General features: G+C 41.9%; 1 protein-coding gene across 1 annotated transcript; it reads right to left on the reverse strand.

Annotated features, from left to right (window-relative positions):
* Positions 1-19894: 19894 nt before the first annotated feature.
* Positions 19895-49357, reverse strand: pard6a (par-6 family cell polarity regulator alpha). Its single transcript, XM_030730608.1, has 6 exons — positions 49014-49357; positions 43752-43974; positions 25106-25395; positions 24382-24507; positions 23721-23920; positions 19895-22091 (listed from the first exon to the last, which is right to left on the reverse strand). Exons 1-6 carry the CDS (start codon positions 49080-49082, stop codon positions 21764-21766), a joined length of 1236 nt encoding a protein of 411 aa, XP_030586468.1. The 5' UTR covers positions 49083-49357; the 3' UTR covers positions 19895-21763.
* Between the last annotated feature and the right edge of the window lie 22732 nt (positions 49358-72089).

Consider the following 72089-nt stretch of genomic DNA (forward strand, 5'->3'; position numbering starts at 1 on the left):
GGAGCAAGATATAGTAAGTATTAGTACTTTGTGGCAGAAAGATGTAAAAAGTATACTAAAGTATAAGTCCAAGTTTTAGTATTAAAGTATAAGTGTAAGTCTTAGTATTAATGTACTTAGTCTTAGACTTTTGTTTATACTTTTCAGTATAAGCCAAGTATACTTCATTTTACTATTCTTAAGTATATAAAATATAGTTTATAAAAAGTGACCTTCAAGTATACTTTCTCAGGTTTAGTAAAAAATAAGTATACTCATAGTACACTTGAATAAACTTTTTTTGCTAAGGGGAGCCATAGTACGAAGCCCGAGTAATACAGATTAGTACAGTACAGACTCACGCTGTACTGTTGCGCATTGTGTAATCTTAATATTATTATTTTTATAGAATAAAGACGACAGCAACAATACTGTGACAGTATTGTTGCTGTCGTCTTTATTCTATTTCATTACAGTACACCTGTATGTTCTTCTGAGTTTTTTCGATCACTTCACTTTCTGTCGTTTCCGCAGGTTTATCTCAGCAAATTAAGCGCTGGTTTGGGAATGCGAAGAGCAGCGGTCCAGTTTCCAGCCTGGGTGAAGAAATTCATTCAGGACTTGTTTTGTTTTGTTTTGTTTTGTTTTTTGGAGCATTTCAGCTCCAGCAGAAAGCATTCACAGTAGCTTTGTTTGTGTTTCAGGAAATGCATAAATACTGTATACAGCCTGATCCCTGATCCAACACACCTGAATCAAATGGCCTCAATATGCAGTCAAGTTCTCCTGAGTCCTGATAATGACTTCTATTCTATCTTGACTCAGGTGTGTTGAAGCACAGACACATCAAAAACCTGCAGCACCCCGGCTCTTGAGGCCTGGATGTGCGGATCCTTGGTACAGTATACAGCGGGCTGTAAATGAATGCGCTTCCACTATTACTGCTCTTCCTGGTGGATAAACAAGACATTACCACCATTTTCCCCAAATGCTGCTTATGGGCATTCCTACCAGTGGCTGGAATGCCTACGTCATTAGCGGGGGATCACGTTTAGGCCAAGGTTCGGCCACGAATCGGCCAAGGTCGCGTCACGGATCGGCCGGCAATTTTTGGTGGCTGCATCTGTACAAGTTGGGGAGGGGGAGGGGTGAATGGGTCATCTCACACCCCGATTTCTTACACTTCGTTCAGTGTGTGGGTCGGGTGGTTTGTAGGGGACCGGGACGGCGGCGTCTTGGGGTCACTGTTCGCCCCACACTCTTTGGAGGGTGGGTAGCTATGAATGTGTCTCTTTGTGTCACAGTCTCCGTGAGTATGGGTGGGTGAGTGAATGTGTGTGTATGTGTGTATCTATGCATATATATGTGTATCGGTGTGTATGTGCGTGTATGTGTATCTGTGCATAAATGTGTATGTGGATGTGTATGCGGGTGTGCATGTGTGTTTGTATGTATGGCTGGACCTGGGTCTGGGCCTTGTGCCCTGCCTCCCGGCTGCTCCTCGCTGGTTGTCTCCTTGTCTCCTCCCCCCCGCCCCCCTGGGGTGTGGGTCCCTTGGGGTTCCTGGGTGGGGCTCGATGTTCTGACGTGGGTGTTGACCTGCTCCCTTGGGGGTTGTGGTGCGGGGCTGCATTGGCTTCTTCGGCGTGTGTGGGGGGCTCTGTGGTGTGTCGGGCAGTCCTTGGGTGCCGGGGGCCTTGGGGCCCTGCCGCCGGCCTGTCCAGGGGGCTGGCCGCTGGGGGTGGGCTGGCTTCTCATTGCCTCGGGTTCTCTGGGGCCCTTGCTCCTCGACTGGGGGCGGCTCCGTCTGGGACCTCCCTCTCCCGTCTGCTGGGGTGGGTTTGCGGTTGTCTCTGTAATGAGTGGCCGCGGGTCTTTGTAGGTCTTGGTGGGCTGCTGGTGGCCTGAGTTTCCTGGGGCTTTCTTTGACCGCCTCTAGCTTATGATGGGTGGAGCTGCGGCGTTCTGCCCTCATTGGTAAGTACATTTCATGACACAGACACAAACACCCACACAAAAACAACACAACAAAATTGTTGGTTTGTGTACCCATATATATATATATATATATTTTTTTTTTTCTTTTTCTCTTTTCCCCACATAATTTGTGATCTTTCAAGTATTGTTAGTATCTTTTTTGTTTAACAAATGATAAACTCATTGGTTTATTTACTTATGCTTTTCCCCCTTTTTTCTCTCTCTCTGTTCTACTTTTTTTTCTTCCTCTTTTTCTCTCCATTTTTCTTTTTTTTTCTTTTATATGTTAAAAATAATTCAAAGAAAATAAAGGGTCACATACTAACAAGAAGAGCCTACAGAGAACCTATAGAGCTCATCTTGAAAGAGCAAATATGTTTGGCACAACACTGCTCTCAGATCACAGTTCTGCTTGCAAGATCTGCCAGACATGACAGGCTTTAAAAAAAAAAAAAACTTGGTTCGGGGGGATTGTTGATTAACGTTGGGGTGCATTGTGGGATGACATGATATTGTAATAGTCTTTTTAGCTTCATTTCAATGCCAAATGGTCATATTTGTGTTGCAATTGAAAGTTTTGGCAGCCAAAGAAAAACACTAGGTGAATAAAAATCTGAAAATTTGACCTTTTCCTGTTGTTTAAAGCAGTTTTTGTGCTTCTTTGGTGTCTGTTCCATCAGAAAATCTTGGGTTAATTATGTTATTGTTAATATTATTGTTATTATGCTCCAATCTGAATCATTGAATACCGTCTCAATCAGTAAGGAACATCTGTTTCACCAACACCATCAAAGTTTCCTGCTGAATTAAGCTGAAAAAAAAAAGCACTAATTAATTAATTAAAATGAAAGCTGTTTGATTGCTGGCATTTTCTCTGTAATTATTGTATATAAAGTAAGTAAGTCAAGTTTATTTATTAAGTGCTTTTCAGAGGCAAACAGTCACAAAAATAAATACAGGAACTAAGCACCAAAATAGCCGATTTAAAAGAAGCAACAGAATGAACGGGTAGTTCAAAATTTTATAATTAATAATAATGAAATTTCAATAACATTCTCAGCAGAAAGCCTGTTTAAACAAAAGCATTTTAACTGCTTTTTAGTTGTAGTGGTAGACTGTTCCACAGTCTTGGTGCCACAGACTGAAAGGCCCCATTAGCGCAATATTTCTAAAATTAGAAACATCCTTTCTCAGAGTGATGCTGAAAAACTAATTCATGCATTTATTACTTCTAGGCTGGACTATTGTAATTCATTATTATCAGGCTGTCCTAAAAGCTCCCTGAAAAGCCTTCAGCTGATCCAAAATGCTGCAGCTAGAGTACTGACAGGGACTAGAAAGAGAGAGCAGATTTCTCCCATATTGGCGTCTCTTCATTGGTCTTGAATAATCAGGCTCCATCTATCTTAAAGATCTCATACCCATGAACTGATAATTAATTTATGGACTGTGATAACGAATGACACTCAGATGTCGAAGCTTTTAGGAATAAGACCATTTCCTGCTAGTAGGAAACATTTAATGGAGATGGTAGCAATAACACCAACAACATCAACTGTCTTTGTTACTCACTGGGATGTCACACATACACACACAAACATGCCACTTATAGATCTCATACAACTCGATTGATGTTCCTCACTGCAGATCACAGCCTTGACGTCAGCCTGTTTTTTTAGCTCTTAGTAAACAGGAGTCCTGCGGGGCGGCGTGCGGCGCTGGATCGAACATGTTACTGCTGCTGCTTGTTGTGGGGGATATAAGCAGATCTGTCCGAGCCACACTCACACATGCTGCAACTGGACTGCATGCTATCTCTACAGCAGATATGGTAGGTGGAAACAAGTGCATTTTGTGTGTGTGTGTGCGTGTGTGTGTGTGGGGTGGGGGGGTGGGATCCTGGTTAAAGTAGATTGTTTTGCTTTTTTTTAAGAAGTATTAAATCCTGAAATAGTTTTTTTTACTACGTAATGTTTTCTACAGAAAAACTGGTTATTTTGTCATTTATTATGTATGAAACTAAAGGCAACATTGTTCTGAGGAACTATTTACACTGGTAAATAGTTCAATGATGCAAAAGAAGCAGTCAAACTTTTCTGTCCTGTTGAGTCTCGTGTAAAAAACAGTAAGTAGGTCAGAAAAAGTCATTTTGGGGGGAGATTGTTTAGCTGCTGTTAAATAGTGTTGACCTTTAACTGGATTTTGAAAATGTTTTATCTATACTTACATGTATATACAATATACAGCATACATTCAGCATACGCCAAATTCTGCTCTTCAGCATCGCACAGATGATGTGAAGCTTAACAGGCTTCTGTGATGCTCAGGATACAAAATCTCAGACAGCAAATCAAGCCCATGTTCATGTACACAAAATAAGTATATTCAAACCACATAGAAAGTACTGTAATCCAGTACTGGCAAAGAATAGTTCATCAACAATAACTACAAAAAATTTTCAGCGCTATAGTTTAAGAATTTTATTTTGTTCTTTTACTTTTTTGCTTGCATTCTTCCAGATTACAAAAGGGGCGGTTATCTGGACATGTACTTTAGTCATCTCCCTGTTTGTTGACTACTCTTATGCTCAGAAGGTAAAACTCATACAGTTGCTACTCACATGTTCTATTGATTTTCCGTAACACATCTTTTACCGGGAAACTTTTGTTGTGCATTTCCCCTCAGCTGAATATGCACTGGGGTCCTCAGTCCATGATGTACTTAAAGGGCAAACGTGAGTTTAACCACAAAACACACTCTTACTCTCACTCTGTATCAGGGGTGTCAAACTCATTTTAGACAAATAAGTCCAAAGCACATGAAAACCTTCAGATAAAGAAAAGCCTGAGATATCTAAACAAACAAACAAACAAACAAACAAACCCTAACCTTCTTAATAAAATTTCTCAATTTTCCACAGTTTACTGTTATTGTATAAGCATTACAGTTTGTGTACTTTTGTAGCACAAAACCTTCACAATTAGAGTGTTTTGGAACAACATGAGATCTATCTACTTTGAACTTTTGATAGATTTCTGTGCACACATCCACCATAGATGTAAAACTTTTGAAAAACTGGAATTATTAATTAACGCTGTAAAATTTTCACACTTTACAAATCTCAGTAGGACCCAAACACAGGACTCACAGGCAGAACAGGTAAGGGTTAAAAGTGACATTTTATTTGAGTTGGAAGACAAAGTCCAAGAAAATAATCCAAAGACAGCAAAATCCAGTCTTCAAACACACACACACACACACACACGTATGTGCACGCACACATCAAAAAGGAGGGCGACAAGCAGACGCTCACAGGGAACAAATGGAAACTAAGGCTATAAATACACACAAGGCAGTCAAAGAGATGGGAAACACCAGGGGAGCAAAAGAAAACACACTTAAACATAATCAAGAAAACGAGGCAGGTAATTAAAGAAAAGCACAAGGGACACATGACTATCAAAATAAAACAGGAAGCAACTAAACAGGAGTACCTAATACAGAGATGAAGACTTGATAACAAAATACAGTGGCACACTGGAGTGGCAACACAGTAAATACACAACTCTCCTCAAAATGTTTACAGAGTACAAAAATAACGAGAGCTAAAGATTCAAGATATTAAACTAAAGATAGAAAAGTCAGAACAGTGGAACAGAGATTGAGGACCATGACAAACAGGCCCCCGAGTCGCATGTTTGACACCCCTGTGACTTTTGCATGTTGTGCTTTCAGCACTTTACTGAAGATTCTTGAGCTGTTGACTGTTGTTTAAATGGAGTGGATCAGGTTACACACATGTGCTTCCTATACCTGTCATTTCTCTAGTGAATCGTTTTACACAAAAATAGTTTTGGCCTGACATATTTTAAATTTGTAAACTGAGAATCTCGACACAAAAGGAGGCACTCCACTTAGCAAAACATATCAGTAACACATTTGATCTTCCACAGCAGCTGTTCAGCTACTATTAGTGTCCAGTGCCGCATGTGTGAGAATCATAAATGTAACAAAGCACAAAGTCTCTGTTCTCCAATTCTTGTTGTCAGATGGCAGGAGGTTTGTCTCAGAGGATGACAACAGCGTTTTGAAGCAGTGTCTTCTGGGCTGGTACGCAGTGCTCAGAGGTACAGTACAACATGATTTTATCTCACTCTGTTTCTGACAGACTTATTAACATTGTGTGTTTGATTCAAGCCAAGACAACTTTATTTATAAAGCACTTTAAAAACAGCAAACAGTGACCAAAGTGTTGAACATAGGAACAAATATACATTAGAACAAAAGAAAATAAATAGAATTAAAATTACAACACAAAATAAATCAATAAAATACATGATACAATTAAATATGAGTGGAACAATAAAATAACTGATTCAAAAGCCAAGCAGGAGATGTACTGTAGGTCTTAAGGGTGGAAAACTGGAAGTGAAGAGGCCTGTCTAATGTGTAACAACAATGAATTTCACAATTTGGGAACCGACACGGCAAAAGCCCTTTACCCAAGTTGAGAACAGCAGTAAAGATAATCAACAAGTTCAAATAGTAGAAAATATTGGAAAAAATATTGTACAATAAAACAACTGTGAAGTGTCTCCTCGATAGGCCATAAAATATCAACAACTCAAAAAAAAAAAGCAGGTATTGTGGGTGTAAATAAATTAAAACATCAATTAAACATCATTAAAACAAGAGAAGAGAAGAGATAAATTCAGTATATTCAGTATTATATTCAGTAACTGGTGGGGTGATGTCTCTGTTGACTTGAGCAAGTGAAGTCAGGTAAGTATAAGTGTAAGTGTGTCGATGTGTCACTGCAATAATCTAATGCTCCATGAAACTCCACTCACAGTGTTCCTCTTTGGGTCTTAATCAGCTCAGCACACTCAGCCATTTTAATGTTCAAACACGTTGCCTTCTCTATGATAGTCAGTTGAACAGCTCCAACATTAAACTCCTGTTGTTTCCTCCATAGTTCCTCTGGGATTAGAAGCCTGGTTCTGGGCTGTAAAAGTGTCAGTGTGGTCAAATGGTCCTCCAGCTTCCTCTTGTAGGCATTCTTTGCACTTTTGATGCCCCTTCTCAGATTTGCTCTGTACTGTGTCAGTCCAAGCTTGATACAATTTAATTCAGTTCAATTTATTTATATAGCGCCAAATCACAATAAACAGTCACCTCAAGGCACTTTATATTGTAAGGTAAACACCCTGCAATAATTACAGAGAAAACCCAACAATCAAAACAACAAGCACTTGGCAACAGTGGGAAGGAAAAACTCCTTTTTAACAGGAAAAAACAGGCAATCATCTGCTGCAACCAGTTGGGGGTTGGACAAAAGACATGTGGTGGAAAAGAGCCAGAGATTAATAACTAATGAGTAATAAAGATAGATTGATCATATTTAAGGTAGAAGCATTAAATAATGGTAGGACATCTTGTAGGAATGGGGTGTAATAGAGAAGTTAATGGTTGGGAGGAAGTAACTATTGAAGTTAAATGCAGAGTGGCATATATACAACAACACCCCCGCATCTCATTGCCTTTTGGCCTGTCTTGGTCTTTTATGTTTGATGTTATTGTGCAGTACTTTGGTCAGCTGTTGTTTTTAAAAGTGCTTTATAAATAAAGTGGTATGCTATATTTGAAGATGAAGATACACATTTGTTTAATTGGCTCATTGAAGGACATATCCTGCTCAAAAAGGACTCCAAGATCCCTCACAGTGTTACTGGAGGCCAAAGTAATGCCATCCAGTGTAAGTATCTAAGATTTTTAGGGCCAAGTACATTAACCTCAGTTTTATCTGAATTTAGAAGCAGAAAATCACAGAAAATCACAGATCATCCTGCAGTTTAGCTAATTGGTGTGTGACACCTGGCTTCATGGATGGATAAAACTGGGTGTCATCTGCATAGCAATGAAAATGCATGCTATGCTTTCTATTAATGCTGCCTAAGGGAATCACAGTAAATGGACTCGTTCTTGTATAGCACTTTTCTAAACTACTTGAGCACTCAAAGAGCTTTATACTACATGTCTCATTCACCCTTTCTCACACACACACATTCACTTTTTCCTATGTCAAAGTATTTTTTTTTACCTAACATTCACACTCCTTTTTCCTAACAAGGGTGCAAACCAAGGACTACAGTACTCTTTTTAATGCTGCATTTCCATACATCATACATCATTACTTCAAGGTTCATAGCTTTCCTTCTTGTTCTTCTATACTACACCATGTCTCACAAGTGCATTCTCTCATTTGAACAGAATATCTCCTCCTGATACAGGTCAGGCAAATCAGGTGTGTTGGTCATTTTGCTCTTCTCCTCTGACAGCTTCTGGTTTCCACATGTAGCTGCAACATCTACAAGAACAATTTTGACAGCACTTTTGAAGGACATGGATGAGGCCATGTACAGCAGCTTCATCCACAGACAAAGAGGTGATAGAGATGTGGGTTATAAAGATGCACAGGGACTCTGCCATTCTTTGGCGGTATATTGTCACGGCCACTTCCACATTGCCTGTCTTTGGCAACTCTTCCACCAGGGTCTCAGACTCTGCTCGTCTTGAGCCCTACAGCCCCACACTGGTATCTCACTTCTGAGAGAATTTGAATATCATGTTGACTGACTAGATGATTATATCCCACTGACCCCCTCTACCCCTGACCCAGAGACAGAGAGTTGATGCCCATGGCAGCCTCAACACAGATATGTGCACGGCTCCATGGCACCATGGTAGGGTCTCCCAAGGCATATTGGTCCTGGGTGAGGAGCCCTACCCTGGAACCAGCCCTGGGAAGGGAGTGCATCTGGTGGCCAGGCCTTAGACTGTGGGGTTCAGCCAGGTGTATCCCATAGAGCAGACAAGGGCCCGCCCTCCTGTAGGCCACCACCCACAGGAAGCATCGTAGTGTTCGATGGCAATATGTGTTGGGCATAGGAGCTGACCCCTGGCTATCAAGCCTGACTATTGGGACATGGAACGTCACCTCTCTGGTGGGGAAGGAGACCCAGAGTTAGTACAGGAGATTGAGAGATACTGGCTAGATATAATCTAGCTCACCTCAAGGCACGACTTGGGCTCTGGAACCAGTCTCCTGGAGAGGAGACGGACTCCATTCCACTCTGGAGAGAGGCAGTGAGCTGGGGTGGGTAGCCTTGTATCCCCTCGGCTCGTTGTTTCTACATCAGAGTTTTCACCGGTGGATGAGAAGGTTGCTTCTCAACGACAGAATCACCAGACGGGGATTCTGTCGTCCTACTGGGAGGGTTCAACACTCACTTGGGCAATGACAGTGAGACCTGGAGGGGTGTAATTGGAAGGAAAGGCCCGCCGGAACTGAACCTGCCTGATTCTACCTAAGATGGCAGCTTGCATATTTGCAGCAGCTCAGTGTTCTGGTGCTCTGTGAGATTGTGTATGTGCTTATGTGTATGTCAACTGTTGCTCAGCACAACACCGTTATGTTGGGCAAACATCACTTCATACAGACAGCATGAACAGGAGCACAAACACTGCCAGACCATCCAGCTCTTTGTGGTTCAACGCAGAAGGAGACGACACAGAGAGAGGAGGCAGAAAAGCAACTGCAGAGCGACCACATAAACCGCTGCTGCCCAGCATTTTCCTTGCCAATGTAAGAGCACTCACTAATAAAATGGATAAACTGAGACTACATGTGGCTACGAACAACATTGTGAAAGAGTGCTGTGTTTTGGTCTTCTCTGCACTTCTTCTTTTGAGCATCAGGATCTGGAGCAGTACACCTCAGCTGTTCTGGACTACATCAAGTTCTGCACTGACACTGTAACAAGAACATTCGGGATTATCCAAATAGAAAGCCATGAATGAATGGAAAGCTGCTCCCTTCAACTGATGATATAGTTGGGCAGTGGAAGAAATACTTTGTGGACCTCTTTAATCCCACTGACACACCGTAAATTCAGTTCAATTTTATTTATATAGCGCCAAATCACAACAAACAGTTGCCTCAAGATGCTTTATATTGTAAGGTAAAGACCCTACAATAATTACAGAGAAAACCCAACAATCAAAATGACCCCCATGAGAAGCACTTGGCAACAGTGGGAAGGAAAAACTCCTTCATAACAGGATGAAACCTCTGGCAGAGCCAGGCTCAGGGAGGGGCAGTCATCTGCCACAACCAGTTGGGGCTGAGAGGCGAGACAGGAGAAAAGACATGCCGTGGAAGCAAGCCAGAGATTAATAATAACTAATAATTGAATGCAGAGTGGGGTGTAAACAGAGTGAAAAGAGGTGAAGGAAAAAGAAACATTATGGAACATCATGCATCATGGAAAGCTCTCAGCAGCCTAGGCCTATTGCAGCAGGGTCACCTGATCAAGCCCTAACTATAAGTAAAGTGGGTTAGAATCCAAATTGGGAGCTGGTTCCACAGAACAGAGGCCTGAAAGCTGAAGGTTCTGCCTCCCATTTACTTCCACCCATTCCACCCATACACACACCTCACCTGTCATCTCTGGCTCTTCATCCTCACCACAGCAGCAACAGCTGTCAGCTAGTTCTCCATCGCAATAGCTGAGAGATGAGAGTGGGTGGGTTCAGGCTGTCACTGGCCACTCACTTTGCAGCCTTCCCTCTCGCCTGCTCCTCTCTGCCACTGCTGCCAACATCCCACTCTAGCAAGAGGGGTGGAGTGGCGGAGGAGTGATTATGAAACCGAGACCTGTGGCATCTCAGCCGAACTTTCCCTCGCCTGGTTTCTGGGGTTTCCAGACTCTTCAATGACCAGCTCATCCATCTCAGTGATGCTGCTCAGCCAGTCAGCGGTTCTAGAGGTTCTATGTCTGGGCCTGTCTGAGCCACCAGCAGTCCTTCCCCCTCAAGCCACCTCTTCCTGGAGGAAGTGGGGCCCTCACCATCAGTGCTCCTTGTCACTATTGGAAACTGCTTCACAACTCCAGCCTGTCTCTCTGCCTGTATCTCCCGATGCCAGATCTGCCAGATCCCGCCTTCATGGTGAAGGAGATGGCCTTTTTTTCTCATGCTCTCCTTGATTCAGAAAGAATTCAAACAAAGACTTTTGTTTCCTGTTCTGTGAATATAGACAGCCTTAAGTGAGTGCTGTGTTTCCCAGCCGGCAGATTTAACAACTGTGATTTATGTTTCTGATCCGGCCAGCTTGAGGGGCTTTTTGATTTCTGTGTTTAAGCCTCCTAATGTTAGAACTGAGTTTTATGTGTCTGAGCAGACTAAATTAAGGACAAATAAAATAAATGCATCCCATGCATCCTCCCAGACTGTTTTAGGTAAGGCTCAGCCACTGCCATTAGAGCTTGCACACCCAGAGACTACTTTTAGTGCAAGTGTACTGGCCTTCCCTAACACTGTTTGTGTTTCTCAGCCAGCCCGTTTCAAGACTGCCTGTTGCCAAGCAGGTCAAATCTCAGACTGTTTATTGTGTTGCTCACCCAGCTCAGTCTAAGGGAAAAGTGGTGTTTCATAGCCTGCTCAATCAGAGCTCTGAAACAGTTTATTGTGCTCCTCTGCTGTTGACTCCTTGTTTTGCTCCTGAGTTGGCTTCCCCAGAAATTATTTTTGTGTTCCTCTCAATCGATCTCACTAAACACTGTTTACTGTACTCCTGTGGAAGCCTCCCCAGAGAGCCTTGTTCCACCCGGGACATCCCCAGAGACTGACTTTAATGGGCCCTACTGAGCCAGTTGGGTCCCACTCCGCCTGAGCCTGAGCCTGAGCCCATACCCAATTTCCAGGGTCTCCTCCTTCACTGTTGGTCACCAGCCAGGCCACCAGAGGTATCTTGTCACCTCTGTCGTTGTCGGCCTCCGGATCAGCCACCAGAGGGTCTTCATTGCCACTGTCGCTGGCCTCCAGCTGAGTTTCCTGAGTGGTTCCATCACCTTCACTGACGTCAGCCTCCAGCCTGGCGACTCTCCAGTCGCCAGGCTGGCCCGCTGGTCAGCCCCCTAAGATGTTTTGCCTCAGCTGCTGGCTTCCAGAGTAGCTCTGTCTCTACTGTGACTTGTATCTCGTCTGGTATCTGCACAACTCCTGCCTCTCGGACCTAATCAGCACGGATGACTAATTCTGAAAGCGTGGTGCTGAGCCCCCCACAAAATGTACTGTTGTGCTGTTTAACAATAAGTGGGCCTGTTTTGCCTGCCTGAGTCATTATCAGGTAACAGCAGTGGCGGTACTGGGGAGGGGCGCTAAGGGGTGCTATAGCTCCCCCTGGAAAAGTCATAGCACCCCCAAGAAAATAGCTTGTGTCTGTGTGTGTTGAGAGCTGAAATAACAAATGATCCTTCATAGCACCCTCAGTAAGAAGCTGGAATAAGTGCATTTATTCCACTGACCTGTAGTCATATTGCAATATATTTTACACACTTTAGAAACTGTTACTGTAGAGCCATAACAGATCAGGTAATGACATAATAATGAGGTGTTATGCTACTATACAGGTTGGTTTATAATACAAGCCACAGTGCATACTAATGTCAGGGTCATGTTTCATTTTTGACATCTCCTTTTTTTAATGTGTGTGTGTGTGTGTGTGTGTGTGTGTGTGTGTAGGCATCCAGAAGCTGCAGTCGCTGGAGTTCAAAAAACCCAGTCACATTTTGAGCTCAGAGAAAGTCCTCATACAGTACCTCCAGGAGAGATAAGACACACCAGCTCAGACTGTGTGCACATGATCTAAACTGGCAATTCACCGAGGACGAAGGTCTAAACAGCAAATCATCACAGTGACAGCAACACAAGTGGTGATGCACCAAGAATATAGCATGAAAGCTCTGGTTGTCAGTGAATTGTCAGATAATTATTTGTATATTTTAGTTGTTCATGTATGACAGCTTGCTATATTGTTATATAGAGAAAATGCTTGTAATAAACCTTTTTGTGTGAATATCATGGCTGCAGTGGATCATTTTGCCCAGAAGAGGCCAGCAACATATTGTATAAAACCTAAAGGTGTGTGTGTGTGTGTGTGTGTGTGTGTGTGTGTGTGTGTGTGTGTGTGTGTGTGTGTGTGTGTGTGTGTGTGTGTGTGTGTGTGTGTGCAGTGACTTTTACAGAAGAGGTTTAGTTGAAATACATTATATTCAGTTTAATCTCCAGTAATGTGTCATATTCTGTAGAATATGTTATATTGGGGCTTTCCTGTGAGGGCAATGTGTCTCTTAAAAATAACTGTTAATGAGCTCAGAAAAAAAAAAAACTTATAGGTGATCATAAAGTAATTTAAATTAAATACATAAAAATATTACAAATAAAGTGTAAAAATCTTGTTATGTGTACAGAATGGAGTAAAGTGGCATTCATATACTCTCAACTTATTATCACCAGTTAGCATGGGAAAGGCCAGACTGCCCAAAGGAAAGCTGCACAGGTAGAAGGAGAGCAGGCAGGCTCCACAGGGTGGGATCCTATCCAGGGTTTGTACCAGGAAATGTCTTGCTGTGAGGTGATGATGCTCACCATTGCACCACCATGCTGCCACCAATCCGCTGTCACTGAAAAATATAAATTTTGTATAAATGGACACAGACTGGTACAAAAAAGTGTCCATAAAGATAAATCAATAATAAGAGAGAAAATACTTTATTCATCCTAAAAGTTGTGAAATTGCTGTGTAACCACAGCCATAACATGAAAAGCAACTTAGCTTATCAAAATAAATAAATTATCACAGAGCAGTTTTGGAAACTCATTCATGGGTTGCACATGCATCCTGTCAGCGTTTGCAGTGTTAGCTGAAAAAAAATCCTCAGTGAGCTCCTGAGGTGTCTGTAAGGTGGATGTTTCCTGTAGCATCTTAAGATTCTTGGAAATCAATGGGGAGAAATTTTGGACATAATCTACAAAACTGTATCAGCGATTATCTCACTAACCAGAAGACAGGACACAGGAAGTTTGCAAAGCTTTTCATCTTTTGTGGTTCAGGTGAAGATATTCAACGATTAACACACCAAACTAATAACACTAAAGTATCACTTTTGGTGTCTTATTAGTTTAATATTTGTCTGTAATTGTGACTCAGTTTGAGGTGAACCTCAGTCTGAACACTGTGACCACTCTGTTTTTTTCTCTGTCCTCCACACAACCTCAAAGCCTCATTTCCTCCAGCCATATAAACAGCCTTTATTAGACCCAGTTAAACAAACAGTTGGAGTGCAGGGTTTAGCTAATCCTGTAATGAATATCACCCCTATTTACACTGCACACATTTCTGCTAGGTTTCATTTCTGCTGCTGGAATCAGTTTAGAAATTCCTGCCTTTTTGTTGGCAGGAAGGCTGTGAGGTGTGAACTTAACCCTCTGAAGGAGGTACAGAAGTAAGAAGATAGGAACAAAGAAGAACAGTGGCAGGAAAAGATGTGATGAGGCCAAAAGGAAAGAAAAAAAAGCTCATAAAAAAGAGAACAATTACACAGTTAGGCAGGGTAAATAGTCAAAAGCAGTGCTGTGACAGGCAAAACAGAAGCAAAGAGAAACAAAAAAGATACACAGATCAAGCATAAGATTATGACCATGTGCCTAATATTGTGTTGGTCCCACTTTTGCTGCCAGAACAGCCCTGACCCATCGAGGCACAGACTCCACGAGACCCCTGAAGGTGTGCTGTAGTATCTGCACCAACATGTTAGCAACAGGTGGGGCCTCCATGGATCAGACGTGTTTGTCCAGCACATCCCACAGATGCTCCATTGAACTGAGATCTGGGGAGTTTAGAGGCCAAATCAACACCTCAAACTCAATGTGCTCCTCAAACTATTCCTGATCCATGTTTGCTTTGTGGCAGGGAGCGTTATCCTGCTGAAAGAGGCCACAGCCATCAGGGAATACCGTTTCCATGAAAATGGAAAATGAATGAAAATGGAAAATGAATGAAAATGAATGCTTAGGTAGGTAGTATGAGTCAAAGTGACATCCACATGGATGGCAGGACCCAAGGTTTCCCACAAGAACATTTCCCAAAGCATCACTCTGCCTCCACTGTCTTTGCATTCTTCCCATAATGCATCCTGGTGCCAGGTGTTCCCAGGTAAGTGACGCACCTGCACCCGGCCATCCACATGATGTAAAAGAAACATGATTATTCGGACCAGGCCACCTTCTTCCATTGCTCCATGGTCCAGTTCTGATGCTCACATGCCCACTGTTGGAGCTTTCAGCAGTGGACAAGTGTCAGCATGGGCACCCTGACCATTCTGTGTCTATGCAGCCTCATACACAACAAACTGTGCTGCCCTGTGTATTCTGACACCTTTCTATCAGAGCCGGCATTAACCTTTTCGGCAATTTGAGCTACAGTAGCTCGATTGCTGGATCGGACTACATGGATCAGCCTTTGCTCCCCATGTGCATCAGTGATTCCACCCATGACCCCATTGCTGGTTCACCACTGTTGGCTCACTTCCCTGCTAGCACTCCTAGGTGGGCCCCATATGGGATAAGCAAGGGCAAACATTATGGGCCCCATGCATAGCCCATGCATGCATGGGCTATGCATGCATGGGCTATGCATGGACCCTGCATGGGCCTCATGTAAGTCAACCGTCTGGGTCTGAATGAACACATATTCAGGGCCGGTTAAAATCTATCTGGGCAAACCCATGTAGGGCCACCAATGGAAACCGCGGACAAAACCTTATGGGGCCCATAATGTTTGCCCTTGCTTATCCCATATGGGGCCCACCTAGGAGTGCTGGCAGGGTTTTGATAGATACTGACTACTGCAGACCTGGAACACCCCACAAGAGCTGCAGTTTGGGAGAAGCTCTGACCCAGTCATCTAGCCGCGACAATTTGGCCCTTGTCAAACTTGCTCAAACCCTTACACTCACCCATTTTTCCTGTGTCTAACACATCAGCTTTGCTCCCTAAAATATCCCACCCACTAAGAGGTGCCATGATGAAGAGATGAGTTTAAAAAAACTTAGTATTCTATGTGGAGCTAGTTCGATCCACATTTAGAAAAACTTGATAAACTGAGTTCAGATTTCATGCTTTCAGTTCAACTAATTGTTTTTAATCCAAATTAGTTTATACAAAAACTTAAGTCAACAAACTGCATGTTGGATCAACTAATTTATTTAAGTGTCGTTCACTTGGAGCTTTACATAATTAAAACTTAATTCAGTCAAAGCAACAAGATGACTTGACAATATCAAGTTGATCAGGCTCCTTAATGCTTCACTGGGGGGACGATGACATAGTCATAATTACGTTGATGTTTGGCACTTCATAAACCAGACACTTTATCACTTTACTACTGTATATTAAATGGTAAATGGACTAGTTCTTATATAGCGCTTTTCTACTCAGTATGAGCACTCAAAGCGCTTATATAACACGTTTTACATTCACCCATGCACTCCCATTCATACAAGCACTTCCATGTTTACTAAGCTAAGTGCTTTTAATTAGCTAACATTCACACACATTCATACTCCGACAGAACGGTCGGAGAGCAACTTGGGGTTAAGTATATTGCCCAAGGATACATTGGCATGTAGCCCGGAGTAGCCAGGAATCGAACCACTGACCTTCCGATCAGTAGGTGACCTGCTCTACCTACTGAGCTACAGCCACCCCAACTACTGCACTGCATTGTTGCAGATCTGCCTGTGCACTAGCGACTATCCTTTTGTACATGCATATTGCACTTTCGGACTCAGTCATATCCCTGTATTCTTTGTTTTGCTTTCCTTGATTTCAGAGCACTGTATGAGTACAGCTCAGTGCAGTTTGTTAGTCTGTATTGTTAGTATAGTTTGTATAATTTATACAGCTACCTCCATTCCTTGGATTCTATTTATTGTGTGTGTTAAGCTGCTGGATGCCCTACTTTCCTTTGGGATCACTCAAGTATCTATCTGTGTTGTATGGAGTGCTCTGAGTGCTCATGTTGAGTAGAAAAGCACTATATCAGAACTAGTCCAAGGACAGAAAAGAAAAAAAAAACACAAGAAAAATGGATAGTAGGAATGAAAGAGATGCTAAGTCTTTTTTAAATACTTTATTAGCATAACATTAGCATGATGTGATAATTATTGTATCTGATCTCCAAATGGCATTTTATTTTGTTTCACAGTGATGAAACAAAAAACAGAAGCAAAAAGACAGGAGAAAAACACCAGGCTGATGGTTAGTAGGAACAAAAGGCATGGCATAATAATGACATAATCACTGCATCTGATCTCCACGTGACATTCACAGTTCACAGCAGCAGTGTGACGAGTGCAAGTTACACATGGGAACCCTTCAGCAGGAGGTTTGAACCATCGCGCTGCACTGAGACATTTAACTGTACTGATCACATACATGACAACTTCCTATGAAACATTCTTGCTTCAAAAAGGCACTTCCTATATTTTCTAAAATCATGCATAATGACACACACACACACACACACACAGTTGAACTGTGAGATGACATTACATGGTTATCACATACACACACACTGCCTGTTTACAGTTTACAGTACAAGTGGAGATTTGTCAGCATCTTTCATCCAGAGCAGATTGTTTCCCACTAAGTATTTAGTGTTGTAAAAAGCGCTCTGAGTGCTCATGTTGAGTAGAAAAGCACTACATAAGAACCAGTCCATCATTTAGGGCCATGATGATAGTGACATAATTAACCCCTTAACTGGCAGCAAAAAAATCACCTGACAAAAACTACATAACGCCTTCTGGTTATTATTGGCTCTGAAAAACCCACTTCATAGCCTATTAACTGGCCACGTCTGGTCCGCCCTCCGAATGAAGTGCATTTTAAATGGCAGGCTAGACCCGCCCATTTTGATTGACACCTCATTCGGCCAATCATGTTAAGAAATGGGTTTGCTAGAGCCAGTGATACTCAGAGGGCATCCCGTAGCTTTGTCAGGTGATTTGGTGCAGCCAGTTACATGATTGGCCAAATGAGGTGTCAATAAAAATGGGAGGGTCTAGCCTGCCATATAAAAGGGACTACAAACGGCCCGTCAGCGGGCCCTGGCCAGTTAAGGGGCTACATATGAATTTTTAATATTTTTGTTTCTGCATGTACTTCATTCCAGTACCATCAAATAAATCCACTTTACATGGTCTCCGTCCTGATCATAACCACTATGACCATAATTAAGGGTCTGTGATTATGCTTGTCTGTGCTATTAGAGTCAGAACATTAGCAAAGCAGATCAAGGTTTTGTTTTTCTGCCGCACATTATTAACATGCTGTAGTTAAGAAGCTTTTTTATGTATGGAAAATAAAAGTTTGTTTTTTATAGTATTTTGTATAAATATCATTGGAAATGCACACCCAACAAAGCCTGACTGGCCTGACTCTACCTTTGGACCGGGAGTAGGCACAAGCCTCCAAGATGAGCAGTGGTCACCTACAATATAAAAACAAGTGACACTACAATTCGTTTGCTAACATTTGACAACACAAAAGTTTGCTGACGACAACAGCTCGTGTCACATTAATATCAAAGACTCTGAGTCCTTCAAAAGCAAAAAGGCCCCAAGAGGAAGTCAAAATACAGTAACTGCTGTCACGGCTTCATTGGTTCACTTTATATTTTACACTAGTGTCACAAACTGCCCACATTATGGGACCTTCAAGACAACAGGTGGTCAGGGTTAGTTTACCCAGCATGTAAACCATTTGCACACTTTATTTTGTTTAACTTGGTCATCAACCTTTCAGTGTGTGTGTCGTCCCGTGGAGCACAAAATCCAAACATATCACAGCAAGAAACGATGATCCATCTAATGATGAAGACTGCCTTCACCAGACGAAGCACCTAACATGAACCTGCGTGTGTGTGTGTGTGTGTGTGTACATGAACACCAATGAACCCCGGGTTCCATCATAAACACACACTCATGCAAATTAAATCAAGCTACTAGAACCACACACAAACCCCCTGTGCACAGCAGAACCTGTGACACACACACTGTGTGGCACTCTGTCTCATCCATATACTTTAAAAGTACAATAAGTAAAATATTCTTCATGTTTTACACACATTATAAAATATCCTTTAAAAATCTCCCGTTTTACATAATCTTTCATTTACATTTTTATTTTACATAAAGACATAAAAAAATGTGTGTGTGCATGATGTAAAATGATGTATTACCGTATTTTCCGGAGTATAAGTCGCACTTTTTTTCATAGTTTGGCTGGGGGTGCGACCTATACTCCGGAGCGACGTATATGTGACATTTATAACACATGAACCAAAATACTCCAGCCACTTGACATCTCCGTGAACTGCAGCTTTAAGTCAGTCTTGCGTAACCTGTGGGCGCAGTGGATGATGGATGGAGAGCACAGCTTAACGGCAACTGGGAGAATGCGCCACCCAACTTTCCTGGAAGTCATTGGATGGATCAAGAAAACATGGGCTTCAGTGACAAACCATCCTGTTGGGATTCAGAAAGGCTGGAATAATTGGAACTGCAGCTGACGACGAGTCTGACTAACGCGACACAGAAGAGGAAGCGGCGCTTCGTCTACGGAGTGTACGGAATTGTTTAGAAGTGACACCGAGGATGAAGAATTCAATGGATTGATGGTTTGGTTAACTTGTTAGTATGTTCTTTATGCTATGGTTATCTGAATAACTTAATGTTACGTTAACATACCGAACACGTGTTCGTTGTGCGTCATGTAGCTGAATGTGTTACGTTAGCATAACGTAGGAGTAACCGTGTTCGTCCTGTTCTTTAATCCATTATTATTTTAAATTGCCGTTCAAGATGGAATTTCTGCTCTGGGTCTCAGATTCTATCAACCTTCCCCCCCCAAAAAAAGTGCGACTTATATTCCAGTGCGACCTATATATGTTTTTTTCTTCTTTATTATGCATTTTTTGGCTGGTGCGACCTATACTCCGGAGCGACGTATAGTCCGAAAAATACGGTAATGTCTGCCTGTTGATCAGCCTCAGTGTGGTTTCAAGATAAACTCAAGACTCGTTTTTTATGTAACATAATTGAGCGGTTTGCCAGAAGCATTTCAAAAGGCAACGTGACCTGCTGAGGAAAAGTGTTTTCAGGGTTTGATGATGATGAGCGGTCGGTGTTTGATTGGAGATGTCTCAGGGTGGAACATAGCAGGCTGTAAGAGTAGAAGTGCACTTAACATGGCAGGACTGGGATAACTTTGGCCCCTGTTCCTGATGGTTGGTCCTGTGTTTGTGTACTTTATTAGGCTGGATTGAACTACTGTGTGTACTTCTTCATTTAGAGCGGGCACACACACACACACCCCTCCATCATATTTCAAAGTTGTACAAATGATGTATATGATTGGGTTTCAATATTTGCAGTGACAGACTGGAAGCATTTGATCTAAAGTCTAACAACACTCAACAACTGACCACACATTTTTCAGTGATGCTTGCCTGGGAATAAAAGGTCCCATTTCTTTTGGTTTTAGGCGTTCCAAAAAAACCAAAAACAAACAAACAAACAAACAAACACTGTTACAAGCTTTAAATCAACCAGCTGAACACATGAAGATGATTCGAAAAAAACAATCTAAATAATTAGAAGATTATTATTAAATCCCATTAGTGTCACTTTTTTACTCATTTTTAACCCGTACAATGTTTGACATGTAAATAATTTGGTGCTTTATAGTACAGTTGGGGCTGGCTCACAACAACACAACAACCAGTGCTAAGTGGTGTGTCTTGTGTTGGTACTTGTGTCCTCCTGCTATTCTGCTTTGCAGGAACGTAAAGTGCAGGAAGGCTGGCTAAAGCAGGACACAGATGCTGTGGCGATTAATAAATACTCTCAGCCAATCACGGCTCCCATTGTGAGGAAACATCCTTTTCTTTGTGTTCTGCTGCCTTCAAACGCTGCAGGGCTTCGAGGAGCTGAAGGACAGGATTTTCAGCTGTGGATAACAGCTAATAAAACAGACTGATTTACCAATGCTTCTGCTTTAAATCACATTAAACTTTTATTTAACTGTAATCAATGTAAGGTAATTAGTAATTAGCCAAAATACATATTACATTTATTCATTTACTGCTGTGCTTTTGCTGAAGTATGAAAAGCTGCTGCGTTTGAAAACGTTCCAGCAGAGCGAAGCCGAGTCAGAACTGTAATTCTGAGATGACCCCGTCATCTTCTCAGCCCCACTTCTCCAAATGCCAACAACTGAACCTTCACGTGCTCCTCTCCTCCCACATACTCACCGTGTGCACCGCACTAAGCATTAAAATACGACACAGACAGACACAGACTTTCACAGTCAGAGATACCAAAGTGACATAGTGCTGCTTGCACTGGTTGTTGTGGTGCCACAAAAATAAAAACAGGAAAGTCAGCTATAGGTTTGCAGATATCTTCTTAAATACGTTGACATCAAAGTGACGTATGGCTTTACAAGCTGTTACCAAACTTGTCAATATTAATCAGTTAATACATTATGGTATTTAAAACATTTCCATAGTATAATGCTAAAAATGATATAATTACTTCTGTTTGCAGAACCTGACAAAGCTGACAACTTCAGCCATATGTTGCATCGTGTACAGTGTTCCTACACCTGCAGACATTAAAAGCCAACAATCCACCGAGGCTGGAAGGAGGTAAAGTGTAAACTAGCAGAAGACTCTGAGCGGCCCCTCCGTGGTCCTGCCAGCTCCCCCCACGGTACAACAGCAACCACCTCTGAAGCACGTCGGTTATCTCACAGGAGCACAGCTATCGTTAGGCGCCATGGTTACGGCACTGTTGTTGCTGTAACGTTCATAGTCCTCAACGGTACAGTGTTGTCATGGTTACAGCGCTGTCATGCTGCCATCCTCTCTCATGCTGTCTTCACTGCTACTGGCCGTGTGGATGGAGTTTCCGTTGTGGCTGGATATCATCATGGAGCTGTCTCTCAGGGATGCTCCAACGCTACTGGGCAATGAGACACTCTGTGGGAGGGGCCTACCCACAGTGTAGTCGTGCGGCCCGTTGCTAAGTGAGTCTCTGTTCGGCATGGTGTTGCTGTTAGTTACCCGATGGGAGTCGTAGGGTGTCAGGCAGTCGTTTTCCAGAATGAGGTCGCCTTCCTCGTCATCATCGCCGCCATCATCGCTGTCACCCTCCGCAATGCTGTTGCTGTGGTAACAAAACACATAAAAAGTATTAATTGAAAAAAATGCAATACGAGCTGCACTTGTCTGTTCCTAGTTTGTGCGCTGTGTGAATTAGGCTGAAGATTCAGCTTTAGCTAGCTTTAGCTAGCTCTCCTCCAACCAATATGGTGCTCCTCAACGGCTACAAGCTTCACCTCACCGTGTCTGCTGTTGTGGAGGTAATATGAGGAAGCAGGCCCACACTGTGACAGTAAACCCAATAACAGCAAACCACGTCTGACAGGTAATGAAGGATTCATAACACTACATGCAAAAGAATCTGCATCAGTTTGCAATGAGACAGCTTTGAGCAATAAAGGAATCAAGTTTCATTTTGGATCCCTTCCTTCTGAAACTGGTTGGTGAACAAGTGTTGAAGCTGCATCATTATAAAGGCTTTAACAGTCTTACTCTGTTGGCTAAGTTATCTCTGTCGATTATCAGCAAAACCAGAGAGACAGGATGTTTCTCAGTGCAGTACAATGCAGTGTGTCCATGTATTAAAGACATTTGGATGGGAATGACACCAAACACTAACTTCAGCAATCATAAATCTTCATATTAGACACAAATAAAACACCCTGTAATGGCCTCAAAAATGTTAAGCGAATATTTCAACAACAAATCTTTCATCATCTTGTGACAATAATAACTTATTGCAGCTGAGTTTAGTGAAAGTAAAACTTTTTGCCACTTCCATTAGGAGTACGGCTGACTGGCTGCGAATGGCTCACTGTGGAGCCTCTTTCACTTTTTAGGCTGGCCTTAAAAAGGAGTTTTTCCTTCCCACTGTCACCAAGTGCTGCTCATAGGGGGTCATTATGATTGTTGGGTTTTCTCTGTATTATTGTAGGGTCTTTACCTACAACATAAAGCATCTTGAGGGGACTGTTTGCTGTGATCTGGTGCTGAATTGAACTGAACGTTCATTCATCATTCATTTTTCCCTGGAGCTGGATATATATATACATGCCAGACTTTTATAGTTTTCCACTGCAGCATTTGTGTATATCAAGGCTGTAGAAAAAAATGGAAGAACGATCTGTTTGGATTAAAACCTGTGATGACACATTAAAACATGTTAAAAAGTTTGGTTCCTCCTTTGCTTGAATTCTGCTAAAATTCAACATTCTCATTATGGGTTTTATTTCATTGCTTTTAGTTAAGAATTAAAAGTTTGAGCACAAAACAAAAAAGTGTTTTAATTTATACTAACAGATGTGATACCAATGCAAAGAAGATTTTGAGTGAGACCGAGCCGATCTGTGCTGCTGATTGTCTGCCACGGTCCCGACTGCTGCTCACAATCCTGTCCGACTGCATTTGCTCGTAAACATGTTAAGAATTTGGTTCGCTGCTGACATGAAAGCAGTACTATTAGAATTAGAGTTGGAGAGTTTTTTTCACTGATCATTATTGATACAGGGGTGTCTTAGTGAAGTTTCTGCTTATAATTATTTTCTACTAAAACATACTTTAATACAACGCACATGATGTACAATAATCTATTCTTAAACCTGAAAAACATGGAACACCTTATTTTTATTTTATTTGAACTAAAGACCCAACCAATGGCTTCACTGCAAAAAACAGATACTGTGCAATGTCATACCTTGCAGTGATGGGGTTGCTCTGAGAGGCGGGGCTTGGTGAGTCATGTGACAGGGCGGAGCTTGTAGATCCGGCTGAGCCCAAGGAACCCGAGTTACCCGCGGAGGTTTTACTCCCACGAAGCACAACATTGTTCCTCTGGTTCGCCGGTTTTACAGTCACAATAAGGTTGTGACTGTTTGCCACCATCATGTCTGTAACCTGAAATGACAAAACAGGGAAATAGCACCTAAGCGATGTGTTGACTGTCCATCACATGAACCACAGTTTTTTTGAAAAACAGGATATTTTTCATTTATATTTCATTCCTGCTGCTTTGTTTGCTGCTGGCATAATTAGGACCACCGCCCTCCTAATTTATTATTACAGTCAAAATGTTTAATGATTGCTCGCTGGGTGCATGTGCAGTGACTTCACACACTGGTCATGTCTTTTTGCTACTTTTGCTTTCTAAGCCTCTTTATGAACCGTTACTATGCACCCTTGTATCTACCACTGAGAGAAAACACACAATGCAGTACAACAGTGTTGTAATTTACAGTATAAGTACATTTACGGTTCATGAAAAAGAAGCACACCTGAATCCTGGTTAAGTTCATTCTGAATGTTTATCTGTATTTACTGAATTTTCTGTGGGCCTGGAAGGTCTCCAGCACATTTACCTGATCCAAAGATTTTCCCGCTACATCGATGCCATTGACCTCGAGGATCTCGTCATTAACACCCAGCAGCCCGGTACTCTCTGCTAACCCACCACGCACCAGACGAGATATGAACACGCCTGGAACCTTCAGGAGCAAGAAGGAGGATACAAATTGCAGACAAGAGTTAGTCGGATGTCCTAATATCTGTTATATTAATATATCAATAACCTTTGTCTTTATATGCCTGCATGTATGGATTACTGTGTCTGGTCTCTTATATGCTTCTGTGATGCCTTGGTTTTTATTTTCTGTCCTGTATGATATCTGTATTTTAATACACTCTCAGTACTATTTAGCTTATTTATATTTAAAGATCAAGTCCGGTGGATTTATAGCATTTCCCTTTAAAGGCCTCTGGTCAAAGTGTTCGAATTACACAGGCAAATATCCACCAGTAAAATAAACACACACCAGACTCAAAATATTATTTGAACATGCACATGAAGTGAACAGCATGAAATAAAATAACACCAAAGCCGAACCATTTTTCCTCAACACACTTCCCTACTTCTTAATATTTTCAGAGAAATTCTGAGATGGGGTATCTCACTGGCCCAATCATAATTCCATAATTGGTCCATGATTGGTGAATCACAGGAAAATCATTAATTCATCTTTTTTCCAGTTTGAAAGGGAGAATACTGCCTACATTTGTAAGAAGGCTTAAAAAGGCAAACCTCACCTTCTCTACGCCCTGCGGTGTCACCCGCACGCTCACACCGTCACGGATATAGAAGCCAAGTGGTTTTTGGGATCCATGCTTGTGGAGTCGTACACGTCGATGTGACTCAGGCAAAATGTCCACATCGATGATGGAAGAAATCTGTCTGAAGTTCTTTGGCGGCCCAATCATGAGGCCAGATCTGTTCTTGGAATGGGCGGAGCCGGTGCCAGTGGTGCGCAGGCCCGTTAAGCCCAGCCCCTTTTTACGCCGCTGAAGGGAATTGGTGCCAAAAATGACCGGTTCATCCTCTTAAAGAAGACACAGAAGAAGAATGGTAAATGGTAAATGGACTAGTTCTTATATAGCGCTTTTCTACTCAATCAGAGCACTCAAAGCGCTTATACAACCTGTTTGCATTCACCCATGCACTCCCATTCATACAAGCACTTCCATCATTAATTAAGCTAAGTGCTTTTTTGATTAACTAGCATTCACACACATTCATAGACAGAACGGTCGGAGAGCAACTTAGGGTTAAGTATCTTGCCCAAGGATACATTGGCATGTAGCCTGGAGTAGCCAGGATTCGAACCGCTGACCTTCCGATCAGTAGGTGACTGATCGGAATGGAAGAATTATTATAGTGTTATTATTATTAGTAGTATTAAGGTTAATATTGTTTGTTGATTTTATATATATTCTTTTCTTAATAGTGTAAATTATTATATCTTTATTTATATTTATAATAACTGCGGCTGCTGTTACACCCAAATTTCCCCTCTGTGGGACAATAAAGGCTGTTTCTTCTTCTTCTTCTTCTTAAGAATGGAGGCAGTTACTCGCTGTGCGGTCAGACTTTTAAAATGTCAGACTTTACAATTATGGTGCTTTCTTTACATAAGACAAAATGAAGATCATAGAAAAGATTCTTTCTTTTAGTTAGTTTACATTCAAGTTATGTGTGCATGTATATTATTGACTTTCTTTATTTTTACATATACATCGACAAGCAAACATTTGACCCTTTTTTAAAGTGCAAGTACAGTTAAAGGTGATAAACTTGAAGAACACCATATAAACATTTTTTTTCAAACATTTATTAAGCAAAAATATCAATTTAATATTCTCCTTTGGAAAAAATTACACCCACTTAAGGTCTGAAAGGATAGAATTCCCAACTTACAAGAAATAACTTTCTTGAACTTTTCCATTCAAAATGTCTTCAGCTGAAAGATCAGGGCTTGTACTGTATGTCCTGTCAGTTTCAGATCTCTGCACAATATTTCAACAAACTTCAGATCAATTTTTTTTATTGACTATGCCATTTGGATGGATGCCATGTGGACAAGAAGCACTTCTTCATGGCAGAAATGGTTCTTGTAAAACAAGAAATACTTCATGTTCTGTTTGCAACTACACTCTCTAACTTGTGCCCCCCCCGCCCCAACCCACTCCTCCCGCTGCATCCAAAGCTCTTCTGGCCCATGGAGGGAGACACACATCTAAGAATAAACAGCAGTATAATGTATTTTAACTTAATATTACTGCATGTACATTAAGGAAATGTCTACTGATTTATGAGAACGCACTACTCTGAGCCACCAACCTAAAAAAGGCAATGACCAGAGAATTACGCTCTCTGTGTTTATACCCCACTCTGCATTTGATCATTATTAATCTCTGTCTCTCTTCCACAGTGTGTCTTTTGTCCTGTCTCTCTCCCCTGAGCCCCAGCCGGTCGCAGCAGATGACTGCCCCTCCCTGAGCCTGGTTCTGCTTGAGGTTTCTTCCTGTTAAAAGGGAGTTTTTTTCTTCCCACCGTAGCTAATTGGTTGCTCATACTGTTGGAGTTTTCTGTATTTTATTGCAGGGTCTTCACCTTGAATTGAAATGAATTGAACAACCTGATAGAACACAGAAGTTTCTGGTCTGCTGTTGTGTGTTTTTTATACATCAATTCAGATAAAAACAACCCTTCAAAACATCAAAGTTACAAAAAAATTCAGGAATAGTTCTCCCGCTTTCTTGAAGGACATTCAAAGCTCTTCTTTGGATATTTGCTGCCTTCTCTGTTCTCTGTTGGGATGATCCCACACTGCTTCAATAATGTTGACGTCTGGGCTCTGGGGAGGCCAATCCAATTCAATTTTATTTATATAGCACCAAATCACAACAGTCACCTGAAGGCACTTTGTACTGTAAGATAAAGACCCTGCATGGATTATAATAATAATCCATGACTGATAGTGTTCCATTGTGTGTTTTTCTATCAGGTATGATTTTATTGTAATGAAAAAATTAAGTTGTTGCCAATCGGACACTTTCCAGATGGTACTGCATGGTGGATCAAAATCTGACAGGTATTTTTTCTGCTCATAATTCCATCAATTCTGGTGAAATCTCCAACAACAGCGGCTGAAATGCAGCTTCAAACCATGAAAGAGCCTCAACCACGTTTTACTGATGTCAGCAGATGCTGTTGCACCTTTCTCCTGACCTTCTCCATACATACTGACGACAATTTGAACCAAAAATTTCAAATTTGGATTCATCGCTCCATCAGACCTGTTGTCATGACCTTCAGTCCAGTTCTGGTGTAATGTGGCTTACCTCAGCTTTTTCCCCCATTTCCCGTCATTATGAACGACTTGTTGACAGTGACCCTTCCACTGAGACCATTTCTGATTAGGCTTCAATGAAGATGCATCTCTCAGGTCATGTGTTAGGTCTTTGCTGGATTTTTCTTCTAGATACTGTTTATCTGCTGTAGATAGTGTTTTTGTTTTGTTTTGTTTTGTTTTTTATGCCTGCTATTTGTTTTGTCCTTCCTTTAGTCCGGTTCAGTTTTTTAAGTACTGGTATGTTTTTAGCTAGCAGCTCTTTGGGAATCACCTTGTTGGGGCAAAAATACAATTTTATGTGTGTCAAACTGTGTTATCTTTGGCATTTTTTATAGAGTCAACTAAGTAAATGGGCGTAAATGATGTGTTTATATGGTAGGCTGTTAGTAACAAAGTGCCTAAAGATTTAAAATTGGTCTTTGCTAAGTTGTCTTTTATATGCAGATGGTGGTGATAGTTCTGGTCAAACAGAGGTCCATGGGAAAACAGCTTTATGGCTTCACCTCGGTAAACACTTTTCTGCTGAGTTTAAGTGCTCAGTCACTTATTTTGGATCATAATGAAAAAAAAGGCCTTTTTTCAAAATCTTGGTCATAACATGATTGAAAATGGAGGATTATCTGTGGTATGGCTAATGACTTATCACAAGTCGTTATCCAATGAGCACGCACTGTCACGTCTGGTCTTTTGGAACCAAGATAGTGACAGCAAAATTATTCATCTCGAGGCTTCAGAATCTAATTACTGTGCTGCCCACGTGTATTATAATAATAATAATGTAGAAACTTAATATTATTTCTTGTGTTAAATTTCCTTTCTGGATCCTTTAAGCTGTTTGTATGTTTGCTACGTTGTATATTCATGTATTTTATATTTGCTCAGGGATTCTATAATTGTAACAGAATCATAATGTTGAACCTTTCTGTAAAACACTGATACAGATATTTGCTTGTGCAAAGGAAACACAGGCTGTGCACACCGAACAAGCAAATCAGAAGACAGGAAGTGATTTTTGCAAGAATTTCTGAACATGGAAGCATAAAATGATTAACTCCACTGCTAATGTTTTTATACAAAAAGTAAAATCAAATTTAAATATGAATGGGTTATTGCTGGGTCCTGTCAGAGCAGGGTGCATTTTAGATGTGATACAAAAGAGCAAGTCTGACAGAGAGCTCCAAACATTTCGGGTGAGGACTCAGTGAAAAGCTGCTGTAGGAGAGCGACCCAAAGCTTTGGCCCTGCGCCTACAACTACGGGGAATCCTCCTGTGCCTGCTGGCTTTCCAGATAAATTAATTAGCAACAACAATTACAGTCACACATCCTTACTTTCAGTATCACTCGATATACTAAGCTGTCTGCCACAAATTTTATTATATCACTTTTGTATGATTCATTTTAATACTCCAAAAATGTGCTGTGGAAGGGACACTTGAAGCTGCCTAATATGGAGCAGCAACCGATTCCATAATTTTGGGGTCACAGCAGAAAAAGTTCAGCTCCGCTGGCGTTTCAGTCTTCACATGGGTACAGGATCAGCTGATCTGAGAGAACTATGAGGGGGTGTATCTGCGTTTAAATGGTAGTGTTGAACTACTCGAGACTGGTCTTGGTCTCGAGACCACTTTTTGATGGTCTCGGTCTTGTCTTGGACTCGACCGCATTTGTACTCGGTCTTCTCTCGGTCTCGGACATTGAAGACTCGGGATTTTGTTTCAAGACCAGTCAAGACCACAACTGTGGAAATATCACTAAATTGTCAGAATACTGTCCAATTAATTTGTTAACATCTTTGTTTTATTGCACGCAAATCGTTCTGATTCAAATCCAATAAAGATTGCACTCCTCTGCCTTCTCCCACTGCTCCCAGTGCCAACTGCAGAAATACACAGCTCAGTCAGAAACAACCAATCAGAGCCAGGAGGAGGGTCTTAGCACTGTCAATCATGCTTATGTACGCGGTGCATTTCTGCAGATGGTAATAGGAGCTCAGGGAGGAGGTGGAGGAGCGATTTTCTCACAGATTATCTGTCTCATACTGTTGCGACAGGGTGACAGTTTTAACAAATATGTAAAAAAATGATTTTTTTTATAAAAGTTACATACCGTAGCTTTAATCTGTATAAGAGAAACTTGTGGCTTTAGTTCTTACTGTCCATGATTGTTTGCCATTTTTTTTTCATTTTTACACATTTAGCTATGTGGTTTTGAAATATCTATTTTTACAAAGATTGTTGTTGCTTTAAAAACAACATAACTTTATGTATTGCTTATGAAAGGCAGAGAAAAGTAAGGACTATTGTGATGAACTATGAACAATTGCTTTACATTCTGTGAGAAATGATGGAAGTCACTCAGGAGTATTAAATAAAGATGGTTACATTTATTTCAGCTCTGAGTGTTTAATATCAGGGTGATTTTATGGGAATGTGGATCTTTCAGATCAATTTGAGAAGTGATTTGGATCATGTTTCCCATTTTATTGGGTCATGTAGCGTCAGGCACTGGTTTTGATCTCGACTCGGTCTCGGGTTAGCTGGTCTTGACTACAACGCTGCTTCCTTTCACACTACAGCATTCTCTGTAGGTCTGTTGGTTCTGAATGCAAACTGCTGAAGGTCCAGGCTGGCTATTTGTTGTCCTTGCTGCACTGTAAATAAGCTTCTAAAAATACTTTGTCAGAATGACTGTGAGAGCCACAGGACGGTGGATATTTAGACTATACTTGTCAGACTTGTTGGCCTTGTTGGGTGACTGGCTTGAAAAACACTCCTGTGACACAGTTAAAACCCGTCTGTCATAAGATCGTCAAAGCCAATGTTATCAGCAGCTTTGCCTCTCTCAAGCATTGTTTTCATATTAGCTGTTTTAGACTTTTCAAAAAACAGAAAGCAGACCTGACCAAGAAAACTGCAATTAGTCCATCTCTATTTTTTATAAAAAATGATGTATCCATTCATTTTTTCCCAGCTGCTCCTACACCAACATTTTGCAATTGCTGTTATTTCAACAATCAGTTACACTAACAACTTCTTTAAAAAGCATATGTTTCTCAGTTCTGGCAAAACAACCTGAATGAAAAACAGCTATGCGGGAAGCATTTGGCTTAATTAACAGCAGCATAACAGCAATAAGAAAGTGGGGCAAGGAGAAATAACTAGTAAATAACTAGCTAATTATTCTAAGACAAACTCAAGACTGTGTTGTTGTACCAGTGGAATTGTGTAATATCTTGAAATTATAAAGTCAGTTACCACGAGAAGCGTTCGGACCCTGCCTGTCCTCCTGGAAACCCCAAACCCATCAACAACAAACGACTGCCACCACCAAATAATCTGCTCATTCTTCTACACTAGATTCTACTCTGTTACCTGTCTCCAGTGCTCTCCTTACTGTGACCTACCCTTGTTAGTGGATGACTCTCTAAGGACATTGTTTCATGTAGATTCCAGCTTAAATAGTTTTAAATAGTTTTTGCTGCCTTAGCCACACCTGTATTTGGGTCCTCTTTTTTTCTTTGGCCACCGGCCATGACAGCACACTCTGGCCACAAATGGATCAATCAACCTCCTCCCCAGGGCTCCACTCCCTGCGAGTCACCTCTTTAATCTTTCCTGACCCGAGACAGAGGCAATGGAGGCTTGAGTCCCTGGCTGCCACAATCATCAGGCCCTCTTCCTCCCCGATGCGTGCAAATTTTCTCTTTGTATCTAAGAAAGATGGATCGCTCCAGAAAGCAGCTCCAGCAGGTCCATGGTTTGCAAACTTCTACAGATGATTTATACGTAACTACCGTCAAGTAGTGGTATCTCTCACTCAACTCACCTCAGTTAAAAAAATAAACCTTCCTCCTGGTCTCCTGAAGCAGGAGGAAGCACCCATTCTAAACCTCATAACTTCAGTATATCCTGGAAATTCCTCTGACTCTGGAGGGGTGTGGTATTATCTCAGAGGTCTGGGCCAGGTGGCTTTTCTAGACGCTTTACTCCCACTGAGCGGGAACTTCTGGCTGTGAAACTAACATTGGAGGAATGGCAGCATTGGTTAGAGGGGGCTGAGCAGCCTTTTGTGATTTGGAGTGACCATAAGAATTTGACCTACATGCAGAATGCCAAGAATGCCAGGCAAATTGGTCATTATTCTTCAGCTACTTTAACTTCCACATCTCTTATCATCCTGGTTCTAGGAACGTCAAGGTTGATGATGCCCTGCCCCATCAGTTCACGACCGAGAGTGACAACTCGGAGCCGAGGATAATACACCCACTTTAACCATGGGTGTAGTCACTTGGGAGCTGGAGAACATCATTCAACAGGCCCTTCAGTCAGAACCAGACCCTGGGACTGGACACCCTCAGCCCGCTGTGCTGTAATCCACTGGGGACACAATCCCAAATTCACCTGTCATCTCAGGGTGCGCAGAACTCAAGCCTTCTTAAAACAGTTCATCTGATGGCCTTCCCTTGATCAGGACATTAGAGAGTACATGTAGTGTTTGTGCCAGGAACAATAACAGCAACCAACCACCATCAGATTTTCTTCAGCCACTATCCATCACTCACAGGCCATGATCACATATAGCCCTAGATTTCATTACAGGTATAGTTTCCATCATAGACAGGTTTTCCAAGGCAGCCCACTTCATCGCTCTCACTAATTTGCCTACAGCTACTGAAACAACTAATTTACTGGGAGAACATGTCTTCTGCCTCCATGACATTTTGGTAGAAATTGTATCGGATAGAGGACGACCTTCTGCATGGCCCTAGGGGCCAAGGTCAGCCTCAGCACAGGGTTTCACTCAACAAACCAATGGACAAATGGAGAGGGTAAATCAAGTTAGAAGCTGCCCTCCACTGCATTGCTTCCGGTAACCCCTCCACTTGGAGTACCCAGTTACCTTCGATCGAGTACACTCACAACTGCCACACCTCATCTGCTAATAATCTCTCCTTTAAAGGCCTCCTGAGTTAGTCAAACATGATGCTACCCTCGGTCCAGCACCACTTGGAGAATGTGGGAGTAAACCAGGAATGGTTCTCCTCCGCACTACTGACTGTACCCTCCATCAAGCTGACTGGCGAGAGCCCCCTCTCCTCGTTATATTCACTCTAATTTCCATGTGTCTCAGATTAAACTGGCTCATTCTAGTCCTGTAAGAGGAGCAGCAACAGGACTGGAGGAGCAGTCCTGGGCCTGGCCATGACACTGGTACTCAAATGCCTTTAGGTTTTTGATGGTTAGTCAGAATAAATAATTTTATAAATAAAATGAAAAGATAAACAAGTCAAACTAGAAGGGCACTCAGCATACATACGTCCCCCACCCTAAACTTTCAATGTGCCAATACTATGCTGCCATAGATGCACTAATAATGATAAAAGATAAATTCCTGACCTGCTATAGTCTTTCATTCTGCCAGACACGCTTTCCCCCACTGCATGTGTGTTTGTGTGTGTAAGCGTGCGAGTGTGCACATTAGGTCATTAGAAAGCAGCATCACACAGAATCATTAATGTTAAAGGAAAATATAATAATACATAACAATGTTTCCTGTCAAGGCAGACTAAAGCCTGAAGACACAGACATGGCCAAGCCTCTTCTAAACACACACACACACACACACACACACACACGCGCGCGCGCGCGCGCGCTTGACATAATGAGGATAAAGGCTTTCTATTAGACCGAACCTGTCCCTGAGGTAGTGAAGTACACCCACGATCTGAACATTATAATCCTGTCCACCATTGCTTTTATGTCTCTAATCTTGCAAAAGCTATTTTTGCCCTATTATTTATCAACCTATATTTACACCCATTGTGTACAAGAACACAAAATCTGGCCTTTTAAGAAATGGTTAAACATGTGCTAAACTGTGAATTTTACCACAAACCTATTTGTGGCAGTGGGGTGTAGTTTCAGGGCTCAGGCGCAGGAGGGAGAGGCGAAGCAGTGTGTTTGGGGGAGCAGTTCCTGAGGAGCAGGGTGACACACCTGTCAGGCATGACTAATTATCCTCTCCTCTAATATCAGGTTTGAGGCTGGAGACAAGAGTTACAAGACACTCAGCTGTGAGCTTGAGAGACAGTGCTTCACAGCTGGGCCAAAGAGCATAAGGGTGTAAATAAAGAGGCGTGAAAAATAAAAATTGTGTGTGTGAAACTCAGCATTCTTGCGTGTCCTTACTGGGGAAGACTCACGGTGGCAGGGAGAACTGCTACACTGGCACATAACATACCCTAACAGAGAATGTTGAATGGCTGAAGTGGCTGCGATGCACGCTGAGTAGGTGGTGGTGAATCAGCACCTGCAGTCGCTGCAGGCTTATGTGGATAGGCAGACCCAGGTTCTGCAGAGCCTGCTGTCCCGGGATGGAGCGGTGGCATCTCTGGCCCTACCACTTCCACTCTCCAAGGTTGTTCTATGTAAAGGCAGCGGCAGAGGTCTGCAAGTGGCTGTGGAGGAGTGGGTGGTGCATCTTCTCCCTCTGGCGATAGGAGTGCACCAGACTGCGGGACTCAATCTGCCAGCTTCTGTTCAGGGGAGTTACGCCACGGGCCGGAAACTCATCCTAATTAGGAGCCACCGGTTCCAGAGCACCAGTCACTGTCACCAGTCACAGAGAGCACCAGTCAGGTGACGAGTCGTCCGCTTATGCCCAGGAACTAAAGGGCGCTACCACAAAGTGGCTGCAGACAGGGGAGATGAAGGGGTAATAATGTCCGGTGGAAGTCGTGGTGGCGGTTCATGGAGAGGCTCCCACCTTAGATGTCAGAGTGGGCAAGATGTCAAAGGCTGGCAAGCCTAGCAGCAGTGGTTACACTGGTGGAGGACCACCATACTGTTACCCGGAGCTGGTACCCGCCCCACAGAAGAAACACCTGCCTGCCTCATGTCCTTGCCTCCCCAATGCCCCATCTTTAGCCCCAGCCACTAGGGCTGCGCGATTATGGAAAAAATCATAATAACGATTATTTTGGTCAATATCAAAATCATGATTATTTAACACAAATACTCAGTGACTTTTAAACACACTGCATTTATAGCACTTAAAGAACAGTGAACACCTTGAAATCTAGCACACTTCTACAATCTCTTGAAAATTAATAAATACTAAATTGAAACTAAAATGCAGAATATATAAATGCAACATAAATAAATACATTATAAAACAAACATATAAATAAATAGAAAGCTAATACCATCATCATGCCCAATAATACTAAGAAGAAACAGGAACAAGTTATAAGACCAAATAAATTTGCTCACATTTTAGTTCATCCTGATCCTGTACATGTGTTCAAAATTTACATTCAATTAATTCCAGTCAGTAGCTCAATCCATTATAGCCCGGAGCAAACAGAAAACATGTTCAGCTTCAGACTAAATCAGAATTATTCAGGCCGACACAAATACTGGTTATACTGGTTATACTGGCAGCTGGTTGAACTTCAGCTGGTTGAACAGATTGCTCGTGTTGCTGGACGGTGCAGGTACCACCGTGTGTTCATGCATGTGTTAATTACCTCACCACTCTCACTTATAAATCAAATAATCCTGGCATTCTGGTTGTCTGTTCTTCACCTGTCTCCACTGTCTTTGTTACCTACTGTGTGTGGCGTGTCACCCCTTTTGGTATAGCTGACTCAATGCAGCAATTAAGCCAGTGCACTTAAGGCCAGAGAGGAGCACTCCAAGACCAGAGAGCCCTTGTGATGCAGCTTGTGAGCACTGTGTGTTGTGGTTGTTTACGCCTGCTCTGTGGAGAGGAGGGTGCTTAGGTGATTGAGGTGACTTACTCTGTTGGCTCGGTGACTAACTTCTGGTTTTGCTTGATTTTGTATGCCTTTTGAAGGTGATAGCGGCCTGTCCATCTCTTTTAGCTGAACTATTAATAAAAACTTTTTACTTTAACAGTTTTGCCTCCATGTCTCCTTTATGTCACTTTTTGTTACCGTCCCACATCCCCTGGACTTTTTAGCATAAACACTCTATGACTTTATAATGAAGTCATATAATACAAAACAGCCAAAATCCCAGTAGACCCCTTATCTCTAACATATATGTGGGTGATGTTGACAGACAACGTCCAAGTTATAAGATCAGACATGAACCTCCCCCTCTCCACTGTCTGAAGCTTTAAATATTTGATGCTTGCTGATTACCGTCAGAAGCTTTGGAGCTCAAAAATGGTATTTAGGACAGCCGTAAAGAGTATACCTACCACAAATCTGTGTCTGACTGCCCCATTTTTCTGTCCCTAATGTACCATGTTTCTGTTATCTGCAGCTGTCATGAGCTTGTGTATGTGTGTTTCTAGTGTGACCTCACTCAGTAGTGCCCCACCATCTGGAGCCCAAGGGGCTGCCATATGGTGGTCTGCAGTGCAGGACAATAATGAGCCTGTGCATGGGGCAGACAGACAAGGCACACAATGAAACAAAGAGCAAAATTCATTCTGTAAGGGCCTGGTTACTGTTGATGCTGTTTTACAGTTCAAACAAGTATTGCACAGTATAATTTCTCTGTCCCACTGCCATAATATTATCAGTTATCATATTGGTATGAGCCGCATCATATAGATAATTATCATTATTTGTTACAAAAATATTTGCCTGGAAACCTAATACTGGAGCATCTGTCTTAGTGATGTCACTGTTATTTTGTTTAGATTGTATTTTTCAAAGCTGTTTTTTAAACTATCAACCATGATTGGTTGATTGGATCTCCACCCATAACTAAGCGTCAATCAGTAGGCCGGGGAGCTCATAGCAGAAACACGTTATAAGGCTTTCCTGTAATCCTTTACAGGCACAAACATGTCAGCTCCTGATTATTTGTTTCCATCTGTTGGTGTTATTTTTGTGGCACCCTCTGGCACAAAGTTACCCCTCCAAGCATATATATTTACTCACGTGTCACCCAAAACTCTGCTATCAGCCAGTTTCTCTATCTTATAAAAACACACTCAGGCTATACTCACACTAGGCACGGTCGCCTAGAACCATACCTGATTGTCTTCACTTCCTCACTGCCCCACACTCAACCCTGCAGGTATGCTTCAGTTTGTCTCTTTCTCTCCTAATATTATATTTAATGTGTTAAACTATATAACAGAAGAAGATTGCTGCAAAAGTTGGAAAAGATGAGACGTTCAACAAAAAACTTTCAGGGAAACACAAAAATTTTAAAACAAACTAAAACCAACTTTTTCTTTCTAACACAGGTTGAGATTTTTTCCATTATTGCACTCCTTCTGCCACATTTCTACCCTCTGGATGGATCTAATTCAGATATTAGACACAGCCTGTTTCCTACATGTGCACGTCAACAACTCTCCACACCCCCACTCCTCCTCACACACACACACACACACACACACACACACACACACACACACACACACACACACACACACACACACACACACACACACACACACACACACACACACAGAGTGGTAGCACTGCATGGAACTGATATGACTGATGAAGTCATATCAACTGAGTGAGATTATCTTAGTCCAGAGAGTAAGATTATCTCACTCATGGCTAATGGCTTAAAACACCAGATGGGTTTCTATCCCTGTCTCCCTCTGTCCCTCACACACAAATGCATACACACATACACACAAATGCATACACACAAATGCACACATGTGCTAACACACAAGTGCAAGCTATAGTAAAGGTCAAAATGAGTGAAAGTGGAACGAGAGAAGTGTGTAGGAAAGAAGGCATATCTGATGTTTACTGTGCAAAATGAGCTCTGTTGCATTCATAAAGGTTTCAGTGATGTTTTAAATCAATTAGAAGTCTTAATTTTCAGGAACACCTTCAAGTACTAATACAAAGCAACAGCCTTACTACAGTGTTGCAAAGATCACTAATACAAATGTAAGATTCTTACTAAACTTATTTTAGAAAAAAACAACAACTATCATCAGCACTTAATCCAGTTGTTGCTGAAACTCGAACCTTCAGCTATGCAAGTTTCTCCATTCACGTGGATGCAGAGAATAAACAGGATTACACTTCAGGGATGAAAGATAAGTGAGGGGGGGAATAGATTTTTAGTTGGCTTACTCATGTCCTAATCCTCACCAGTGACGTCACCGCTCCTAATACACTGCGTGTGTTTAAGGTTTTACTTTACTTTACAGAACTTTCACCATTTCTGGACTGCAGCACTTAAATGAGTGAACACAGAATGAATATAAGCCTCCTAAATATGATGTCAACACAAATATGCATATTTTAATTTCCTCTTGCTCTCTTCCTTTCCTTTTGTCGCCCAGACCATAGAGATAATTTGATTTGCTGGCAGCTGTCTGGGACTCTGAACACTAGCAGCCTGATAAGCAGAGCATTAATGCCATCACATCATGAGTTACGACAGCATGAAAAGATGCACTGGGAGACAACAATGGTACAGTGTATTAGAAAACAATCAATCACATAAGTGATACTGATGGTTGGATGGATGGAAGGACAAACATCACCCATGACAACAGGTATCAATAATGATTCTGCTCGACACAAAGTCTTTATTAAGTCTTTGTTTGCAGTAGATCCCAGTGGTAAACAATTAAGCGTGCTAAAATTACAATCCAGCAGTAAAATTACATAATTTAATTTTTGTCTTTCTTGAATGATTCCATATTGATCACTGCAGGTATTGGCCTTGTGCACAAAGTATGTGCAACCAGAGGTGTGTACTACATCACCTGATTAATTGGGTAATGAGGTATGCTGAGCTTAAAGTCACAGTGTTCAGTGTCACAGAGGTGGTTCTCTTTTTTACCTTGGTTAGATTACTGTGTGCTGTGTTCAGAGCTTCAGTTTAAAACTGGCTGGAAGTGCCACATTTACACTAGTCGATGAAGAAAACTTTTGTTTACTAGCTGACACCTCGGAGTAACCAGCACAGCCCCATTCACTGATCTCAGTAAATGCCCGGGCACATAATTGGTTAATAAGCCATTAATGTACTTTGGAACACTCAGTAAGATTTTAAAATCAATAAATTTTTACAGGAAGCCAGTTTAAATGTGCCTTTACTGGAACACTATGTTCATATTTCTTGGTGCCAATAAAAATCAGCTGGAGTCAGTGAAGTGAGGTCTGACAATGCTAGCATAAATAGCACTGCAGTAGTGAAGGCAGGAAAAAAATAAAAGCATGCATGACCTGCGTACATTGGTAGCAGACAATAATGATCAAATTCTGGATTTTTATAAGCTGACAGAAGCATGAGGACAACATCATTTTGTTTTAACTTTTTACTGAGCTCAGTGTCAAAAATCAGTCCCAGGCTACGAGCAGCCTGAGATGAGCAGGTGATGGTTTGAAACTGTGAGACTGAAGCAGGGTTGGCGCTGAAAGTAGCTACATTATGTAAATCGGGTGCAATTTGTGAACAAATAGATTCAATTTTGCAAATACGGTGGGCTGCAGATTAGGCCAGTCAGATGTGCACTTGGAGGACCACTGAGAGCAGAATTTATGACACTGAATAGTAACCCAGCTATTCCTGCACTGTAAACCCGGATAAGTTGAATCTACTTAAAAAAACCAAGGTAACTCCTTGCCTTAAATTTTTAAATTAATGAAACAGTTCATTTAACTCAGCCTGTTAAGTAAGCACTACTCCATTTCCAGTTGAACTAAATTGTATGTTCTAATTGACCAAACTTATCTTTTATAGTTCATGAAAAAATAAAATGTCTTTTGATCAATCAATTCCCCCTATCCTTTTCATGGTTGTGTGGGGGTGGTGGGGGCTGGAGCCTATCCCAGCTGACAAGGCAGTAAGATGCAGGGTACACCCCATACAGGTCACCAGCCTGTTGCAGGGCTGACACAGACAACCACTCACACCTGTGTGTAATTTAGAGAGACCAATTAACCTAACCCCAGTAACTGCATGTCTTCAGATTGTGGGAGGAAACCCATACAGACACAGAGAGAACATACAAACTCCACACAGCAAGAGTCCTGGGCTAAGGTGGAATTGAACCCAGACTCTCAGATAGCTACTCTAGCTGTGAGGCAGCAGTGCTAACCACCAGGCCACCATGCTGCCCAGTAACACAAATATTTTTTTTTAAATTTGGTAAATAAACAAACATGATAAAACTCAGCCCTGCTGAATGCTGGTACATTAACATTTACAAATAACATTTGTCCATGGAACAATAAAAAAACTACACGAGAGAGCGTTGTGAACAAAAACACCAAATGTCTACTATTCCAAACAGCGAGAGGCCTGGGCCAAGCCGGAATTGAACCCAGACCTTTTAAATGGCATTCTACCTGTGAGGTAGCACTGCTAACCATCATGCCACCATGCAGCTGGGCATTAATCCAGTCTGTTAAAACTGGTATAAACTAGGTTTTTAGCAGGTGCAAAACTTGATGACATTAAGTTGTTTGAACTCAAACACATGATTACAATAAGATAGACCATCAAAGAGTACAGTCTACTCAGCATTAACAAGTAATGTTCACATTCTAGGTAATTTTAAGTAATATGAACTCAATATTTTTAAGTGGAATCAAAATCTGGGTTTACAGTGTGGATATGATGTCCAAGAAGTAGACTGATCTTGTACCTTTAACTGTTTTATGGTAATTTCTCATAGAACACTTCCTGAAATTATTTGCAGAGTCAGCAGTAAAGATGCAAGACAATATGATGGGGCGAGGTTTTAAAACAGGATGTAAGAAATTCAACATTTGGTAGGACCACCTTTATTCTTCAACACACCCTGAAGTCCCTTGGGTAGTGTTCTTCTTAATTCTTTAAGCAGTCTTCAGGAATAGTTTTCCAGGCTTCTTGAAGGACATTCAATGTTCTTCTTTGGATCTTGGCTGCCTTTTGTTCCTTTTTCTGTCAAGATGATTCCAAACTGCTGTGTTGAGGTCCTGTCTCTGTGGATGCCAATCCATGACTGTGTGTTTTTCTGTCCAGGTATGATTTTACTGACAGTGTTTTTGAGATAACTGTCATGATGAAAAATGAAGCTGTTGCCAATAAGATGCTTTCCAGATGGTATTCCATGGTGGTTCAAAATCTAATGGTATTTTTCTGCACTCAGTTCCATCAATTTTGACAGGATCTCCAACACCACTGACTGAAATGCAGCTCTAAACCATCACAGACCCTCCATTGTGTTTTACAGATGGCTGTAGACACTCACTGTTGTATCTCTCTCCTGACCTCCTCTGTACATCCTGACAATGATTTGAGCCAAAAATTTCAAATTTGGATTCATCGCTCCATCAGACCTGTTGCCACTTTTCGGTCCAGTTCCTTCATTAAGAACGGCTTCCTAACAGCCACCCTTCCCCTTGAGACCATTTCTGATGAGGCTTCAGTGAACAGTAGATGAATCAACTGAAGGGACAGATGCATCTTGCAGGTCCTGTGTCAGGTTTTTGTTATATTTGTTTCTCAATTTTTGGGGGGACACACCATGCCAAGATATGCAAAGATTTCAGCTAACAGCTTTTTGGGAATCACCTTGTTGGTCCAAAAACACAATTTTATGTCTGCCAAACTGAGTTATTTTTGACATTTTTAAGATTCAACTAAAGAAATGGGGACAAATAATGTGTTTTTGTGACAGGCTGCTAACAAACTGTAAAAGATACAGTTTAAAATTGGCTCTTTGCTAAGCTGAAAAATCTCTGCTGAAATTGCTGTTTTGGGAGTCTATAAATTAAAATGCACAGCAGGGAACATACTCTCGATCCACAAAGCTAAGGACTTCAAATGCAATAAAAATAGTATGGCGCGGTTATGGTTTGTGGTTCAGCTGTAGGAGAGACATGGGGCAGGTTGGCCACAGCACAAGCAGGGACAGCAACACCCTGCAGCAACTAATTACACTCTCTCTGTCTTATAGTAGCAGCGGGGCTGGGGGAGTTGATGGGGGTTTGGCAGTGGACACAGCAGGACGCTGGGCTGCCTGAAAGTGTGTTGCTGTTGCCCTATAGTTTGCACAAATTGGTGTGTGAGTGGCCAACAGAGGAGTGGACTGTGCGCTTGTTTCTCCTGCTGACAGGGGAGGCCCAGACGGTGGTGCTCAGCCTGCCAGCAGCAGCTCGGGGGAGCGCTGAAGCAGGCGGTCCTGGACCAGATATGCTGCTCCCCTTGAGGACCATCGATGCTGATTCTGGAGCACTGCCAACTGCTTATAACCTACACTCAGTAGCTAAGGGGTGCAGCAGTGCAGTGGCTGGACACAAAGCAGCTCATCCAGCCCACAAGGGCAGGAGTAACAGCCTAGTCACTTCCAAAATGAGTGCCCACTCATGGAGGTTGGCCAGACGAAACATAGAGCATTCCAGTTGCAGTTCCAGATGCAAGGGGGGTATAATATTTTTTGGACTCGCCTGTTCTTAATGCAGCCGTTCACACCGACCGCGTCATTTCACAGGACGAATTTGCAGCATTTATTTTTTCGGATCAAGTTCGATTTTTCTGACTTTCGCAAGCAAACAAACAGGACTGACCAATCAGAGTGCTGCATTTAGCAGCATGTGAGGTGATAGCCCAAAACGCGCACCGATGTACTGAATATATAGTGATGTGGGAACAATAAAATCATAATATTTTACCTCACACTCACAGCTACACGCTGCTCCGGGTCAGTCGGCTCTCTGATATTATCCTCTGCCTCCTCACATGTGATCCCAACTCTGCCATCAAGAGCTCAAACTGTCCCACTGACATCCTGAAATATGCGTGAAAGCATCCGTGATGCAGCTTCAACTCTGGGATCAAACCATGAAACTGTCCCTGCTGCTGCTTTCTTATGAGTTGAATGAACCCATAAACTCTTTTTCTTCCTTCTCTTCTTTAGAAACATCAGGCCTCATTACAACATCGCTTGATGTCGACTGCATTTTTTTTTCACCGTGCGTCATATAGGGAGGATTTAGTCGCAAAAACGCAGCGCGTCCGGTGTGTATGTAGGTTACACGACAGGTTCGCATCCGAAAGACTCGGAATTTCGTGTCATCCGTGTAAAAGGGCCTTAACTGTCTGTCTCCTGGAATCTCCTCCATGCTCTTGAGCCTGTGCTGGGAAACACAGCAAACCTTCAATAGCATCTATTGATTCGTCATCTCGGAGGAGTTGGACTACCTGTGCAACCTCTGTAGGGTCCAGGTATCACCTCATGCTACCAGTGGTGACACTGACCCTAGCCAAATGCAGAACTAGTGAAAAAACAATTGTAAGCAATAAGGAGGGAAAAATGCGAGTGTCCTGTAAAACATTCCTGTTTTGAGGTTTGTCTCATTGTTGCTCCTCTGGTGCACCTGTTGTTAATTTCATTAACAGAGCCCATATATTTAACTGACTTGCTGCTGTACTCTGATTTAAAAAGTGTTCTTTTAATTATTTTGAGCAGTATATTTAGATGCAAACTATAATGTGATATTTAGAATCCCCATATTTAGCATTCCTTATATGCATGTTGTCAATACAAACAATGGCAGTAAAAAACAGCATTATTATCATCATTTGACCTTCAGATCAATTCAGATGTGACAGAATATTTCAAATCTCTATATGGTACTTTCAATATATTGACAAAACACACAACACTTGTTATAAGGCTTTTTCTGAATTTTCAACCAATAAATCATTAATTGATCTTGAAGACCTTGGTGGGTGTAAACTAAATTTAAATGGATCGTTAACATGACCGCACTCTACACCCCTACAAAGTTTTATCAGAATATTCGAGCTATCATTACAGACAGAATAACATGTACGCATGAATGTATGAACGCATGAATGCAAACACTACCAAAAACATAACCTGATTGATGCCATTCTCTTGGAGGGAAGAAAAGTTAAAAAAAAAAAAAGACATCAAATATACTTTGGAAGCTAATAAAATACCTGTAGAATCTATGTGTAGAAGAACTTTCATTTAAATTGCTTTCCAAGATACTATTTCCAAGGTTAAGGAGGTATTGGTCCTATGAAAATAAACATTAATTCCTGGATTTTTTTCTCTTACCTTTCTTGGTTATAATAATGCGGAGCAGTGGATGGGCTGATGAAATGGCTTTGTGGAAATTTTCATCATTGTTGATTGGAAGGAGGTCTCCGTGGACATCTGCATATCCGAGCAGCACATCAACACCAGGGATGTGATGGATGGTTTGGAGGAGGCGGTAGAACTCCTGGAAGCCGCCTGGACCATTTCTCTTCAGAGCAAAGCGGCGGTACTCTGCTTCAAACTGTGAAAGGCAACAACCACACATAAAATGGTTTTTCAGAGAGAGGATCAACCTGTAATTTTATATAGTGGCAGCTCAGATCAGTAGGTGACCTGCTCTACCTCCTGAGCTACAACCACCCCAATGATACTAATAATACTAATTAAGTGTACCTATAGTTACTATAGCCACTAACCAGGAATAGGTAGCCAAACCTGGTATGCCCACTGAACAAACACTAGAACTTAACTCTTTAAGACCAATCTTTAAGAATTAGATAGTGGCAGTGGTGCAGTGGGTAGGCGCTCGCCTCGTAGCCAGAAGGTTGCAGGTTCGAGCTCCTATCCCTGTGCTGTGTTGTGTCCTTGGGCAAGACACTTAAACCACATTGCCTAACGGTAGTGCCGGTCTCTGGCTGCATGACCACAGGTGCTCGTCTCTGGATGAGTGATCTGGAACCATCATTTCGTTGTGTGCACAATGACAATGATTTGAATCTAACATCTGATGTTAGCTGATACAATGTTTGTTACCACAAGTACAACAAGTCTATGACATGCAATGGCAAGCATACTGTTGAGACATTTAGCTAAAGTGTATCACATACAGGAGAAGAAATTCAGTTTTGGACTGCTTCTTCTCTTGGCTGCACCCTTTATCTGTCGACACAGTGGATCATCTGCATCCATCTCACCCTGTCTCTAGCATCCTGTTCTATTACACCTACCCTCCGTATGTCCACCCTCACTCCATGAACCTTCTCTGTGGTCTTCTGGCAGCTCTATTATTAACATCCTGTCTCCAGTACATTCACTATCCCTCTTCTGCACAAGTCCAAACCATCTCAGCCTTGCATCTCTAACTTTGTCTCCAAAACACTCAACCTCAGCTGTCCCTCTGATGTATTTGTTTCTAATCTTGTCCATTCTGATTACTCCCAGTGAAAATTGTAACACCTCCAGCTCTGCTTCCTGTTTTTATTGTTTTTTTTTTTTTTGCTAGTGCCACCATCTCCAAACCATAAATAATAACAGATCTCTACCATCTTGTAAACCTTCCCTTTCACTCTTGATGCTTTCCTTCTAAGGAACCCTGACCCTCCTCTCCATCTGCCAATACCACTACCTCCTTGCAGCTTCACTGTTATACCCACCTACTTCTCATTCAAGCACATGCATTCTGTCTTGTTTCTGCTGACTTTCAGTCCTCTTCTCTCCAGAGCATACCTCCACCTCTCAAGGCTCTCTTCCACCTGCTCCATACTCTCACTACAGATCACAATGTCATCTGCAAACATCATACCTACCTGCCTGACCTCATCTGTCAGTCTGTCCATCACCACCACAAACAAGAAGGGGCTCAGAGCAGATCCAAGACATAATCCCACCCCCACCTTGAATCTATCTGTCACTCCTACTGCACGACTCACCACTGTCTCTCTGGCTTCATACATGTCCTGCACCACCCTCACATACTTCTGTGCTACTCCTGATTCTTCATACAGTTCCTCTCTTGGCACTCTGTCATATACTTTCTCCATCTCCACAAAGACACAGTGCAATTCCTTCTTACCTTCTCTTTACTTCTCCATCAACACTCTTAAAGCAAACACTGCATCTGTAGTGCTCTTTCTCGGCACAAAGCCATACCACTGCTCACTGCTCGTCACCACTTTTCTTAACCAATCTTCCAAAACTCTTTCCCATATTTTCATGGTATGGCTAATCAACTTTATCCCTCAGTAGTTACTACAGTACTGCACATCAGCCTTCTTCTTGAGAGCTGGTACCAGCACACTTCTTGTCCATTCCTCAGGCATCCTCTCACTCTCCAAGACTGTGTTGAACAATCTGGCCCGAAGGTCTACTGCCCCCTCTCCTAGACACTTTCATATCACCACAGGTTTATCATCTGGACCGACCACCTTTCCACTCTTCATAGGTGCCTTCACTTCCTCCTTACTAATCCTCTGCACTTTCTGATTGACTAACTGTCCTCTGTACCTTTCTATCTCTAACCCAAACCACCCTAACCTGCTGCACATCCTTTCCAGCTAGATCTCTCTGCCTAGCCAATTGATACAAGTCATTTTCTGCTTCCTTAGTGTCCAGTCTCACATACAACTCACTATAAGGTTTTTATCTTCTTTCCTCTGTCCAGAGAATATTGAAAATATCTTCTTGGCGGTTTCCCTCACAACTTCCTCTGTACTTTCTCAGTCATCTGGTAACTTTTCCCTAACACCTACTCACAATATTCATTCTTCTACAGCTTCCACGATTTAATCATTGTCTGAAGTAATCCTACAGACTACCATCCACTGCTGCTTGGTTACATTGTCCCCTGACACCTCTTTGGAGTCTCCTATTTCTTTCAGATTGCACCTTAACCCTCTAACACCGTACAATTACCGCTGAACCACCCGTTACCCACCCTTACTTGCTGTGAACAGCTGGTCAATTGGAAAATTTCAAACAGTTTCTGAAAGCTGAGAAATTGTGCTTTGCATCCAACATAGGGTTATTATGGTAATTTTTGCCAGAAGTCCACGAATGGCGGCATTTTTGAAGTACGTTCTGTCGTCGGCGACAGGTTCAGTACACCATATCTACCCAACAGATCCTCATAACCTCTGCTCCCTTTATCTCCATGTCCATTGATGTCTGCTCCAATCACCTGGTCTCCTGCACATGCAATACATATACCTTCCTTCCCTCTGCACTCCTGCATTTCCTTCTCTCTCACTGCCCCAGAACACAACTTCCCGCTCTGCTCTTCCTTCGTCTTTGGCCAACAGCACTGGAGGCAGACATTGTAAACCCGGGCCCTGGCCAATCTGGTAGTGAAATTGCATTCTTGATGATCCACATGTTTGATTTGGCAATGATTTTACACCAGATACAACCTGCCTCATTTATATGGGCTTAGGACCAGCACTAGCCGTATACTGGCTTGTGGCCCATGGGTCGGTATGGCCTGCTTAGCTCATAATTCATCTGTCATTGCCCCAGACATGTAATGCATGCTGGCAGAGTCCACACAAGGAGTTAACTAAATTATACAAATATCAATTAAAGGTAATCATTAGCAATCATGTTGCTTAGTGTGGGGAACTTGTGTTCCAGACTGCTTCATTCACATCGTGATCAAGTTGGAATCAAGACTGAAGCCATGCATTTTTTAATATCTGTGTCAAGGACAAATGTTAATTACAAACACAACCTGACACGTACAGGTTTCCCTATGTGAATAAACAATTAAACAGTAATTACAGATTGAGCCTGTTGCAGCATAACTAAGGGAGGGTTCAGGGTCACCTGATCCAGCACTAACTATAAGCTTGATCAAAAAGGAACGTTTTAAGCCTAATCTTAAAAATAGAGAGGGTGTCTGTCTCCTGAATCCAAACTGGGAGCTGGTTCCACAGAAGAGGGGCCTGAAAGCTGAAGGCTCTGCCTCCCATTCTACTCTTAAGTATCCGAGGAACCACAAGTAAGCCAGCAGGCTGAGAGCAAAGTGCTCTGTTGGGGAGATACAGTACTAAAAGGCCTTTGAGATAAGATGGGGCCTGATTATTCAAGACCTTGTAGGTGAGGAGAAGGATTTTAAATTCTATTCTAGATTTAACAGGGAGCCAATGAAGAGACGCCAATATGGGAGAAATCTGCTCTCTTTCTAGTCCCTGTCAGTACTCTAGCTGCAGCATTTTGGATCAGCTGAAGGCTTTTCAGGGAGCTTTTAGGACAGCCTGACTCAACACGGTCCTCATTTATAAAGATCTCTACAAACCCGAACATTACCACTAACAGGTGGATTTTCCGGTTTCAGTGCAGCTAGCCAACAACTACTGTTACAGACACAGAGTGAGAGTGGACATTATATCCTTGATTTTTACATAAACTCATTGCTGCAGCCAGGAGGGCAGTACAAATATATATAAAATAAAAAATAAATATAAAAGTCTATTAGCAGCAACCAGCCAACAGTGTTTCCAACTCCTCAGTAAGGAAAGTAGCTATTGGCTGTCCTAAAAGGTGCCATTAGTCACTATGCTGATGGGAAACCCAGAAGCCTGTGTGCCTTGTTTCCAAAGGTCTCCAATCCAATAACACCGGGAAAAGTTGCAGGATTTGTCTCTAGCTGCTTTTTGAAAAAAAGTGGTGGCTGCAGGGGTCCGGAAACGCTAAATATAGTGAAAAAGTCGCGAAGTTGGCAGCGCTGCCAGCCCACCAACCCAGTGACGTCACGGTGTGTACTGGCACAAGATGGCGCTACACATAAAATCTTTAACTTTAAACACTTATTTCTTAAATCCAGCTTCACATACAGAGTTAAATCTATGATGGTTTTTTAGAGCAGGGCTCCATGCTGTAAATGAGCCTTTATACATGCAGGGATTCAGGTCCACTTAAGCTATCTTACAGTCTGTTCAAATATTAGTAATAAATGCATACAGAGCACATTTATGTTTAGGGGCACAGCTTCAACTGGAAAAAACATTCTTGTTTTTAACTGCATGAATGCACTTTTTACAAAATAATTATCCTGTAATATAAGTTGTTAGATATACTTATTCTCTCAACTACTGAAAAACTAGATAAAATATAACCCCCCAACGAAGAGCCATTCCTGCTGCAGCCACAGCTGCACTGTCACAGACCTCCACAATAACACACACTGATGGGACAAGTGTCCTAACAGTCTGAAAATGATGCGACACACAAAGACAGAGTTAAACACGGGACTGAAATGATGGAGGCTGAACAGCAGTGAGTGCGCTGACGGGGTGGTGGGGGCGGGGAGGGGGTGCCAGTGAATAAATGCGGAATTAACCGAGCTGCGGACGCCAGGCTCGGCTCTGTCGGCTTTATTATAGGCAGCAGCGGGGCCGCCATGCCGCCTGTCAGCTTAACCATTTCCTATAAATCTGTTCCCTGAATTTGCAGCGGTAAAATGTGCGACTCGGGAAGGGATACATCACGATTATTATCGACAGCATAATGCCGACCATGCATCCTGTTATGACGGCTGACATTGTCGATCAGCAGCCCATCACTTACTTTGCTTTTGACCTCCACCAAGCTGTCCGTGAGTTTTAACGGGGTCCGGTGCTGCTGCTGTCTTGACATGGTGCTCCGCAGTTGGCCGCTCGTCTGAGGCACTGCGGATGAAAACACCGGCTGGAGGTGTGACAGCCTCGTCTGTTCTCGGCCCGTGAAAAAAGTCAAGCATAAAGCTGATGAGGAGACCCGCAGCGGTGCTTTCAACCTGTGAGGTAATTTTCTGCGTTACTGCGACACTCCAGCTGCTGGGTTTGTGTCCGGTCTGTCCTGTGGCAGCGCGCGGTGTTATCATCCGCTTCCGACAAACACAAAAAGACACACAGCACCTCCTCACAGGTGGAGTCCAGTAAATCCAGCCTGAGATCTGAGGTATGAGCGAAACCCGCCCTCCTCCTCACCCCTCCTCCTGATGAGTGCGGAGCATTGTACACAGGAGGCGGGACATGATGCTGGAAGAAAAACACACAACACGACTAGTCTGTTTCTGAGTGTGTTTGTGTGTGCACACTGGACGCGTTAATATTCCAGCACTCTGCTATTGCTGGGGCGCAAAGGAAAACATGACAACTAAATAAATGTGCGTAAAATACTCTAGTGCAGTGATTTCCAAAGTGTGGGCCGCGGAGCCCCTGGTGGGCCGCGAAGGTACTGCAGGTGGACCGCAGTAATAATAGAAAATCAGTTTGTATAGTTACATATTTACATACATTCATTTATGTATATAAAAGGTGAATTAAAACTGGTAATAGGAGATGTTTAGTTTGTGATATTACTCATTACTCTGACCTAAATGTACTGCTCTTGTATTGAATTTGTGTCAGTGGAAAGCAGGTACTGGCATTAGCTCTTTAGCACTAGGTAGCATTAGCAATTTATAGCCAACAGCCTGTGTTGTTTGTTTTTCTGAATAAAAATTTCAAGGAAATACATCACTTTCTATTTATTTTGATTAGAGTGAAGATTTAAGATTGGGTGGGCTTTGTGGGATTTTCGAATTTTAAGTGGGCCGCAGCACTCTTGACTTTGGGAATGGCTGTCCTATTGTAATTTCAGTTCAGTTTTATTTATATGGTACCAACAGCAAATATAGAAATATTACATTTCACAGCAAGCAGAGCACTCTTTACCACAATGTGGAAAAGCCAAGAGAGAAGCAAAGAGGATGACAGCAAGCAACAGTCATGCTGCAGGTGAAGTGACACTTCATCATGGTTCCTGTTTAAAGTTGATGTGTTAGAAGCAGGATAAATGGACAAGTTTAAGGATTTGAGCAAGTTTGACGAGGACCAAATTGTGATGGCTATACGACATATAGCATCTCCAAAACTGCAGGTCATGTGGGGTGTTCCCAGTCTGCAGTGGTCAGTATCTATCAAAGTGGTCCAAGGAAGGTGGTGAACCAGCAACAGGGTCATGGGCGGTCACTGATGCACGTGGGGAGCGAAGGTTGATCCATGTGGTCTAATCCAGCAGTGGAGCCACTGTAGCTCAAACTGCCAAAAAAAGTTCATGCTGGTTCTGATAGAAACAAAGCGCATCGCAGTTTGTTGTGTATGGGGCTACATAGCACAGACTAGTCAGGGTGCCCAAAGCGCTGAAAGCAGCAACAACGGGTATGCTACGTCCACTGTGAACGAACATCATTAACAGAGGTGGTGGGTTACATGCAGCCTTGAGATCTCTTCCCAGGCACCTCAACCTCGACTCATACTTTACTTCAGGTGACCTCATTAGGTCACATGATAGCAAGGTTTCACAGTGGTTTCACTGGAAAACCTTGGTGGTAATGACCTAGACCTTTTTTTTTTTTAACACCTAATGATGTGATGATGGACTGGATCAATAGTGGTTGAACAACCACCTCGAAAGGGGACACCCCCACTAGGGTTTAAATACCTGGGACTCCCCACCTTTTGGTTTTTAGAACTAAAGAAGCCTCTTGGGTAAGAGGTGAAACATCTTCAAACTATTTAAGGAGTCCAGCTGCTTTTTTTCAAACTCTTGAGACTGTTTTTTATTTTCATATTTCACCTAAAAATCTTCAAATATAGCCTGCAGACTAATAAATGTAAGTAAATTACTGGGGGTGGCTGTAATAGCCAAGAAATGATCTTTTAAATGTATGTAATTGGGTAATAACAGGCTGGAAACTGGGAGTAATGTGGAACCAAATGTTTCTCTGTCACGCAGAAACAATTAGTAATAGTATAGTAATATACTGGTAACAATATGATAACCTGCCAGCAATAAAGAAGTAATATCTGGTGATATTTGGTGAGGTTCAGATGTGGGTCAAGTAGAATTCCAGTAGTCATATTTTCTCGTTTAACCCAGGAGGGGTCTAATGAGTAAGGATAAAAAATCTGTTTATAGTTTTCCACAGTATTTGTCTATTAACTTGCAGCCACACCCAGGAAACCAGATAAGTCAGAGTCAATGAATCTGAATGTGACTCACAGGTCAGATACATCCCTCTGCTTTCCTCCCTCCTCCGTCTGTGAGTAACAGAGTGAGACTGAGGCAGAGAAAAATGTGCATGCGAGCAGGAATGTCAGCTATGTGAGCCAACCTGCAACTGCGCTTAATCCAGAGCGCTTCTGTTTGTGTTGATGTTTTTACTCATTTCATTTTCTAATTCCATGTGATGTATTTTCTCTTTTTCTGTCCTTTTTAGTCTTTCGTTTGTCTCTTATAATTTCTTCTTTTTGCTGATGGCATCTGTTATTCTTTCCATATATAATATGACCTTCAAACATTTCTAATTGTCACAGCTTCTTTTATTGCTTAGTCATATATTTCTTTCAATTACGGTACATGCTTTTAAATACTTTTTTTATTTCACTCGTTCCTTCTTCTGTCTTCGGCTGTATTATTCGGTGTTTCAGATTATGTGTGTTCTTCTGTGTAACCTGGCCTTTTGGTATTCCTTCTTCACACTTGTCTTCACCACAGAGGCCACTTTTCTACAAAGATCATATCTGGCACACTTCAGTGAAGTAAGACCAAGACTCACACACCTCTTTCTGAAAGTTGGTTTAAAGCCCAGCTCATGTATGTCTGTTATGTGCGGTATGTCCCAGCCTCACATGTAGGTTTGTTTTGTGCACTGAGGTGTGACAGGTGGTGATGCTGAAGAACAGGTTTTTATCTGTGTCACGTGGCTTCATTCATTTCTGGTTGGCTTCTAGTCTAACAATGCAGGGTGGAGGTCACACGCACACACATTCCAGCATACAGCAGGACGTCAGTCGGGTCTTCTGTCTGCTTGTCACAGTAGGATCTGCATACCAGTGTCTCTTTATGCGTGATTTCACGATTGCTAGTTGATTAGAGGAACTTTGTTTGGCGGCCCTGGGAGGGCAAATGCAGTGCAACTCAAGACAACACCAGCAAACAGAAAAACACTGCAAAAGCACACAAAACACATCAGAAGTAGAAAAAAGGCCACAAAAGTTTACTATTTATTTAAAAAATGAAATAAGATAAACCAGTTTGATTTTTAAAATAATAATTTGTGTTTTATTTAATTTAATTAATTTTATTATTTTTTAAATTTTTCTTTTGTAAATATAATCTTAACCCCTTAACTGGCAGCAAAAAAATCACCTGACAAAAACTACATAACACCCTCTGGTTATTATTGGCTCTGAACAACCCATTTCATAGCCTATTAACTGGCTGCGTCTGGTCCGCCGGCCGAATGAAGTGCATTTATATGGCAGGCTAGACCCGCCCATTTTGACTGACACCTCATTCGGCCAATCATGTTAAGAAATGGGTTTCCCAGAGCCAATAATACTCAGAGGGCGTCACGTAGCTTTGTCAGGTGATTTGGTGCAGCCAGTTACATGATTGGCCGAATGACGTGTCAATAAAAATGGGAGGGTCTAGCCTGCCATATAAAAGGGACTACAAACGGCCCGTCACCGGGCCCTTGCCAGTTAAGGGGCTACGAAACACAGTGATACTCATTTACATTTCCCTCATATCGCACAGCAGGTTCCAGTGTCCGCTTCTAAAAATCATGCTGATCCATTTTTAATATGAAGATTAAATGTTCTGAATTAAGCAGTTAGACACACACTGTCTGTAAAATGATCAAACTGTAATTTCACAAAGCCTTGATTTACTTCACATCTTGTGCTCCGTGTAAGCAGTAAACCAATGAAAGCCCTTCCTCCATGTTTTACAGTAAGAGGTGTGAATTAACACAATAGTTAAAGCATACCACAACTTCTAATGGAATCGATCATCTGTGTCACAATCACTCTTACGACTCAGTTGCATTTTTAGTAACAACGTGAATCCCCTGAACATAACTGAGGGGAAAAGTGTATTCCCCAACCAGTTGGTGAGTGGTTGCTGTATGGTCCTAGCTGAACTCAGTTGCAAAGAGGGTGCTGTGGTTGCTTTAGTCTCTCCAGTAGTTTGCATGGAAGATGCTGATTTTTTGGAAACACTCACCATTTACTCTCCAAACAGGCCGTAACTTTTACTTTGAACATTTCAGTGCAAACCAGAAACAGAGACTGTTTGCATTCTCAGTTCAGCAGTAATGAGCAAGGGATTGCAGATAAGTTGGTTTCTACCATCCAAACGACTGGTGACCACAGCACCGTATCCCTCTTTGCGACCAATTTCATGCAAGCAACTGCCAGCGGCCTTGAGCAATCACTCATGAACCAGTCGTGGAAGTCACACTTTTCCCTAGTGACCAGTGGTTGCTGACCTGTCTTTAGGCCTGTGTGACTGGTGCCTTAATTGGTGATTCTAAAGTGACATAGATGAAAGTTAGATGAAGTGCATGAAGTATATGGATCAAAGTGAATGTATGAGTAGTCAGTATGACTAGAAAAGTGCTATATATAAATCTGGTACATTACTTTATCATGTCCCAAATTATCTGATGAATGCTTGCAGCATCTTGTTGAATCTATGCCACAAAGATTTAAAGCAGTTCTGAAAACAAAAGGGGATCTAACCCAGTACTAGGAAGGTGTACCTAACAAAGTGGCCAGTGAAAATAGACATCAGTTAAAACCTGGCAACCGTTCTCCTTAGAGATCAGAGTTCTGTCCCATAAAGCATCTCTATTTTTAAGATTAGGCTTAAAACTTTACTTTTTTGCTCAAGCTTATAGTTAGGGCTGGATCAGGTGACCCTGAACCCTCCCTTAGTTATTTTGCAATAGGCCTAGGCTGCTGGGGGGTTCCCATGATGCACTGAGTGTTTATATCCCACTCTGCATTTAATCATTGGTTATTATTAATCTCTGGCTCTCTTCCACAGCATGTCTTTTGTCCTGTCTCCCTCTCCTTACCCCCAACCGGTCTCAGCAGATGACTGCCCCTCCCTGAGCCTGGTTCTGCTGGAGGTTTATTTCTATTAAAAGGGAGATTTTCCTTCCCACTGTTGCCAAGTGCTGCTCATAGATGGTCATCTGATTGTTGGGTTTCCTCTGCACTAATGTAGGGTCTTTACCTTACAATAATACAAAGTGCCTTGAGGTGACTGTTGTGACTTGGCGCTGTATAAATAAATTTGAGTTGAATTGAACTGAATCGAATCTCCCATTACCTGTTTGCATGTTGTAAATTACTGCCATCTTGTGGCCACAGTTGGCTATTGTAAACTTTGATTGGCACCTGATTGGAGACTGCATGGTGCTGTGGTTAGCACTGTTGCCCTAACAACAAGAAGGTTTTTTGGTTGGTTTGAGTCCTCTTTCTGTGTACTGTTTGCCTCTTCTCTGTGTGACTGCAGGTGCCAGTGTTTGTGTTAGCCCTGCAACATACTGGTGACATTTTTGTGTTGTTCTGAGATCTGTGTGTTATTATACACAAGCAGAAACAGAGGGAGGATTAGTAAGAAAACAGGCAAAGCAGTCCTAGTTCTTCTTGCTCATGGTGTGTTTTGTTCCAGTGGAAAGGAGACCAACTGATGGCCCTAAGTAAAGCGCTGATACAGAATGGAACAAGACTTGTCATCCCAGAGAAGCTATGGAGGAGACAACAGGGGTGCAGAGATGGTGCTAACTTAAACACTGAAAGAAGGAATAAAACATTGGTTCCAGCGATCATCGTGGGGGATGTGAGGTATTTTGGGCCAAGTGGATTAAAAGCTCAGACCACTGATTATGGCCCAGAGGGAAACCATGAATGTAGCCTTATGCACTTCATGGAAAGGTAGCTTTATTGACATTTCCACAGTGTGACCATACATGAATTCAAAACTTTTTGAGCAGACAGAGACGTTAACTTGAGTGGCAAGAAAAAAGGTGCTGTTCAGACACAAGACGGCAGCACGCACAGATGCAGCGGCTCATGGCGCTCCCTTCTGGTGCATTTTTTTTTTTACCTTTTTGTATTTTTTCTTTGTCTTTCTGTGTACTCTCATCTCTGTGAACATCTGCTACACATGTCAGGATCTTGTGGACATCGATTGTGTTGCTAGCAGAGGAACTTAAATGCTTCTTTGCTCACTTTGAGACACCACAAGCACATCAAGAACTACAACACCCCCCCCCCCCCCCCCCCCCCCCCCCCCCGTCCCACACACACACACACTTTAGACCCCTACCAATGTGCATATTGTGTGAACAGATCCACAGAGGATGCCATCACTGCAGCTCTCCACTCTGTGCTGAGCCACCTGGATGCTCTTTGTGGATTACAGTCATTCCGGACATTCTCACCACCAAACTGTACACCCTGGGCCTCCCCCCTCTCACGTGCCTGGATAAAGGACTTTTTCACCAACCAGACTGTGAGACTTGGCCCCTACCTCTCCTCCACCCACACTGACTGAGCACTGGCTCCCCACGGAGCTGTGTGCTGAGCCCCCTCCTGTACGGCTTCTGACTGCAGTCCGGCCCACAAAAACGACCTCATCATCAAATTAGTACACACATATCAACAGCAAGCGGGTGGAGAGGGTCCACGCCTTCAGGATTCTTGGTGTCCTTATCTCCTGCTGATCTCTTTTGGGCAGATAACATCACATCAAGAAGGCTCAGCAGCGACTTCACTTCCTGAGGGTCCTCAGGAAGAACAACCTGGACTCAAACCTGCTGCTGACCTTCTACGGCTCATCCATTGAGAGCCTGCTGACGTACTGTATCACAGTATGGTACGGCAGCTGCGCTGAGGCAGACAGGGGGAGGCTCCAGAGGGTAGTCAAGACAGCACAAAGGATTGTTGGGTGCCCCCCCCCACACACACACACACCTCCCGCTGCCTCGGCAGAGCTAATAGTATCATCAAGGACAGCTCTCACCCTGGCTTTGAACTGTGTGAGCTGCTGCCCTCTGGCAGGAGCTACAGGTATTATCACTCATACTGTGCAATATCTGATATTCCTATATTGTGCAATACTCATTTAATACACTACTTACTTACCCATATATATATATATATATATATATATATATATATATATATATATATATATATATATATATATATATATATATATATATATATATATGTGTGTGTGTGTCTGTGTGTGTGTGTGTGTGTGTGTGTGTGTGTGTGTGTGTGTACCAGTGTATACCAGTCAAAAGCCTCTAATTACTTAAAATTATACACAACACAACATAATTACATATTGAGATCATAATCTGTGGCCTGTTGAAGTCTCCATATTGACGACATGTGTAGGTAACGTGGGCTGTTATTTGTAAACAGAAATATGCTGTCAGACAGTTTTTTCCCAATTCAATAATTTAAAAATGAAGCAAGAACAAAAACAGGCAATATTCATTGTAAGTTGCATTAAATCCGACAAACATCAACAAGCCAGTAACACAAGTCTTGTGTTGAAAAATGATGCTGCTGATCACGTGAAAACAGTTATTATTATGTTTGTACATTAGCGTTATCAGATAATGTAGCTATCTCACATGGAAGATACTTGTAATCACTTCTCCCTCGTTGTAATTTGTATCTTTGCTTTTCAGATCCGTCCGGCTCTCAAGGCAATCTGATTGTCCCCCCCCCTGTAGTTCTATTGTTATCCACTCTGTGGCAGTGTGTCATCAGCACTGACCAGCAGATTTGTTCCATTGTGTTTGGTTGGAGATGCAGCATCAGAGCCAAGACAAAGAGACAAGTGAAAGAAAATATGTGCTCTGCCTGGCTGTAGGTAGTCAAGTATTTTATTTCATTATTGAATCTTTCCAAGGGTTACATTTGCATATATGGTAACATTAGTTTAATACCTAATCTCACATGTAGGGAAGCTGTAATTAAACAAGTTTTTCAATCAGTCAGTCTGGTGAAGTTTATTTTTTAAAGATATTTTTTGGCCTTTATTAGGTCAGATACAAACCAAGGCTGCCTGCACCACAGCCATGTGACATACATGGTTACCTGCTCACCCAGGAAGGAAGCCAATTTGTAATAAAAAAAGTCTCAATCACCCCCCCCCCCCCCCCCCCCCCCCCCCCACACACACACACACACACACACACACACACACACACACACACTCCCTGACGGGAGAGGATTGAACAGTTTGTGTGCTGGACAGTGTGAGTCTTTGCTGATTCTTGATGCCTTCTGGAAGCATCGAGAACTGTAAATGTGTTTCAGGGTGGGCAGATGGCTCGTTGTATTGCCTTCTTGTTTGCTGCTGAGCTGCTGCTGTACCATGTGACGATCCCATAGGTCAGGACACTATCAATATCATTGATCATTGATATCATGATTGGGCTGTTCATCGTTAAAGGAACATTTGCTGCACACAGATCCGATATTCATCATTTGGTCCTTTTCTATAACACTGAGTGATAAATGAGCAAAATCAAAATTAAAGAGTGTTGTTCTAAGGAGCGCAGAGCTACAACGTGTGTATACACCGCCATCTTCACTGCTGAGATATGGATATAGATATACGGATATTTAGATATATAGGCCTATAGTTATTAGCATAATTTTCCAGAATTTCTCAGGATCATTAGGGGTTTTTAATGACTTTTGGGAGGTAGAAGTGTGATTTGGCTTTTTTTAATTAACTCTTGTTTGGTATTTGGGTCAAATTGACTGGTTTCACATTTTTACAAGCAAAATGAAATAAATATAATTTGTTTTCCACCTGAAACTCAATGGCCTTAGCTTATTTTCTGGGATAAACCTTGAACAAAAAATTACCACACGTGCTACTATACCCCACACATTTACATCCTTCATATGCTTTACGGGTCAGTTTGACCCACGTACAGGCCAGGGACCGGGGACAGGGACCAGTGGGTGGACTGCCTTCCCCAACTTTACACCCCAGGGACCAATGTAACTGTGAATGAATGACTCGTGGAGTTTAGAGGCCGCTGCCCTTTAAGAAGATGAATATATACCCTCAAAACAGCAAGGTATGGCATCCATATTTGGGTTGCATGTGATGCCATTTCATCTTATGCAAAGAACAGAGAAATTTATACATGGAAGCCAGGAGGTGGAGCTGCTGCTCTGACACGGCATAGAAACTGAACACTAAATGGTGAAGCTGATGAAGGGGTCCTATCAGGCTTGATTAGCCTGCGGGACTTCAGAGGCAGCTGACGAGTTCCGGCAGCCAATCAGGACGCAGCTCTGATGGTGGCTGAAGCAAAAACTCCGGTGTGAGAGGAGTTCGGTGAGGCCACAGAAAAAGAGTTTCACACAAACTCGGAGTGATTCTGGCAAACTGCCAGGCGATGCTCCACTCACACAGTGTGGGTGGGGCGCTGCTGACTTCAACTGAGGATAAAGTCAGATGGTGGAAGGAATACTTTGAGCAACTCCTTAATCCCACTGACACACCTGCAGTGGAAGCAGAATCTGGGGGCGAGGGGGGATAATAAAATAAAATAATAAAAATACCATATTTTTACCATGGTAAAACCATGGTTACTGCATAAAAACCATAGTTAACCATAGTGGATTTTTGTAAGGGAAGACAAAAAAGGCTTGAAATATATCACCGTACATATAATGAATACAGAACTTATGAACAATTTGTATTAAATTATGAACAAAAAAATTTTCATGATCTTTAAATTTTTTTAGATGAACAGGATATTTAAAGTTTAAATTTTGAAACCATGTTAGAATATTCTAAATTTCTACACAAGTATTAATTAAAACATTATCCAATATTAATGCATCCTAAAGGTAAATAAAGAGGACACAATAAAAAACATAAAAATTTGCAACACATGCTAATTGTGCTGCTGGAGCTCACATTTCATATAATCGGTCATAAATATGAGGCCTGTCTACCTTTTCTCCTTCAGCCTACAGTGATGCTGAATTCATGCAATGAATTCCCTCCATATGCCTTCATTGTAATCCAGTCCGTTCTCAGTGTTGCAGCTTACTCTTGCAACTGCATAGCTGAAACACAAAGCTCCAACAGATGGTGAAGGTCAAGGGCCAAGGGTTCTCGTGTGAAAACTGCTCAGTGGTGCTTTGGGTAGTTAGCTTACGCCCTTTTAGTGAGCTAACAGGTTGTGAACAGCAGCCCTGACAGATGCTGGGGGTCAAGGGCTCACGGCTGTCAGGACTTTGTCTTGGTGTATTTGATCTCAACTGTAAGCTCCTGTAGACTGAATTTTGAAGTGTTTTTGAGCAAGATATCGAACCCCAAATACAGTGCATAGAATAAACAACTGTGTCTGAATGTGGATTGTAGTGCAAAGAGCACTTTGAGTGTTGAATAAGAATTAATAAATTCAAGGAAGACTTTGAAAATGCATCAGATCTCAATGGGAAAAAATCATGCTGTGAATACAAAGGTGGATGAAATTGCTGCTTGGTATCATGGTGTGTACCACACTGAACATGGACCACAGTAATCTGAGGAGGGAGCTGTCTCAGGAGGTGAGAAAGGCAGTTATTGGTAAGCATGTTAAAGGTAAAGGCTCTAAGACCATCTCCAAGCAGCTTGATGTTTTGTGACTCTGGCTGCTCATATTATTCAGAAGTTTAAGGACTGTAGCCAACCTCCCGGGACGTGGCCACGAGAGGAAAACTGATGACAACTTGGAGAGATGGATAATACGAATGGTAACCAGAGAGCCCAGAACAACGTCCAAAGAGATAAGAGGAGAGCTCCGAGGTCAAGGTACATCAGTGTCAGATTGCACCATCCATCACTGTTTGAGCCAAAGTGGACGTAATGGAAGATGACCAAGGAGGACACCACTGTTGAAAGCAAATCATAAAAAGTAAGACTGGAATTTGTCTAAATGCATACTGACGAGCCACAAAACCTTTGGGAGAACGTCCTTTGGACAGATGAAATCACACCAACTTTATGTTCATACATAGACCCCAAAATGAAGCGTACAAACACTGTGAAACACGGAGGAGGCTCGGTTATGTTCTGGGACTGATTTGCTGCATCTGGCACATCCAACAACCTGACGGTGTTGGATGGACCAATGTCCCAGGGTTGTTTTGTTGGATTTAGGTCAGGTGAGCGTGGGGGCCAGTCAGTGATATCAATTCCTTCATCTTCCATTAACTGCCTGGATACTCTTGCCACATGAGGCCGGGCATTGTTGTGCACCAGGAGCAACCCAGGACCCACCACACCAGCGTAGGGTCTGACAGTGGGTGCAAGGATTTCATCGTGATAATGGCTGTCAGGATGTTGTTGCCTAGCCTGTAGAGGTCTGTGTGTCCCTCCATGGATATGCCTCCCCAGACCATCACTGACCCACCACTAAACCAGTCATGTTGAACAATGTGACAGGAAGCATAACGTTCTCCACAGCTTCTCCAGACCCTTTCACGTCTCTCTCACGTGCTCAGGGTGAACCTGCTCTTATCTGTGGTGTACCTACCAACTCCAGTATTCTATAACAAATGCCAATTGGCTTTTTGTTCAGAGACATTCATACCAGTGGCTGCTAGAGGTCATTTTGTAGCTCTGGCAGTGCTCATCCTGTTCTACCTTACACAAAGGAGCAGATACCGGTCCTGCTAAGAGGGTTAAGGACCTTCTACAGCCCTGTCAAGCTCTCCTAGAGTACCCGCCTGTCTCCTGGAACCGCCTCCGTGCTCTGAGACTGTGCTCGAAGATACAGCAAACCTTCTGGCAATGGACTTCAGACTATATACCAGTTTATAAATTGTGTTGATAGGCCAAGTAAAACCACACTCATGGTAAATAATTTACACCATGCTTTTCCTGAATATTTTTGTCATGTTTGGTGCAGAAGGAAATGGTAAAAATGCGATATTACCTAGCCAGAAGTGCTTGTGAGAAGAAAAAAAAACACCTGTTTGTGGAAAAATGCACCACCAACCAGTCAGAAAAATGATATGGCAACGCTGGGCATTTGGTTGCTGAGCATCAGGTGAAAGTTTTGGGAGTGATGGGGCTGAAAGAGAGACAGCGATGTTGATAGCAAGTTTTGAGATTTGGGAAATTTTAGCATGTTTGGAGTGTATAATCAGTGTGCAGTATAGTGTGTTTAGTGTGTTGTGTAGTCAAAGACAAGGCAGATGCTGCTAAAAGCCACCAAAGCCAGACTCAAATATAAATGCTGTCTCCAGGTGTACTGCAGGACACACCTGGACGTGTCAGGCATGTGATGGTGCCCTCTGTCTTTGGGGGACAGGAACTATTTTTTGGAGTGGCACAAATAATTTATGTGGCATCTTATTGTGACACCTGATTGTTCTGTAAATATTGTACCAATAACACCTGAGGCAGTGCCTACATATGTAAATAGTCTTATATAACTTTGTTGTTTTGCTAAATTTGTACATAAAAATTGTTTGTTTAACCCCTTAACTGGCAGCAAAAAAATCACCTGACAAAAACTACATAACACCCTCTGGTTATTATTGGCTCTGAACAACCCATTTCATAGCCTATTAACTGGCTGCGTCTGGTCCGCCGGCCGAATGAAGTGCATTTATATGGCAGGCTAGACCCGCCCATTTTGACTGACACCTCATTCGGCCAATCATGTTAAGAAATGGGTTTCCCAGAGCCAATAATACTCAGAGGGCGTCACGTAGCTTTGTCAGGTGATTTGGTGCAGCCAGTTACATGATTGGCCGAATGACGTGTCAATAAAAATGGGAGGGTCTAGCCTGCCATATAAAAGGGACTACAAACGGCCCGTCACCGGGCCCTTGCCAGTTAAGGGGCTACACATATTTGTGGTTTTCACAGTAAAAAAATAAAATGTCAAAATGAAAAAATAACCTTAAGTCACACAGGTGAGTTTGTGCTGAGAAATGATACCGAACAAGGCAAGTTAAACAGTTTTTAAGGTGAAATCAAAGTAGTCAAAAACAGCCAATTATACCCTATACTACCGAGGGTTAACTGACCAGCTCAGTATCCCAGAGGTTTAAATGAATAACTTCAATAGTTACTTCCTCCAAACCAGCAACATGTTTGTTAGATCCCATTCCTACTAGACTGTTCAAAGAAGTCTTTCCAATTATTGATGCTTCAATCTTAAAAATGATCAATCAGTCTTTATTAGTTGGCTATGTACCACAGACCTTCAAGGTGGCTGTAATTAAACCTCTACTTAAAAAGCCATCACTGACCCAGCTGTCTTAGCTAATTATAGGCCAATCTCCAACCTTCCTTTTCTCTCAAAGATTCTTGAAAGAGTAGTTGTAAAACAGCTAACTGATCATCTGCAGAGGAACGGTTTATTTGAAGAGTTTCAGTCAGGTTTCAGAATTCATCACAGTACAGAAACAGCATTAGTGAAGGTTACCAATGATCTTCTTAGAGCCTCTGACAGTGGACTCATCTCTGTTCTTGTCCTGTTGGACCTCAGTGCAGCTTTTGATACTGTTGACCATAACATTTTATTACAGAGATTAGAGCTTGCTATAGGTATTAAAGGTACCGCACTGCAGTGGTTTGAATCATATTTATCTCATAGACTCCAATTTGTTCATGTAAATGGGGAGTCTTCTTCACACACTAAGGTTAATTATGGAGTTCCACAGGGTTCTGTGCTAGGACCAATTTTATTTACATTATACATGCTTCCCTTAGGCAGTATTATTAGAAAGCACTGCATCAATTATCATTGTTATGCAGATGATACTCAGCTTTACCTATCAATGAAGCCAGATGACACACATCAATTAATTAAACTGCAGAAATGTCTTAAAGACATTAAGGCCTGGATGACCTCAAATTTCCTGCTTCTAAATTCAGATAAAACTGAAGTTCTTGTTCTCGGCCCCACAAATCTTAGAAACATGGTGTCTAACCAGATACTTACTCTGGATGGCATTACTTTGGCCTCCAGTAACACTGTGAGAAATCTTGGAGTCATTTTTGACCATGATATGTCCTTCAATGCACATATTAAACAAATATGTAGACCGCTTTTTTGCATTTGCGCAATATTTCTAAAATTAGAAACATCCTTTCTCAGAGTGATGCTGAAAAGCTAATTCATGCATTTATTACTTCTAGGCTGGATTATTGTAATTCATTATTATCAGGCTGTCCTAAAAGCTCCCTGAAAAGCCTTCAGCTGATCCAAAATGCTGCAGCTAGAGTACTGACAGGGACTAGAAAGAGAGAGCAGATTTCTCCCATATTGGCTTCTCTTCATTGGCTCCCTGTTAAACCTAGAATAGAATTTAAAATTCTTCTCCTCACATACAAGGTCTTGAATAATCAGGCCCCATCTTATCTCAAAGACCTCATAGTCCCATATCACGCCAACAGAGCACTTCACTCTCAGACTGCTGGCTTACTTGTGGTTCCTAGGATACTTAAGAGTAGAATGGGAGGCAGAGCCTTCAGCTTTCAGGCGCCTCTTCTGTGGAACCAGCTTCCAGCTTGGATTCAGGAGACAGACACCCTCTCTATTTTTAAGATTAGGCTTAAAACTTTCCTTTTTGATCAAGCTTATAGTTAGGGCTGGATCAGGAGACCCTGAACCATCCCTTAGTTATGCTGCTATAGGCCTAGTCTGCTGGGGGGTTCCCATAATGCACTGTTTCTCATTCACCTTATTTACTTTGTTTATACTCCACTCTGCATTTAATCATTAATTGATATTAATCTCTGGCTCTCTTCCACAGCATGTCTTTCTCTCCCCTCAGCCCAACCGGTCGCGGCAGATGACCCCCCCCCTCCCTGAGCCTGGTTCTGCTGGAGGTTTCTTCCTGTTAAAAGGGAGTTTTTCCTTTCCACTGTCACCAAGTGCTGCTCATAGGGGGTCGTTTTGACTGTTGGGTTTTCTCTGTATTATTGTAGGGTCTTTACCCACAATACAAAGCGCCTTGAGGCGACAGTTTGTTGTGATTTGGCGCTATATAAATAAAATAAAATTGAATTGAATTGAATTGAATTGATGCTAAACTGTGATTACAAAGTGCTCCTTTACTTGTTTATTTGAACAGTATATGTACATGGTGCTGTTTCCCACTGTTTTCTGCATATTTTGATTTTTATAAACTTCACCTGATTTTGCTGTTTCATCTAAAATTTCAACTAATCTACATCCACATTCCATAAAAACTGTTGCTTTGCATCAGATTTATTGAGTAAAAAATATCCCAAAAAAAAAAAAAGGAGAGAAGATGACCTCAGCTTGGTACAACTTCTAACTATGAGCGATTTCTTAGCAATTTGTGGGATGACATACGTCACCGCAATCATCAGCATCATGTTTTCATGTCAGCATCTTTTGCACTATGTGAGAAGAAGTATTGATGCTAAAAATATCACAACGTGTTTGGAGAAGCTTCTCCAAAAAAATGATGCAAACATTTCAGATTTTTCACATTATATTAGCACCAATTCACAACAGCTGTCTTTATATAACAAGGTAAAGACACAAAACAATATTGAACACTGATTGTGAATTAAATACTTACTCTTATAATATCCTGAAACTGTCCATGTGCCTGGGCTCAAAGAGAGCAGTGGTGTTTATGAAACCTTATTACTTTTTGTCCTGCAACAGTGGCTGTAATTCATCTTAAGTAAACAAGAAGCAGCGGTGATCTGGACATGTCCCTGTAATAACTTTAATAAGAAAAAAAAGCCCCGCAGCATATCCATTACACACAGATGCTAAATGAGTAACCAGTGTGCAAAAGCACAACAGGGTTGTGACCCAACATGAGTATGTGATGACATAGTGAGAATTTTGTGGCTTCAACAACTTTCCTCTTTGTTCCCATCATAATTATTACTGCCAATGGATGGTGCTGTCATCTGACTGTAAGCATGTCACTTTGTTCAGAGGAGGTTGGCTGCTTCGCTGATCCCACTGCAGATTTATGTCTTCATGTCGTAGGTCAAAGATATGTGGAACAAACAGTGATTCCTGTTGATGGTATTTTTGGCCCTTTAGGTTAGCCCCTGCTGCAGAAAACTCATAATAGATGAAGAACATCTTTGTAGTGGAGGATACAGAGAACACTTTCTGCTGCACACTTGTTTGTGTTTCTCAGCTGTGCTTCGTTTGGTGCTGTTTTTGTGCTTGTTTTTAGTTTTTGTTTCGTCGTGTTGAACTGCACTGCAGCTCCCTTTCCCTTCCAAGCCAACTTTTTAAACAGTCATCATTTTGACCTGCACCTGGTGTCATCAGTCAGGTGATACACTGTTGGCTGTTTGGACTACAAGCAAGCATGTGTCAATAACCTCTGCACTGATTAATAATTCTTTAATAAAGAGCAAGGCAAATCATGATCAGGATGATGTATAATGTCTCACATGGCCACTAGAGGTCCCTCAACAATAGCAAAAGACATAAGACATACTTATTTATATATTTTTTAAAGGAGGACAGGCTCCATGATCTTTCTGCTTATTGAGACTATCTCAGTAACAACTATACCCAGTCCAGTGTTAAACATCCATCACTGAAAATTCCCATAATTCAGTACAGAGAATTCAGGGCTCTTTTTTCTGATGGGTGTCAGTTCAGCTGATGCAGAGACAGTAAAGACGTGCACACCATCAGAGAAGAAGAAAAAACAAAGTTCATTGGCAATCAGCTCCAACAGTCTTCACAGCGTATGTGGGACATCCCACTGTTTCTGAAAGGTGCTAAATGATATGCAAACTGCTCAGTACTTCCAACAGCCTTTTGAGAACGGCCACAACGCTGGCTTTCACTGACACGAGGTGCACTTTGAAACTGACAGCTTGAAGTGATATGTATGCTAAAAATATTCCTATGCCAACTCCAAATCAAATCAGTTACTTCATTAGTTGTCAAAAAAAGAGTGCCAGTATCCTGTAAAAGTACAGAATTAGCAAAACACTGCCTGGGCTCAAAGAGAGCAGTGGTGTTTATGAAACCTTATTACTTTTTGTCCTGCAACAGTGGTTGTAATTCGTCTTAAGTAAACAAGAAGCAGCGGTGATCTGGACATGTCCCTGTAATAACTTTAATAAGAAAAAAAAGCCCTGCGGCATATCCATTAAACACAGACAGAGACAGACACACACACACACCAGATGTTATTTGTGTAGCAGAGAAGGTGGCCTTTAGTGTTATAATTTATCTTAAATCTCGGTCTTATTTTTGGCTCTGGGTCCTCATGGATTCTGCCCTTAATGTCTCTCTTTCAGCTTCTTTTTGTTCAGTTTGCTACTGTTTTTATGTATCTGAGCATACTGTACTCTATTTAGTTGCCATAGTGTTTCCATAATAATCTATAACATAATTTGCGGTGACATTTGTCAAGGTCTTTTATCCAAAAAACGATTGCATGCAATCCAGAATTTCATTGCCCACTTAAAATCCTGCCTGCCTCCTCGCTCTGCCAGCCTTAATTAGTTTTAGACCGTGTCTTTGCCCTAGATTGTTGACATCATCTTTCATAGGGCCTCAAAGTTTCCTTATTATAAATATCAGTCTTGCTAATGGAACCGCACCATCCTGTTTTTAGCCCACCACAGTCAGTCCTCTTTTTAAAAGCCTAACATGGACATGAGACGTAAATCTAAACTCACATTCCTCTCAAAAGTGGTCTGGATGCAGTTTCTGAGATATCTGTACAATATTAACATTGATGAAAAGATGCAAATAGGCTATAGACTTTGTCATAGCACAGAATAAACACCTCTGAAAGATTCTTATAATCTTCAGCCATACTTAGAGGCCATTAATTGAACCATGTTTGTTCTTTCAGAGCTTAGCACAGTTTTTTATAGGGTCAAGCACTGCACTCTTTTATGATAGCCTCAAGGATCAGGCACAAAGCAAAGGCACACTCAATGGAGATCCTTTCCTGTTAATACTGGAAGCTTGAAATGCACTGCCTCAGTGATTTGAGGTGTACCTCAGAGTTCCATTTTAGGCCCGTAAAGTACAGTTAGCACTCATGGGAAGAAGGTTCTGGGCTCGAAGAACCTGCTCAGCACAGGGACCGTTTGTTCCTGTGGGTTTCCTTTGGATGGTCCATTGTCTCCCACACTACAAAAGCATGTTAGATTTAAGGGGATTCTGAACGGGCTGTATCTGTGGCTGTGGGAGCTAGTCTGTCTCTCTGTGCTGGCCCTGATGGGCCGCTGACCTGGCTTAAAACAGAGCTGACTGTCCAGCCTACATTATCACATCTGCAGCTGGTGCAGAATGATGCTGCAAGACTCCTCGAGTTAATTCAGAATATACATAAATAAAAATAAAAAAATTATATTGGATTTAAAAGGTAGAGTGGAATCAAACTGTTTCCTTTAGAAAAGAGAATGTCATTAATTATTGATAAATCAAAGTGGCTGTCATGGTCGTGCGGTTTTTACCCAGTGTTTTTGGTCTTTCTGGTTCTGCTTATTATTCATTATCTTCAGTTTGTTTCTTAGTTTGATTATAGTTTAGACTTTCACCTTTGTGTATTCCTTCAGTTTTTTATTTATATGGCGCCAAATCACAACAACAGTTGCTTCAAGGTGCTTTATACTGTAAAGACCCTACAATAATAACCCCCCTATGAGCAGCACTTGGCAACAGTGGGAAGGAAAAACTCCCTTTTAACAGGAAGAAACGTCCAGCAGGCTCAGGCTCAGGGAGGGGGGGTCATCTGCTGTGAGCGGTTGGGGTTCGATTCCTCTTGCTGTGGTTAGTTCTGTCTGCATTGTTAGTTATTATGTAGTGTTACTCTAGACCTCACTTACCTGTTCACACACTTTATTCTCTGCTTACAGCAGTGTTAATTTTGTTGACGAACTATTTTCGCCATAGTTTTTGTCAAAGACCCTTTTTTAAATGACAAAAAACGAGACGATAACTAAATGAGAACTACCTAAAAGGAGAAAAACGATGAGGAAATTAATTGACACTTTCATCAACGAATGAAAATGAGACAAAAATGCTTGGCGGGGATGGCATCCAATCAGAACTGATTTAGTTTTGTGACGGGTGGGACAAATTAGGAAAACATCCAATCAAACGCATAGTTTCACAAATTTGATCTAAACCCGGGAACTCCACACTAGCCTGTGAATATTTCAGGCAGAGCAGGCCTACTCATCAATATTTTATTGTTTTGCTCAGTAAACAAGGTCAGGTAAATAAAGATGTTGTTTGTTCAATATGTTTGTGTGTGTATTGAGCTTTCAAGCATTAATAATATTCCATAACTTTTTATAAATGTTTAATTTCGTGTGTGTATAATGACTAATTCATGGGAACTGAATAAAAACCTTTTACATTTTACACCCTTTATGTTTTAGTGGAATGAATTAACTGTAGATTTAGTCGACTATATTCTTACGCTAATTAGTCTAAACTAGACTAAAACTAAAACTATTCAGATGACTAAAGTATGACTAAAACTAAATCAAAATTTGCTGTCAAAATTAACACTGGCTTACAGCACGTTTTACACACACACACGATGATGTAATAATCCTACAGTACAACACTAGTACAGACAGGAACTTAAAAGAGAGGTCAGCCTTGACAGCAGTGTCTCAGGAGGAAGAACTAGATACTGATTATCAGAAGGTTGGTGGTTCACTCCCTGACGCCTCTGGTCTGAATGCTGAAGCATCCTTGTGCAAGATTCTGTCCCCGATCCATCCAGTGTTAGCAGGACTGGGTTAGTAGTCCAGTAATAGGTCTACTAGTCTATTGTGGGAGGAGGGGCTAAAGGAGTGGTGAGGATGGACTCAGTTTACAAACTGGGCAGCTGCTGGATTAGCTGTAATTCACCCGCTAACACATTTACCAGATGACAGAATAGAAGACAATTTCACTCATTTTGTTTTGAATTCTGAAAGTTGTATTGCATTTCATTTAATTTATGTGATGTCATTTCACAACATTTATGTCAGGGCACAACATTAGGCAAGTAAAATTTCAACAACCTTGAAAGAGCACAGTAGCCTCCATCATTCTCAGGCGGAAGAAGGTTAGAAACACCAACCAAAATGAGTAATTGGAGATGATCATCCAGCATGATTGTCTAATCAATGTGAACGTGAATGCAGCATTCCAGCTGAGCAGCCACAGTTTGATTTCCAACAGGTAACAAAAGCAGAGATGAACAGGTATATGGTGTTGTACCCAAAATGTATTCTTTGTCTTCATGTTCTTGTTAAACGCTCTTTGAGCCGGCTCTCATCAACTTTGCTGCTGACTTTGTGATAATACTCAAACAATGGTCTTATTAGGATTTTGTGCTTATTTGTGGGGAGAGACAAAGTTGTGACTTGCAGTGATTTCAATAGATGTTGATGAATAATGCAAAAGAAATATAACATAATTCTTACAATTTTCTTTTTTTTTTTCTCCAAGAAATAAAGTGCTTAGGGGTTAGGAAAAGTAATGGGTGGCTGTAGCAAGGTCAGCGGTTCGATTCCTGGCTACTCCAGGCTGCCAATGTATCCTTGGGCAAGATACTTAATGCAAGCATTGGAGTGTGAATGTTAGATAATAAAAGCACTTAGCTTAGTTAATCATGGAAGTGCTTGTGTGAATGGGGGTAAATCTTGTATAAGGGCTTTGAGTGCTCAGGCAGAGCAGAAAAGCACTATATAAGAACTAGTCCCTTTGATGCAAGCCTTTTTTGGCACAAAGACTGGCCGCACTGCCTGGCAACAAAACAACACAGAGCACTGAGCACATTGCAGAGGTACGGTAAAATCTTAATTATTTGACTCAGTTAACGCTTCTTTTAAATACTGTTTGATGCACATAAGTTTGTGCAGCAGGGGCAAGTGCAGAGACCAAACTGAGACTCAGGACTGTGAGAATCGCAGAACCTCAGGCAGCACAATCAACAGAGGTGCTGGTATGTATGATCTGATATCTCTAAATTTCTCCCACTAAACCAGGTTAATAATAATGATGTTTCTGTTTGCGTTCACAGACCTACCTGCCGACCCTGGCTCCCCAAATGGACCAGCTCCATACAGAAAGGTGTGATCCTGTGTTAACTGGCGCTTTCTGAGGAAGACCTGGTCCACAAATCCTGGACAGAGGATTTTCCCAATAGTTACAAATTTAAGCAGGATATTGATCCACTGGCAGTGGTGGCTGTGCAAGTGCAAGGCAGGACAACCACCACTACCAGGTGACTAATGGACAGATTTAACATATGCTTGCTGTAAGTGCATCTTTATGCTTTTTCAGCTAGTATATGAGCTTTGTGAAAAAAAAAAATATATCACTATCTGGGAACAGCTGTATTTTCCAAGCTTATGGTTCACTTTGGAAACTCTCACATGAAGTGGCAAAACCAAGCTAACTAGCTGAAAACCTCACTCTGTAGGAAGCAGTGGAGTTGTAGTGCATTGAAGATAAGTTGAATCAGTTTGATGATGCACAGCTTTGGCTCATCCTGAGCTACAAGGCAACAGCACAAATTACAATCATATTAATGATGTCAAAAAATAAAATAATAATAAATGTTCATATGTCTGTTCTCTGTGTGTTAATCAATATCAGGATTATACACACGGTTACAAAGTGCTTCGCAGTTTGGATAAAAACACACAACAAATAAGTGCACATATTTATACCTGTACATGAAAACACAGAGTCAAACACACACTCCTATACACACTCACAAATCTAAGTACAGATTTATTGAGACATTTATTTATTTATTTATTTTCCAGGCAATGGTCTGTTGTAATACTGTAATGTTGTGACTAGTGCATTAGTGGTAGTTTTTGATGTGAAATGTGTGGTGAGACTTAGAGTCTTACAGGGTAACTGTGGAATGCTACTTTGGTGCCATGAAGCCAGAATAACCCACCAGAAAGAGGCTCTAATGCCACTTAATGGGAAATCGTAGTTTGTGTGTATGTGAGAAGGGGTTGTTGAGGTCTGCTGACTCGTGGGCTTTTGTGGTCAAGGAGCATTAGTAAATTGAGGGGAAGCATTTGTGAATAGTTAGAAGTTATCAGTGGGATTTAAAACAGTGCTGAATCTGTGGTCTGCCTCCATTAATGTGGCTGAATGGGTAGAGATAAGTTATAAAGCTGGTTTGGGAATGGGTATATGTGTGTCTGTGCTATGGGACGGGGTGTGTGTGTGCGTGTGTGTGTGTGTGTGCGTGTGTGCGTGTGTCTTCTGTGGAGGCATAAGAGGACTGCTGACATCAATATAACATAAAATCATAAACAGGAGGGAGAAAACGCCTCATATTGATGACTTAAAAGATAAAGTGACCACAGATAATTGGGTTGTCGAGGATTGGTTTACGCCTTCATCTGCACTTTGAGCAGTTTAGTAAAAACGAAACAAAAAAAAGATCAATTTAAATTAGGCAAAATTGTTTGCTATTATATCTGAAAATCAGCACGAAACCAAATACATTAATGGGTATAAATTAGGAAATAGTGTCCAGTAATGTGCTGAGATAAGAGTAAAATCCATTAGAATATGGAAAGACTAAGTTGTGTTTATTTCCAAAGTGACTGGCATCAGGTGTGCTAAAATGGTCATTTGTCAGCTTAAAATGATTGCTATATGCAATCAGCTGCAGTGAGTGAAGCAGCTGAGGCAAAACATCTGACAATAACTAGAAACAGTGAGAAAAAAATAAATCATCTGACATCCATCCATGCAGCTTATTCTGGTCCAGATAAATGACAGCAGTCTGAGCAGAGATGCTCAGACCTCCA

Source organism: Archocentrus centrarchus, chromosome 6 (assembly GCF_007364275.1).
Source record: "Archocentrus centrarchus isolate MPI-CPG fArcCen1 chromosome 6, fArcCen1, whole genome shotgun sequence".
NCBI classification, from domain to species: Eukaryota; Metazoa; Chordata; class Actinopteri; order Cichliformes; family Cichlidae; genus Archocentrus; species Archocentrus centrarchus.

Bases quoted from the DNA above. Each gene is read 5' to 3' on its own strand.
- pard6a (XM_030730608.1), bottom strand. From the start codon at position 49,082: ATGTCAAGACAGCAGCAGCACCGGACCCCGTTAAAACTCACGGACAGC. The intron at 24,508-25,105 runs GTGAGGTTTGCC...TTGCTCCTGAAG, and splicing joins CACCGCAGGGCGTAGAGAAG to GTTCCAGGCGTGTTCATATC. The intron at 22,092-23,720 runs GTATGACATTGC...TTGTTACCACAG, and splicing joins AGCAACCCCATCACTGCAAG to CAACAGCATTGCGGAGGGTG.